General features: G+C 44.4%; 1 protein-coding gene across 4 annotated transcripts; it reads right to left on the bottom strand.

The window, feature by feature from the left end:
- Positions 1-16,481: 16,481 nt before the first annotated feature.
- On the bottom strand, positions 16,482-65,550 carry ZC3H12C (zinc finger CCCH-type containing 12C). 4 transcript variants are annotated; one of them, XM_054225117.1, is made up of 6 exons: positions 65,179-65,550; positions 44,481-45,247; positions 32,072-32,211; positions 29,002-29,236; positions 27,996-28,102; positions 16,482-23,774 (listed from the first exon to the last, which is right to left on the bottom strand). In XM_054225117.1, exons 2-6 carry the CDS (start codon positions 45,173-45,175, stop codon positions 22,378-22,380), a joined length of 2,574 nt encoding a protein of 857 aa, XP_054081092.1. In that variant the 5' UTR covers positions 45,176-45,247; positions 65,179-65,550; the 3' UTR covers positions 16,482-22,377. The 4 variants fall into 4 exon arrangements, with proteins under 4 accessions (XP_054081092.1, XP_054036720.1, XP_054081082.1 ...); XM_054180745.1 differs by lacking the exon at positions 65,179-65,550 and adding an exon at positions 64,881-64,971; XM_054225107.1 differs by lacking the exon at positions 65,179-65,550 and adding an exon at positions 64,600-64,860.
- Positions 65,551-65,806: the final 256 nt, after the last annotated feature.

Genomic DNA, 65,806 nt, shown 5'->3' with positions numbered 1-65,806 from the left:
GTCAAGTCTTAAGTGTTGAGAAACTTCGATGTGTTTTTTTGGTATCGCACATCATAGTGGACAGTGCTGTCAAATATATGCTTTATGTAATGGCAAGTTCATGGGCTTCTAATATGCTTGGAGATGGAAGGAACAGTCCCATATAAATAGGTATACAAATTAATCTGCTAAGCAGCACTCACGTAAATTAGACCTCCTCTCAGGTGACATTCCATTCTATCTTGTACTTGTTTGGCCTTGCACTCAATACAAGCACGTGACCCTTTTTGTTACTCCGCATGGCAGAATTGCTATGATGAACGTGTGTACTTGATTCTTCTTTACTGTGCATATTTCTAGTTTGATACTTTTCTCTTCTTGGAGGCCCTCCTGCTGAAGCATTAGATTTGAGGTTTCTCGTTTGTTAGAGAGCTGCTGCTTGGGCATCACAGAATGGTAGGGGTTGGAAGGGACCTCTGGAGATCATCTAGTCCAACCCCCCTGCCAGAGCAGGGTCACCCAGAGCAGTCTGGACAGAAACACATCCAGGCAGGTTTTGAATGTCTCCAGAGAAGGAGACAACTCCACCTCTCTGGGCAGCCTGTTCCAGTGCTCTGCCACCCTCAAAGAAGTTTTTCCTCATGTTGAGATGGAATTTCCTGCATTCCCGCTTGTGCCTGTTGCCGCTTGTCTTGTTGCCAGGCACCACTAGAGTCTGGCCCCATCTTGACACCTGCCCTGTAGATATTTATAAGCATTGATGACATCCCTTCTCAGTCTTCTCTTCTCCAGTCTAAACAACCTCAGGTCTCTCAGCCTTTCCTTGTAAGAGAAGTGCTCCATTCTCTTGATCGTCTTTGTAGCCCTCTGCTGGACTCTCCAGGAGTTTCCTGTGTTTCTTGAACCGGGGATCCCAGAACTGGACACAGTACTCCAGATGTGGCATTACCAGGGCAGAGTAGAGGGAGAGGATGACCTCCCTGGACCTGCTGGCCACACTCTTTTTAAGGCGCCCAAGGATACCATTGGCCTTCTTGGCCTCAAGAACACATTGCTGTCTCATGGTCAGCTTGTCCACCAGGACTCCCGGGTCTCTTTCCACAGAGCTGCTCTCCAGCAGGTCAGCCCCCAACCTGTACTGGTGCATGGGGTTGTTCCTCCCCAGGTGCAGGGCCGTAGCTGAACTCCTCCCTAGTTGAAGGCCTTTGAACTTCATTAGGTTCTTCTCTGCCCAACTCTCCAGCCTGTCCACGTCTTGCTGAATGGCAGCACAGCCTTCTGGTGTGTCAGCCACTCCTCCCAGTTTTATGTCATCAGCAAACTTGCTGAGGGTACAGAGCGTACCTCTGTCCCCTCATCCAGGTCATTGAGGGATATGTTGAACAAGACTGGATCCAGTACTGACCCCTGGGGAACACTGATAGCCATAGGCCTCCAACTGGACTCAGCGCCGCTGATCACAACCCTCTGAGCTCTGCCATTCAGCCAGTTCTCAATCCACCTCACTGTCCACTCATCTAACCCACACTTCCTAAGCTTCCCTATGAGGATGTTACGGGAGACATGGTCAAAAGCCTCGCTGAAGTTGGGGTAGGCAATGTCCACTGCTCTCCCCTCATCTACCCAGCCATAGAAGGCTCTCAGATTGGTCAAGCATGTTTTCCTCTTGGTGAATCCATTCTGACCACTCCCGATAACCTTCTTTTCCTCCACGTGCTTAGAGATGAGCTGGCCTGTAACTTCAGAATATCGTGCTTGAAAGGGGAGGTAAGTGTTTTGAAAGGATTTTTTTTTAAAATATGCTCTTGAGGTGGAGAGAAAAGGATTCAAAATAGTGTGAGTTTTACAGGCCAGACTAATACAATCCCCCAGAATGCCTCGATACAAAAGAAGATATTCTATCTTCTGGAAGTAGTCCCCTCTCCACATCAAAACCTACGTTTTCTGTTGGTTGTACTCTTCGAGTGTATGTTTCTTGTGTACTCTGTTTATTTTGTCTAAAACGGAACGACCTAGTTTGGAAAGCATTATTGTGCTTTTGCCTCTTCTTAAAACATGTTCTCTAGGGCTGCTCAAGTAACCTGCGTAAGCGCCGCTGAGGAAGAAGGAGGTTTGTTCCAAATGAAATGCTTTAAACTTCTGAGGAGAAAGTACCTTGAATATATTTTCTTAATTTTTGTAAAGAAAGAACAGAGGTTAAAATGGTTAGTTAAAACTTTTGCTTTGGAAAAGGAATTTTCATGCAAGCACTTTCCATGTCTGTTCACATGTGGATCATCTAAAAAGTCTTGTTCTCCCCAAGCCATCAGATTCGTTTCAAGAATCAGGGATTTTAACAAAAGGTGGTGCATCCCAGTGGGACGATGCTGTTGATGCTAGTGTTCAGAAAGGTACTTTCTAGGTAAAAATATCAATGTAAGAAAATTGGAAGATTCCTTACACGAGAGCAAAGTTCACTTATTAATAGAAGCTGTCTCATACACATAACGTAACGTGTCCTGGCCGGGCGTATGATTTTCCTGGAAAATGTGATGTCGATGGATCAGCAAACAAACCGTGGTCATTTCTTTGGTCCCCCAAGAGCGTATTCCGTTGTTTGTGCTGAGAGATGGGCAGTACTCGCCTCCCGGCTGAAACGCCGGGTGAAGAGTAATGGTTCAGGACTATAAAGAAAAAAACCAACCACCCCAAAACCCCAAACAAAACCTTGTGGTGAGGTAGAATCCTTACCTGGCCCATTTCTTCACTTGGGGGGAGGACTCCTTTTCAGTGCACTGTTGGCAGTGTCTATAAACACCATGTGTGACCAATAATTTGTTTAGCAAATTCAACAGCCAACTTGTTGGAGGGAGTTGCACTTTTTCATTTCACGGAGCTGAGCCCGGATCTATAGGCGTAGGCCAGTTATCGGATTTTGGGTGGATTCATGGAGTCGGTCGCTTGTGTTCGCTTTACTGCGTGCAGTTTGAGTTGATACATTGCTCCTTCGGAGTACGGTTAGATAAACTTTGACTTGTTTTGCTTTTTTCTCCCTTCACTGCGCAGGGATTGCTGACATACCAAATGTGGAGGTTTCATTTAATGTGAATGAAGTGGACGCACCAAAGCCCCCAAAACCTCCCCCCGAAGCTCCAATCTCAAACCATCAATTTTTTCACAAGAAGAGACCGCAGTATCTGCTGCAATATCCTAGATATTCAGGAAGAGACAGATTATGCCCACGTAGCTCATAGTTTAGGGAAAGACGGAGTTAGCAATGGGAAATGGAGCATTTGGAATTGCCGGGATTCCATTAGTTGTTTATATTGGCTTTTGTAAATAATGTGTCAGAGTGTTTGTGTTCCCAGCAGTGGGTTTAGGCGGCAGAAGAAGCGAGGGGAGATGGAAATGCACATCAAAGGAGACAGCCCGCTCGGTGCAAATATTCCTGAGGCACGTGGTGTGCCTAAGAGTTAATGTTCCCTGTGCTCTGCATAAGCGGATCAGGTGAAAACAGATCAAGCTCAGAGGTAGGACAATTGCATTGCTTTTTTTTTTTTTTTTGCTTGCTGGGGTTTTGGGTTCGTTTTTTTTTTTGTTTGCTTTTGAACTACCTTATTTACACAGGAGGAATTGCCGTTGTCGGAATATTTAGCGGAAGTCTTCCAGAGAGCCTGCTGCCCGGCACTAAAAGGTCTTGGAGTTCTTCAGGCCACGCGTACCCAGGCTGGCCTCTCTGTTGTAGCTTGCTGAATTCCAGCAGAAGACATCCTCTGCAGCCTGGTAATTTTGCCTTGGAGCGTGTCTGCCCTGACAAGGCGAGGAGCGGTGTAGGTGCAGGGTTCCAGCGAGGCCCAGCCCCGGTGCACCCCTGTGAAACAGCGATCGCCTCGCGGACGCTGAACTCTGCGGGATCTCGTATCGGCTCTGCCGCTCCCTGCGGCCTCGGCTTTCACGCTTCTTAATCGCCCTTGGTTTCTTCATTAAACTCAATACGGTATTTAACGTCTTCATCTATAACTTCAATAACATTCTACTAAACCGAGCTTCCAGTAAATGGTTGACTGCTGTGTCAAATGTTTTCTTAAAATACGATACGCCGATGAGCTGAAACAGCCTAGCTTCACTTTTATTTAAGCAGCACTTCTGATTAATTAATAATCTCTATGAATATGGTAATTGCAGTCGTATTGCCAGAGAGAGATTCATTTGCATCGGGGCTGAAGCCAAAAACTTTTCTGCCAAGTGCACTTCGATCTCCAACAGAGTAAGTTGCCAGTGTCTAAGGTGACATCCAGAACACACGGACCAGCCGGTCCGGCCGCTGCTGCCTTTTGTGACTGGGAACTAATTAATTTACGTGTGAGTGAGCAGATTCGGCGTTTCGGGTTTGGGGACAGGACAGCAAGCTCATTCACACACATCAGAGAAATTTCTAAGAATGATTAAGAAATCTTCATGCCGTTAATGGGCACTTCTGCTGTACGCTTCCTGTCCCTGATAGTTTTTCTTCCGTTTAATTCCCATTTTGACTTCTTGGGTCTCTTCTCTGGCCAACAGCGTTTCGGGCATCCGTCTTGCTGCTGAGTGCCAGCTCTGCTTCTCTGTGCCGCTTCCAACAGCTCTTCCTCTTTCTTCTTTTGCGTTTGGGATCTTTCAGGGTTGTCTTCAACGAGGCCAGATAACTCAGCACATTTAAATTTAGAGCTATTGTTGCTGCTTCTTGGAATTATCGGATTAATTTTGGCTACATGTTCTCTTATCGGGCATGCATAATGTTTGCCACCCTAGAGAAGAAGTAACTGTACCGGCTAGTGACTAATTGCCAGTAGCATTCTGGAGAACAGAAAATGTCAGAACACAAGTATGTTAACGCATGCAGAAAACCGGGGAAGGTGGGAATCGCGGTGTTGATACCCATGAGGTTCACCTTTGAGCCCAGCAAGCAAGGGAGCAGTGGGAGAGAAACTCCGTGCTTCCGTTGCGTCGCTCGTCCGTCGGGCTGGGCTGCACAAGGGAAAGCGCTGGAACAGGACGGTTGCGCCCGCGCAAACGGCAGGTCCTGGATGTAAAAATACTAAAAAGAAAAAAAAAAAAAGCCAAACCACAAAATAGTCGACTTTTTCCTGTGGACTCATATTTTAAAGAGTTATGGTTGTAGCCCTGCCTGGCTCCAAACCTCGTCTGGCAGCAGCTGAACTCCGCTACAGCACAAGCGCGGATGTCTCTGAGGAGTTCGGTATCCAGCGGCTCTTCAGCCCACCCTGACTTGAGGAAGCAGCGGCAGATGCGGGGGGAAGAGGTCTCTGACCTCTCTTCGCTTTCATATGGGGCCATGAGAACAAGTTCTGGAGAACCTTCTTTCTAGCGGTGACTCCTATACGCTTCAGGTGGCCCTCTTCGTACCTGTTGCTCCCAGTCTTTGAACTGGTTCTTACTTCTCACCTTGCTTTACTGCTCTTGGCTTTTGGGGTTTTTTTCTTTTTCTTCCTTTTTTTTTTTTCCCCTTGCTAGTGTGTCATGCCATTTATTTCATCTGAAGAATAGATTTGACTTTAGATCACTGAAGAGCTTTAATGCAATTAAATAACTTTGTTTCGGTCTGAGAATGCAAACGAAGGCAGGGAAGGAAGATGTTGCATTAATTATTAGTTTTAAAACGTTGGCGGGGGGCGGGGGGTGGGGGGGGGAGTTTAAGCCTTAAGACTTACCGAAAGAAATACGTTGCATTAGCTGAGTGCGTGGACTGCGGGGGGAAAGCAAGAGGCGGGCAGCTAGGGATGGCAAGGGAGAATTTTTCTCAAACTAAATTTATGGTAGCAAAGTACTTTGGTAAAATTCACCAGGCGCTTTATTTATTTGTTTATGGACATTTGCTGGAATCTTTAGAGAGCACTGGAGGAGAGGATACCGTATATTTCTGTCTTCGGTCATATTTCCTTTAATTACTTCTGGTGTGGCTTATTCTATCGTTTTAAGAGTAAAAATGCCTTTTTCGTCCCCGGTGCTTTTGTAATAATTGTGTTTTGCCTGTGACACTGCAACAAGCTTTGCAATCTGGAGCTTAATGGGACCATTTTCTAAGGGAAATGTAGTATAACTTGCTTTGCATTTAACTGAGCTTGATAATTTATACATATATATACCCATACATAAAAAAAAAATATGTATATACAGCACAGTTAAAGTGGAGATGTCTCATAGAGTATGTGGTACCCAGCCTTGTAATGGCTGTATTAAAGTGAAATACACAAGTTGCTACTTATTTTTATGGACGCTTTGATCTTGACTAGTTTTAGAAAACAAGCTTTTTAAAGCTAACTGTGTTTAAATAATGATTTAAAAAATATCGCAGCATGCAGGACCGACATATTTATGGTTCAGTTTTGTCCTTGATAGCACAAACCGGATGTGTTTACCTGCGTGTTTGGTTTGATCCTCCTGCAAAAGCCAGTTGTTTCTGGGGATCTCTTAGCGCCAGGAAAAATGTCACTGGTTTCAGTGGTTCCTTCCCAGTCTACGGTTTCACTCGCTGCCAGAAGCCTGTTTCCCCCCCAGCCCCGGCCAGGAATTTCTGTCAGACTTTTAAAAACACCAGAGTGGTTTTAGTACTTCTCAATCTCAAGCACACGTCGTATTTGCTTATCCTCAAGCCCTGGAAGTTCCCGCTGACTTTCTGTGCCAGAAACTGATCCGTGTGGGAAACAGGCCGGGGGACAACACTGGACGGGACGTTCCTACCCGTCACCTGCTGTAGCTGCACTCGTAAATGTTAAAAAAAAAAAAAAAAGTGCTATTGAGGGATTCTTACTTTTGAATAACAACTCATTCGAAGGGAATCTGGTAGTTAAGTCTTTTTCCTGATTCCTCTTGAATGAAATTCTGATTTTTTAATATTTATAGCTGAAGTGTTTCTCTAAAACAATCGGAACGAGAGGTTCACGCCATAGGAAGGCTGAATTTAAAATACTGATTATTCTTGGCCTATTCATAATATAATATATTTAAGGAGGTCATTCTTAAAAACATTTTCCGAGCCACTTCAGCAATGAATTTTCATAAAAATCAACATGGAAAACAGGCATTTTTGAGATGTATCTTCACTCAAGTAAATTTTGACTCACTGTAAAGATTTCCACCGGAGAACTGTAAACTTTAGGAGAGAAATAAATCTGGGAGAGAATCTTTATGCTGTCCTTCCTCCCCTTTTCCCCAAGAGGCTCACGCAAGGCAACAAACTGAACAAACTAAACCCCGGAGCTTGTCCAGCAAACGGCACGTGTGCTGTGCTGAAAAGAAGAGGTCTCTGAAATCATACCGGCTCTGATTGAATGTCCTACAACTGTGTCCTGTATTTGGTGTATTTATGCATGAAGGCATCTTATTTCGGCTGCCTTTGGGAGCAGATTTAACACGGTCTGACCCGCGTCGCAGCCAGCTGCGGTTTGCGTCGGCTGCAGTAGGTTGTGTATAACGCTAAAATTTGCCATCCAAACCGTACTGGTACGAGCAAGAATTTGGCTCTGGCACGGAGGAGTTGTTAAGCAGAGCAGGACCGCAAATGGAAAAGTCAACGAAGGTGGGTTCTGGGTGTCCTTGGGGACACAAGAACCGCGTGTTGCTTACATCATTCTTTGCCGGCGCTCCCTCCGTCTGCCGACGTCTTACAAACAAAATCCAATCAGCAATTAATTTCAGAGTAGTTACAGGGAGTGAAGCGTGGCTCTTAACGATGTTGCTGTATATTTCTGTTTGCTGTGCTTGTTCAAGTATCCTTTTGCTAAATCTACTTGATCTCTCTGTGTCTTTTTCGTGCAGGTTACAAAAGTACGATCTCTTGCAGCCCTTAGGATAGGAACAAGGTAAAGATCAGCAGAAGACCTGGGGTCTGCCAAGGCCTGCTCTTGCGCTTCTGTAAATCTGGACAGTTTACAGCCCTTTAAATTAGGTGCTGCCCGGTCCGTGAAGAGTTTTCTGGAAGGACCGGGAAGTGCCGTTACGACATTTCGTTAATGTTTGGTTCTCTCATGGTCTCTCTAAATCCTTCCTTTGTTGTCTTTTCCCAGGAGAAAATTAGCTTTTTGAAGTATTTAAGCTGTTGTTCTTCCTAGAAAAGCAGGAGATAATACTCATATGTTAATCTTTAACATGTAACGGGACGTGTTAGAGTGACCAGTGATGTGACCCTTCGAAGTGCTCGGGGATCTTGTAGGCTTTGCCCGCAGAGTGATGCAGTGTGGGCAGCCTGACTCTATATCCAGCCTGGGTCAAGCGAAACAAGAGTAGATACTTTCCAAGTTTTATTGGTTTTCTACGTGATTTCTAATAGCCTTGATGATACATGAATAGTGCCAGGTAATTTTCTAATGTAAAACTCCCGATTTAATATGTCTGTACATACATTTCCAGTGTAAGCACCCGTTGCTACTTGCCTTTTTGTACGCTATTAGGATGTGCATACTGTGTATACGTAACTGCGTTCAATTGTGCACCCTGCACAAAAGCCTGAATAAATGAGGTTTAATGTTAATCCAAGGAATCACTATTCATTTGGTGTTGCTTCTTGCCGGACCGTACCATTTTTTTTTCTTTTCATTTCTCTCAGAAGTTTAATTCCTTTCGTGGCATCAATCCAAAGTGGAGTTTCCGGGTTTGCATCTTGTGCTCAGATAAGCCACGGGAGGCTGGACTTGGAAGGAATGGATCGCTCCTGCCGGAAAAGGTGGGAGCTGGGGATTGAGTAGAAGGACACCTGAATTGTTCCCAAATCCAGCTAGAATCCCCTGGGAATACACCAAACCTTGGAAACATGCCTCCTCCTCGCGGTGCCTTCCTGCACCGTGGCCTCCTGTGCCGGGAGCTGTGCCGGTGGGTCCACTGGAGGGGCTCACATCTGAGGCAGGGGCTGTCGGAGCCTCACAGCGCGTCCCAAGATGTTAGCTGATAGCGGCCCAGCAAGGGGACTGCCGCAGCGCCCTGCCAGCCTCCCGCTGGCCCGGGACCCTGCCCCGGCGCTCGCTGCTGTGCCTCCCGCCGGCAGCACCCACCGCCTGCGGGACCAGCCCCCCAGCCCGGCCGGTGGAGGAGGGTCTCCGTCCTGGCAGGGTTTGGGGCCACGTCCCCCACCCCTCGGGGCTGCGGGTGGGCTGTGGGTCACCGCCAGCCCCCTGAGACCCTGCAGAGCCGGGGGGCTGCACAGGAGGAAGCCTCCCCCCACCCCTGACCGGTGGTGGGAACACCAGGGCACCGCCAGCTGAAGCGAGACCCTGGCTCTGCTCTTGGAGGGCAAGGCCTGGGTGCGGGACCTCGGGAGGAACATAAAATCCAGAGCTGTGGGACTTCAGGGGCTGCTTTGCACATCGAGGCCAGCCCCGGCGCCGTGGGACCGGCTTGCTCAGCACTCGGGTGGTTCTTTTAAAATCGTTTCTGCAGCCTCTCTTGCCCCCGCCGTGTGGGAGTTAGAGATGTCCCTGCTGCTCAGGGGAACCAAGGCACGGTGTCCTCCATGAATTTTATCTCTAGCCAGATTTTAACGTGTTTCTGCAATGACCGCAACTTGAAGCAGCCTTCTCCAAGACGGTGTTTTCTTCGGGTTTCTAACAGTAAGAGGTAGTAAGACCCTTTAATGCGGATGCAGCCGCAGTACAACGGCAAAATGTTCCCAAAGATTTTATTTTCTGCTGTGCTGCCTTTGCTGATGTCTGCCCACGATGGGTTTTGGCTTCTGTTGTCAGCATTGAAGGTCTCTGGTGGATGTCCTGCAGAGGGGGAATCCCGCAGGGCGATGTCCCTCAGCGGCTGGATTTAAAAATAGAAACCTGCACGGAAGCGATTGTGACGTAATGAAAGCTCCGGGCTCTTTCTGGTGGTAGCTTTCTTTGGAACGTAGCTGTGCTGATGCGGCTGTAACGGATCAGTTGGGCTGCTCCTTGGCTGGTTCCCACCTGCTGCTGGTGGATCTGGGACAGGCGGCAGCTCCCCATTGGAGGTGGCTGGAGGAACCGTCCCAGGGACGTCACCTCCTCTGCTGCAGCAGCTGCTTGGTGCAAGCCTCGATGGGTGGAAATCGTCACGGTCTTCCGTGCGGGGTGAGAATGGTGGGAAGACCACAGGAGGTCTCTCTGTCACCCTGGGGGAGGCAGGATCTTGCCCTGGTGAGGAGGACGTGGTTGTGGAAACAGCAGATTGGTGTTGACCCGTAGGTAAAGGTCTGCCTGAGGTGGTGTTGTAGCAGAGGTGTACGATGATAGACGCTGTCCTGCCAGGAAGGAAAGTGTGAATTCAATCACGCCTCTGAATACCCAGCATGAAAGAGGCTGTAGGGCCTGGGCTGTCAGGCAGAAAGCGACTTGGTCACCACCTGAAGTGGCGTTTTCCCTCCTGGTCGCCCTCACCTCTTGCCTCTGTGCGATTTCCTCACCCGGCGGCCAGCCAGCGGCTCTGCTGGTCCTGCTGGAACTGGGTCACGGCGCTCTTCTCTGGTTTCACGAGTGGTCTTTGCAGCTGTGGCCGCAGCAGGGTGCGGGTTTGGAGGCAGCTGGGCTGCGCGACGGTCGGGACACGCCGCGGCTGGGGCACAGACACCCCCACTGCCCCACTGCGCAGGGCCACATCCCAAACCTACAGACATCTTGTTTTTTTTTTTTTTCCCCCAGTTTTTGTCACGGCACGACTGAAGCTCTGCTGCCGCTTTGCCGTCCGTAGTGGATGTGCGCTGGAAGTCAGTGAGCGGAAGCCCGCAGGCCTCCCCAGCCCCAGCAGCCGCCTGCGGCCACGCTCACTGGCCCTCAGCAGGGGGGTGGTAGCCCACTAAAGTAGTTTTAAATGCCAAAAGAAAAATGTGGGATGAACAAGTTGAATTTCATTAGAATTCTGATCGAGGTTTAGAATAGGGCAGCAGCCCCATTCCCTGGCGCCACGTGGCACGCCTCACGAGGCTTTCCATTTTTATCACGCTGACATTTCCCGTTCTCTGGAATAATTCCACAGAGGTAGCCCAAGCCGCCCACGAGCAGCTCTGTTCTGCTGCGTCCTGTGTGCACGGAGCTTCACCGTTAATTACACCACTTTGTCGCAGCCGGAGCCAAGGGAAACTCATTTCATCTTGTATCAAAATAAATCGATAAACAAACAGAACATCATCCCTCTCCCCAGTTCCCGGGGCACCTGCCTCTCCTGGGCCGTGGTGACCGTGACGAGACCAGGGCAGAGGCTCAGCCTGCGGACGTGGGGACGTGTTAGGGCCGAGGGCCACCGTGGGCTGCACCACCCCAAAGCCACGTTTCACTGGGGCTGGGCCCCAGCAGGTCGCTGGTTGTCACCAGTCTGCAAATACGTGGCTCGTCCCAGAGCCACCACCTGCTGGAGCAGCCAGAGGTTCTGCCGTGGTCTGCAATTAAAAAAAAAAAAAAAGCATTTCTATTTCTGAAATTGGCCAAATATAAATTAAATCCAGGTTTGTGCGTGCCTGAAAGCTTTTCCTAGGTGGACGAAACCCAAATTCCTTCTCCCCGCCCCCCGAGCACCCCTGGCCAGACCCCAGCGCGGTGTTCGTCCCCTTTCCAGCCCCTTCCCGTGGGATGGAGCGTTGGATCGCCCCAGGCGCTGCCGCACTCTCGTTCCGGGGGGCTCTGTAAGATGAGCCTGGTCAGCCCAAGGGACCTGCCTGGCAAACGCCCATCGCCGGCTCCTTATCCCCCACGCTCCTCCTGCTTACGCTGCACCCACCTCATGAGAATTAATAGCGGTGTTTAATTTCTGCCATACCCGCCTGCTGCTCTTGGTAAGCTCAGCTGTGTTGCGGGGGGGGGGACGGGACCAGGAGAAGAAGAAAAAAGCCCAGCCCTTTCTATGGGGGCCATTAAGAGGGACACCAGGGACATCCTCTGCACACCTACCACGGGGTGCTCACACGTACGTCCCAGCTGTCGGCCATGGTGGGAGAGGAGCTCCCCTGCTCCTCAACCCACCCCCTGGTCCTGCCCTGAGGGTCTCCAGTGAGGACAGGTCTCCGGGCTCTCCTACAAGCTGGTTTTAGGCAGGTCCTCCTCAGCCTGGAGTTTTTCCCAGGTTCTCCTTGTGGGGTTGGATACATCCCCAGGGAAGGGCAGAGAAACATGGGGCATCAGCTCCTTCCCGGTGGTGGCTGTAGGACCCCGGGAGCCTGCCATGCGATTGGGAAGGGGCAGTGAAACGGTGTGCAGCAAACCAGAGCGGTGGAGGGTATTTCAATAATTTCCGACATGTTGCTGCCTCTGCCACACTGGGGGGGTCTCAGGGGTGGGTCCTGGGGCTGCTGAACACAGGTCCTCTGTCGTGACGCTGAAGAGCAGGAGGAGGGTGGCATTTAATGCCTGCGCTTCTAATGAGCCCGGTTCCTCACCAGCTTTTTTTTACAATCACAGCAAACCTTTGGAGCCAAGGGGACAGTTCGTGCGCTGGAGCAGAAAAATCTCTCATGCATTTCGTCAGCGCAGAATGAGCTCCAAGGTCCTGTGAGGCTGAAGGACGCTGCCTGGAGGTGGCCTCACAAGGAATGTCCCTGTGTGGTTGTACAACAACCACCCGTGTGGTTGTACGGCAGCCTCCCCTGTAGCTCCTCTGGACAAGGTCACGCAGGGTGTCTAGTTTAGGTTTCTGCTGCTGGATGACTGATGGAGCCTCTTCATCTCCAACGTAACAACACTTCAACCTGCATCGGGAGCCGCTGGGATCCCCGTCAGGCTCTTGCGAAAGCCATCACAAGGGAAATTTGTAACCTGGTAACAGGCTCCCCAGGGCTCCCTTGCGTGATGCAGGCCAGCACATCCTCGTGGGACTTAAAGACGCGACTGAATTGGGGAAGCTCACTTGCCTTCATCAGCCCAAGGGAGAAATCAGAGGTACGGAGGAGAGGCCTTGGGCAGTGGCGTGACCACCATCCAAAGAGACCACACCAGATTACACAAGCACCAGCAGCTCAGCGGCTTGATCAAAAACAGGCTGGATTTGGCATTCTTGAAGCAAATCTCGTAAAATTAAACTCAACTCGTGTCAGCAAACCACCGATGAAGACACCAGCGTGACCAGGGACGTGCCAAATCACACTTGCGGCTTTGCACCTCCTGAATTATCCAGTACACCGGCTTCCTCAACAAACAAGGAACAAACACGACTCCAGTAGTGGCTGTGAGGTCTCACTGAAGAGAAGAGCAGGGAATGCTGACATTTAACGCGATCCGTTGGGCGAGATCAGCTGCAGCACTTCTGCCGTGCCTCCCCCGGCGTTCAACACCGCCAGCAACGAACGGCCTGTGTGGGACAGGCTGGGTGGAGCTTTGCTTCTGCATGCTGCAGGGGGCTGAATGCAGCACCTCAACCGTAAACATAAGCAATGTGCTCAGTAATTAAGCAATTTTTAGGGCACTCGTGACTGGAAGCTGCGCTCTGGGGGTGCCTGGCCCCCTCGCAGGAGAGAAGACCAGCACCCCCCAGCAGGTGCCGTCCTGCAGAGCAAGAGCTGGAGCGTCCTACAGTCAAGAAACAGGGAAGTGAGCGGCTCAACCAGGGAAGCGGCAACTTTTAGAAAATAGCGGCAATTTTTTTAGAAAATAAATAACTTCAGCACGCTAAACAACTACATAGCAGAAAAATCAGAACCTGTTCATTAGATCTTGTACTGGGCTTATGACCCAAGCGCGGGATGTGCTCCAGGCCCCGTTGCCTCTCGCTCTCTGCAGGGACAAGGAGCTGGTGGCTGTGGTCGGCTGCGGGCATGGGCACAGCCCGTCTGACCCCCAACTCTGCGATTTACAGCTCGCGGCTTTGGAGCAGCTCAGCTTCAACACATCCACCCCCCGCCCGCCCCACAACCCTGCACTTTGCTTCTGCATCCGAAATGGGTGAAATGGGTTTTTCTCTTCTCTTCCCCTAAGGAATGCCTTCGAGGGAACTGTGACTTGCAGGAAAAACAACTCGTCTTCTCCTTAGCGCGTCTGGGTGGGGGCTGCAGGTCAAGCGGAGCAGGACAGGGCCCTCCAAAACACGTGTGTGGGGTCTTCAGACAGCTCTGCTCAGCCTGACAAACACAGCAGAAGTCATTCACGCCTCTGAGGCCGTAAACTGAGCCCTTCCCTTGTGCTCTGGGGGATGGAGCCTCTGCCCTCCAAAACTGCATTTTCTTGCCAGGTGAATAATATGATACTATTTTAAAGAGTGTAAGGGAAAGCGTGCAGAGGATGCTATTTAATTTCCTCATCTGCTGCAAATAAAATATTTCTGGATCTATCATGCGTAGACGGAAATGCTTTAGAGAGAGGCTTTAAGCAGCTGGCCAAAGAGGCCGGCAGCGCCGTGCCGGGCAGATCAGCGGCCACGGAAACCTCACCGCGGGTCACCCATCCAGCTCTTCCTGCTGGTGACGCGATTGTCCACCCCTCTGCGTATGTACACACTCTTTGCTCAGGCTCCAAGCTTTGATTTACTGAAAAGCAGCTCCAGCAAGTCAAAGTGCACTTCAGAAAAACCGGCGTGTTTCCATGCAGCGAGCACCAAGGCTCCGCCGAGCTGCAGGCGATGGCAGCAGCTGGGCCAGCGGCGCCCCAGCACCCCCCAGCCCCATGGCCGGCGACAAGGCGATGGCGGCGCTCCAAGTCCAGTTTCCCAGATCAGAAAAACGCAATGTGTCGCGGGCAGAGTGATTAACTTCACTCGTAAGAGAGTAGTGGTGGCATATTTATTAATATAAAACAGTGATTTAACGAAGTTAGTAGTGAATGTGACAGTGTTTTAAGAGATTTGATGGAAAAGTACACTTGGTTACTCACTGCACAGAGGCCAGGGTCAGAGAGGCTCTCAGGGAGACCCTCCCGTGGAGTCACGAGGTTCAGAAAGGACCCCCTTGCTTTCTAAACTCCTTCTCAGAGAGGAGTCTAGGTGCGGCTGGATCCAATCCTAGTCCCAGACTTGGTCAATGGCTTATGTCTAAAGAATTATATATGCGCAATCAATCCTTTATATCACTTAGCTAAGATTTCAAAGTTAGCATGCTATTAACCACTTACCGAGATTCTGTTGCGGCAAGGAATCTCTCAGCCTTGAGGAGTAAGACCTTAAGCGAGCGTCCCCGCTCAAGGGGAGATCCTGGCGCGCAGACCCTGCCGTGCAGGAGAGCTCAACGGGCTCTTGGGCTGTCCACTGTTTATAGAGTAAGATAATCGACCTATAGTCATATTCTCATGGGAACAAAATGTCTAGGTCCCCATTCCAGACGGTGCTTGGCTGTGTTGCCAGCCATCCCCCAAAGTCCAGGTGCAACTCATCACAACTCCCCCTGATGGTTATGGCTTGGGCAGGAGCTGGGGAGGGGAGGAAAAGGGGAGCACGCCGCCGCACAATGCGAGCACACGATGGGATGTTGGAGACGGAGCAGCCTCACGCCAGAGCCTGCGAAGGAACAACCCGCTGAAGCCAAGCCGGTGGCGTGGGCAGCACAGGTAGGTCCTGGGACGGGGCCACCTTGCCCCGAGAGCCGGGGAAGCGCTGCCCGCCCCTGGCGTTACGCGCGCCCAGCTCCCTATGGCCTCTCCGCTCCGCTGCCGACATGATCGGTCACGGTCCCTGCGCACGATGAGGAGCTGCGGGAGCAGCATCCCCGCAGGGACATGGCTGCAGCATTTCCACCCAGCTGCTGGGGACGGACCTTCACGTTCCGCTCCGGCGCCTCCGCTTGCCCTGGAAGGGGGCACGGTCGTGTCACAGGAGAACAGATGTCCACAGCTGTGCAAGGCATTTGCATTAAGCAAATTAGCAGTGGTCACAACTGATGAAGGGTAACACTAATTTTTGTTTGTTTTTTTTTAAGTTTTTTTTTAGCCCAACTGCTCATTCCATTTGCATCCGTATCACCCCGCGTCGCTCCTCGCTGCCAGGCTGCTCCGGCACCCGCTCGTTGGGCTGGAGAGGGAAGGGAAAGGGATCCCATCGAGCCTGGCGTGCTGGCCCCAGCCAGGCGGTGCCATCTGGCAAAAAAACCCCAATTCACCAGCTCCATGTATTCCAAACGGCCATTTTATCACAGTTTATAGCAGCTTCTGCTTTCTCTTTGCATTCATCAGATAACTATTCTAAATTCTATTCTAAATTCTATTCTATTCGCCCCGCAATATTCCGAGCCAGGTCACTAATAATTACAGAATGAAAGATGAACGGATGTGTGGCAATACCTGAAAGGAGACCAAGTCCACTGGTACAAAGTCACCATCCAAATTCCGCTACTAAATGACTTGACATTGCTATCTAACCCCAGGGTTTTAGTCTTTTCAGTAAGCGAAATGAGGGAAAAGCACCTGCTAAATATGATTTACTGCATTAAAAACGAACCGATAATCTAGAATAATTTTTTATGTTTGAAACTCTCTGTTTAATACTCAGAGAAAGCAGTGTTGTCGTGCAGGTAGGAGCACAAAGCTGTCTATAACTCACTGCTACCTTCTGTGCTGCTCTCGACATTATTATTTTTTTATGAAACAAAACCAGCCCATCAATGAGGAAAATGAATCTTTATTATTTTTTTTTTCTCTAAAAGCAGAATCCACATACATGGGGTTTTTTGTACGGTTTAGAAGGTGGTTTTAAGATGTGAATAGTCACATCACAGAAATAATACAGAACGACCAGTAAAGGAACGAAGAGCCAGTTTGACAATTGCTTTATCAACTACTCCAAACATTATTTTTAACTAATGTTTTTGCCGGAGCGGACTTTAGGACAGTATTAAAATCTTACTTACTCAACACAGGTACAGAGATAACGAGGGGAAAAAGAACTACAAAACACAATTATTGCTGCTGTATCTGCATTTCTGTTTCCTTGCAGGATGTTCTGTAATATGCTGGTAAAACAGTTTTCAAATATCGGTTTCATTAAGAATGTCATTCAGATAAATAAAAAGTAACCAACCAGCCAACCTAACCTGGTAAACTGGACTTCATCTGAGACCAACAGAAAACGCTGGCTTACAAAAAGTGGAGAGGTTTTGTTTTGCAAGGTGGAGAGTAGATTGTTAACACCTTTGAAACGCTGAGGATGGATGTGCTTAAACACCCAGGCAGATTTGGTTTGTAGGTGTTCCCAGGGCCCACAGAGTCCAATCCCGCCAGCACCGGCGAGATCTCACCTCCTTCTGGGAGCAGGCGGTTCCCCAGCTGTGCTCCTCAAGGGCCCCGGTCCTCCCGCACTTCCACACATGCCACTTTTACTCAGGTCTTCTCTAGCGCCACTAAAACGGGCCCACGCGAGTCCTTGGGCTCGTGGGGCGTATGTGCAAGCGCTGGGGAGACTGGGTCTCCAACAGCTGTTAAGCCCAAGGGAGGGGACGGGCACTACTGCGATCCCTCAGGTTAAAGGGCAGACAGAGAAGAAAACCTTCAAGCACAAGTTTAGTGGCGGTTTTTGTCAGAGTCAGGCTGATGGTTGGACTAGATGGTCTGAAAGGTCCCTTCCAACCTAGGCGATTCTATGACTCCAAGTTATGACAACCCTTTAAGTCCTGAAAATGGAAGCTGGAAAAATACTGAAAGCATATTCATTAACCATGAACAACCCGATGGCGCCTGTATAAACATCTGCTACGCGCTTCCCGTGTGCCGGGGCATTACCTTGTAACGCGCCGCGAGGAAAACCCAGCACACAGCGGGATGATTTCACGTGGGATAAGGCGACTCGATCACCAGTTTCTGATGGAACCTTAAGATACATGAAACGTATTCCAGAACATCTAAAGACCAAGCCCGAACATCTCTCATGTCACCTAGCAACAGGTTAGCTGGAACAACCATTTAACACGGGTGATTTTAGGACCAGTTACACGGTTAGTCTAAACAATGAGCACATACACATTGAATTTGAACAAAATTCTTAAAACTACGCTTCTCTGAAATGTACAAAGTATATAAAATGCATGATTTGACAGTTATAAAACCTCAGCCCTTTTATGAAAAACAAAACAAGGCCATAGAGTTTCGTTTTAAGTTTAAAACTATTGGTTTTTTCTTCTCAGCAGTTTTAGTTCCTATGATAAATAAAAAATATAAACAGCGCTCCACCACGGCCGTATAATGCAAGGAATAAATTAGCAAGAGTCACACTGTAAATCAAAATAAATAATTTCTAAATTATTTTTATTTAAAAAAAATGGTCTCTTTAATTGCACAGTATTTTAAATTTTCAGTAGCAATGCAAACTCAGTTGGGTATTTTTCTAAATGCTCCGGACAGCACAAAAGCATCGTGTCTCATTTTTCAAGCTTTACACATCCAAAATACCTTGGTCAAACCATCAGCTGATGAAGCCGGTAAATGTTTTGGTAGTCTCTTCCTGCGGCAAGGTGCTGCGGTATCTCTCACCCAAGGCATTCCGTCCTCCGGCGCTCACCTTGCTGGGGTGAACGCCCCCCAGCTTTCCGTCCCCAGTGAGGTACTCCGGTTGCCAGCCATAGCTTGGGTATTTTTAGAAAAGCGTTCACCGTTAGCTACAGCTTTCACAGCAGAAGATGGCCAACAGCTCAACAACAGTCCACGGGCTCCAAGGCTGCCAAAGTCCCCTTCAAGGGCTTCACCAGACCGGCACACCGGCTTTCACACAAACACATCGGCCTTTTGGCCCCCCCCAGAGCTATTCTGCAGTGGAGGCCCGAGCTACAGTTCAAACATACTGAGGAAAATAAAGGGCACCTGAAAAGATATGATCTTACCTCAGACTATTAGCGGTCGTCTTAAACCCACTTGCCAAGTATGTGTGTGTGTGCAGGTAGATATGCACACACACACACACGCTTTTTTAAAGAAAAGACAACAAAGTGATTAATACTGCCATAGCCTGGGCATATTTAGCTCAAAGTTGGGTATCCATGGGACATATTTAAAAACTCTAAATATTGGCAACACATTGCTGTATAGAAAACAGCTGTGGGCAGATGCCTAAGGTAAATGTGCATTCAAAATACTGCGTATCTATATACTATTACTGATGTAGCTGTAACAGCTTGGGATTGTATCTAAAAATACAGAGTTTCCGGTAAGTTATCAAAACAACTCTCCAGTATTGAAGACAAAGGGAAGCGTTGCCCTCTCCATGGGGGACAGGCCTAACCTGAAGGTATTTATCCTTCCCTGCAGTTCTAGCACTCAACGGGGGCAAAGGCAGCATCACTGAACCACCTTCTACTGTTTAAGAAACGCGGGATGTTACAGATCAGTTATCTGCATCAATGCAATTACATTGACAAATGTAGTATTTGACCAGTATCATTGCTTTCTTCTTTCTTACTGGTGTCCTCTCTATAGTCTGCTAAATATCTAGGCTGATCTCTTTGACGTGGAGGAGTTCCCACGCAAGACCTCATTCTGAGGAGTTCACATGCAACTCCTCATTCTCTCTATTATCACAGCAAAACCAAAGGAAATACCAAGGCCAATATTTTGTCCACAGTAAATTTGCTTTACCCAACATAAAAGAGTCTAAGGGGAGCTAGCACATCATTGCACAACCATAAAACCCACCAAATTGCTCCTGTTCTTATACTTTTAAAGCATTTTCAGTGCTTGAGTACAAAGCACAGAACCTCTAACGAATTCTCTAGCAATCAACACACTTTCAGGGGTTCAATACTGCATTAAATGTACGCGGAGGCAATCAATACTGATAACCCAGGTCTGGGCACTGCAGCACGACAGTCCCATGTGTCTCCTCGCACCGTTTTCACAACATGGCTACGCCTGCTGGTCCAACACTCCAGGCCAGACTGCTACAGGTAGGTAGTAGGAAGCATTCTGATGCTCACGTGATAGGGAGAAAGAAGAAACACCTCTATTACGCGCACGTTTCTGTTCATGCTTAAAGGAATTCAACTTTTGGCAGAAGTGAATTCCTACATAAAAAATAAATGTAGAAACCCATTAAAAACACAAATATAATAACTGCATTATTAAAACAGCTGCATCTACACTATGGTGTAGTACTTAAGGGTAATTCAATTTTTTAAAAAAAATCTTAGTGCACAACTAAGATGAGACCCATTTCCCAGTCCAAACCTCAGCGTCAGCGCTGCATCGACCTCTACATTACAACACGCTCTATGGATGGCGACCAACCAAATCCAGGGAAAAAAAAGGTTGCCACAGGTGAAGAGGTTCCTCTCCCTAAACAGACAAGGCAGGACAGATGGCGTAGAGCCCCTCCGGCATCGCCGCAGGGACAGGCGACGGCAGATCCCGCAGTGCATCAGCAGTGGAAGCTGCGCGAGCGCTACGTCCTGAATCGGTTTGCTGAACATGGTTCAGATTATTGGATATGTCTATAAGCACAATGCTCTTTAGAAGCATTTACTGTATACCCAAACCCTACTCGCTGCAACACACGGTGTCGCACAAGTAGTGAAAACGTCTTCGTATTCAAAGGTGCTTGGACATCATTTTCAGGCAGCATTTTACCTTTATTTTAGTGAGTTCCCACTACAAGGATTTTAGAAGGAAGAAGATGCCAATAGTTTCTTTTTTCTTTTTAAGATGTGAAATTGAGACAGACACCTAAATAAATACCTACTTTTACTTGCCTAGGTCTATTCTATGTCTGAAATCTCTAATTTTTAAATAAGGGATAAAATGTTGCCCAAAAGACTAGTTATAATTATACATTTGTGTTTCTACTAAATCTACAAATCAAAATAGTTCTCAGTTAAAAAGATACAATTTGTATCAACAGTAAAAGGTACTTTCTGGTTCTTCAGGGCCTTACTTTAAATTCCGGCAAGCGTACCAAAATTTTCAGCAGTAATAGTGTAAACTAGTGATTTTTTTTTTTTTTAACACTGAACATTGTTACAATGGATGGAAACCTAAAACTGTCGGCAACTATGTCGCGTAAGTACATCTGACATCAATTGCAAAATCTATTTCTATCATATACATATAAAAAAGCTTACGAGGTGCTAGTAAAACCCATGACTTAAAACCAGAAATATCCCTTACTAATACTAAAACAGACTTGGTTTGTCTGTTTCTAAAACTACGCTATTTGTGGCAAGAATCAGGCCTACACGATGCAACAGTCCAAAAACTAACTTCAGGAACACATACGGTATCTTCTCTCCCCGCAACCCTCCCCTCCCCAACCGAAACAGAAAGAAAAAAAAAAAGTTTAAGTTATTATTTTCAGCTACAATATCATTACCATAGTGCAGTTAATAAATGTTGCATATCCTCAACACACAAAACCTTTTCAGGCCAGCCTTGATAAATAGCAAGAAAAATCAAAACAGTATCTTAAATACAAAAGTTGCATTGAGATAATTAAATTCATTTAAAAACAGGTAAATATTTTATGAAAAGCATATTTTATCCAGTACACTTGTGCAGCAATACAAAGAAAAAACCACATAAAACGACTAAACGGGACCCTACGATTTCAGGCTCCCTTCTACTGACCAGAAATACGCGGAGCTGGGTAACAACGCATGGGAATTGGAACAGGGTGGCCTGCTTTGGGGAGGTTCTGAGCCTTTGCAGCTTCCGTGAGGTTCAAAGGGGGCTGCAAATTCTCAGCACCTTTGAAAATCAGGCAATAAGGCCTTTACCTTATCCATAAATTAATTAAAAAAAAAAAAGAAAGATTTTTTTTGTCCTACTCTGATTGCATCTGATCTTACTAATTGACTGCATCAACAAAACACGTAACTATTTAAACAAAACAAAGAAAGCAATGAAAAGTGCCATACTATAAATTACTAATATATTGTTACCCATTTCACCATTAGCTGGTAACTTAATTATCTGTTTAAAAAATGAAGTCAGTGCTGTAGTAAATCTTTGTTTCCTATAAATAGATGATTATAGCACAAAAAAGCTCACAAAAACAAACAAACAAACAAACAAACATACTCATGGTGTTGTAAAAAGTTCAAAAACTTGGCTTGAAAATTGCCTGCCAGAAGTAGCAAAATCCTCTCTCTGCAGGTTGTTTTAATACCACGCAGCCCAAGGACAAACATCCAGCAAGTTAAAAAACGAGAACAAAAACCCCAACAACATGTAACGAGGATAGAAAGTGCTGCATATAAACCCCTGATGCACCAAAGATTATAACCAGAGACCACAGATTTTTTTTTTTTTTTTATATTATATATATATATATTAATTTAAACTGGAACATTCTCCAGCTGTGAAAATAGCCATTTAAAAATTTTCAAACTAGAACACAAAACATATCTGGTACTTCCGATGCATGGGGCTATACATACAGACTCCATGATACAGTATTTCACATAAACGGATTACTATATAACCTCCTTGCTGAGAAGGAGATCCCAAATGCTATTGTAGCAAACCTCCCTCAGCATTAGAGCTGAGCTGAAAACTACTAGACACCACAAAGATGCATCATCTCTCAATAACCTAGCTGAGATTTTTCCACTAAGATGGCTGCAGCGAGCTGCTGAGCGTCCGTCACGTGAGGGTTCTTCTTCATGACGATCCTCACAAGATCAGGGGGGAAGATGTTGCAGAGATTTATGTAAACCTTCTCCCGGGTGTCTTGGTGCCTTGGAGGGTCTTGAGGGATTCCACAGTAAGGTACGCGCCAGGTCTGGTCCTGCTGTTCAGGTAAGCTTTGGAAGGCAAACTGCTCGTAACACGGCTGCGTGGGGTTACTCGGCAAGGAGTAGGTCTGGCGGTAGCCATAGGCATCCATCCCGTAACTCTGCCTATCCCAGCTTCCAAGCCCATCTTGGCCAGAATAAGGCTTTCTGTGTCTTAGTGGAGAATTATCATATAAACGCGAGTCTGAAATGCTGTCTATTCTCGTGGACACGAGGGCTCTCCCCAGATGCATTGTCTTTGAATGTGACGAACTCTGAGATGCAGAGTAGTCGTTCGGACAACTAGAACGAGCACCGACTGTTGGATGCTGTAGATGCACAGCCATGTACGGAATCGGAGGTTTGTGGTGATGCTTTGGTTCTTCATGACTATAGCTTTGCACTCGTGTGAGAGGCTCGTGGTAGCTCTGTAGGAAGGGCTGAGTGTTAAGGCGGCCGTGGGGGTGCATATGTTGGCACTTCAAGTTCTCCTCTAGCTGTGGGTCAGGCGAACTCATGTAAGAGCGGTCGCTGTAACCCACGTAGGAATCACTACTGCCACAGCTAACGCTCCCTTCGCTGCTGCAGTCAGAAGCTACAGAGCTAATCCTATAATCTGTGTCCAAGGAGAAGCGCCTTTCAGGACTACGTGGACCAGACATACTTAGATTTGAATATGCACTCAGCATAGAGTAATACCCTACATCCACAGGAGACTCGCATTTTGGATACTGGTCATAAGGCATTGGCGTTCCGTGATTTTTGGTTGCCATCATCACTGTAGGATACTGTCCCTGTGGTCTTTGATCCTGAGGTGGGAAGTGAACTCCGGAGGGAAGGCCGTTAGTTAAAGGTGCAGTACTTTGGGGTTTTGCAGCAGAGGAACTTGGTATACTAACTAAAGAAGGTACAGACCTGGTTTCCAATTTGTTTTTGGTGGGAAGCTTTTCCTCCAAGTCTTGATAGACTTGAGTCCTTATACTAGGATCTGATTGCCTCTTTGGAGTAGCACGCTTCAGCTCAGAAGTGCCATCATTTTTCGTGCTGCAGGGAACACTATTGCTTTTTACCAGTCCTCCTTCACTTGTAGTTTTGGCAGCTGTGCTTCTAGACATGGCACGAAGCTCATCAGCCACAGATCGCTGAGGCTGATTTCCTCTTTCCGGATGATAGTATTTGCATTTGTGTCCATAGGTACACTTCTTCCCTATTAAGACAAACATAATCATATTAAAAAAAACTTCAACCAAAATCCGTTAACCATCAAACAATGGAAATGCTCCTCATTTAAAGTTTTACTGATGATTTGAAAGATCTTGCAAATGGTTTTGTGCGACACAGGGTGAGATCTAAGACCTCCTCTCTTGTATTGTGGGGAAAAAGAGGCAGTGGTAGTGTGCTGCAGCCAGTGCTCTAGGAACGCAGACCAACACTACCAGCCACGTTTTGAGCTGAACATGACACTGTCAGTGTATCTGTACACACCTGCTCTGTTGGGCCCAGGAAATATACAGGCAGAAAACTTAATAGGAAAGTCCCAGAGAGCCGTTAAGACCAGCAGGTTTCAGCTCAGTCAAGATGGTGGTGTGCCTCTAGGGACGCTCAGTAACTAAACTGCAAAAGCTCAATCAACGTTCTGGAAGAAAATTTCGGTGTCTTGTGACCAAACCACATTAGAAAAGGGCTTTCTGGAGCCTGCAGAATTTAGGTGCTGTTTTGGATGCATTCCTACAAATGACGGACTACTACCCATTAACTGCTCTTACACGTGGGTGGTGAAGAAGTCGCAACACGTAGTCCAAGGGCAATCAAAAGAGACTTCAGGGCCTTGGGACAGCTGGTAAAGGAGTCTGGAGCACAGGTTATTTTTTAACTCTCTCCTTCCAGCTGCGGGCAGTGACATTGGAAGAAACAGACGAGCCCACTCCATTAATACATGGCTCCATGGCTGGTGTCACTGACACAATTTTGGTTTTTTCAAGAATGGGATGGCCTACACAGCGCCAGGCTTGCTGGTGTCAGCTGGGATTCACCTTTCTGAAAAGGGGAAGAGGACCTTTGCTCCCAAGCTGGCAGGGCGTATTGACAGAGCTTTAAACTACGCTTGAGGCAGGAGGTGGATAATATCAGGCTTGCCTGTGACAAGCTGTGGGACAACATGCCAAGGTTAGAGGGAGGGAGTGCTAGCGAGGGCCTGCAGCCTGTTTCTCTGAGACCGCTGGCTGCAGTGCAGCACACTTGAAGTCTTATGGAGATGAGCCAGGGACTCCTGAGGTCATAGGAGCCGAGAGGGAAACACCAGGGAAATGCTTCAAAGGAATTAAGGGGTGTTCCTCTAGAAAGGTGACACAGCCGACAGCCCAGCTGAAGTACCTCTACACCAGTGCACGCAGCACAGGCAACAAACAGGAGGAGCTGGAAGCCACCACGATGCTAGAAAGCTACGACCTAGCTGCCATTACCAAAACTTGGTGGGATAAATCCCATGACTGGAGCATGGCTATCGATGGATACAGGCTGTTCAGAAGGCACAGGCGAGGAAGGAAGGGCGGAAGTGTTGCTCTCTACATCAAGAAATGGAGTGTGAAGAGCTGTCTCTGAAGAACAGCCACCAGCAGGTTGAAAGCTTGTGGGTAAGAATTGGCGACCAAGGCAACAAAGGGAGCCTTTTGGTTGGTGTCGACTACAGGGCACCTGATCAAGGGGAGCCTATTGATGAAGCCTTCGTACTCCAGCTACAGGAGGCATCGCTCTTGCAGGCTCTCTCCTGCTGGGGGCCTTCAGCCACCCTGACATCTGCTGGAAAAGTAGCATGGTGAGCTGTAGGCAACCCAGGATACTCCTGGAGTGCAACGAAGATATCTTAAGCCAGGTAATAGACAGCCCCACCAGAGGGGGTGTGATACTGGACCTGCTGGTCACCAACACAAGTGAGCTAATTGGCAACGTTGAGACTGGAGGCAGCGTGGGCTGCAGTGACCATGCACTGGTGGAGTTCACAGTCCTGAGGGACATGGGTCAGGGGAAGAGTAAAGTCAGGACCCTGAATTTTAGGAAAGCAAAATTCCCGCTCTTCAAGGAGTTAGTCAATAGGAGCCCCTGGGAAACTGCCCTCAGGGACAAGGGAGCAGAACAGAGCTGGCAGATCTTGAAGGATGCTTTCCACAGAGTGCACGAGCTCTCGATCCCCAGGTGTAAGGAATCATGAAAGGAAGGCAAGAGACCAGCATGGCTGAGTTGAGACCTGCTGGTCAAACTAAAGGGCAAGAAGGGAATGCACAGGTAGTGGGAGTAGGGACAGGTATCCTGGAACACTGCCTGATTGTGTAGGGATGGGGTCAGGAAGGCCAAGGCACACCTGGAGCTGAACTTGGCAAGGGATGCAAAAGATAATAAGGGCTTCTACAGGTATGTCAGCCAGAAAAGGAAGGTCAAAGAAAACATTCTCCCCCAATGAGCAAGACTGGCAAACTGGTAACAATGGACGAGGAGAAGGCTGAGGCACTCAACAACTTTTCTGCTTCAGTCTTCACTGGCAACCTCTCTCCCCACACCCCTTGAATGGATGGATCCCAAGATGGGAACTGGGAGAGCAAAGTCCCTCCCACTGTGAAAAAAGACCAGGTTCATGACCACCTGAGGAACCTGAACATACAGAAGTCCATGGGACCTGACAAGATGCATGCCAGAGTCCTGAGGGAATTGGCTGATGTCATTGCCAAGCCACTCTCCATGATATATGAAAAGTCATGGCAGTCAGGCAAAGTCCCCGGTGACTGGAAAAAGGGAAACATTGCACCCATTTTTAAAAAGCATAGAAAGGAGGGCCCTGGGAACTGCCGACCTGTCAGCCTCACCTCTGTGCCTGGGAAGATCATGGAACGGATCCTCCCAGAAGCTATGCTAAGGCACATGGAAGACAAATATGGGATTCGAGACAGCCAGCATGGCTTCACCAAGGGCAAGTCCTGCCTGACCAACCTAGTGCCCTTCTATGATGGAGTGACTACATCAGTGGACAAGGGAAGAGCTAAGGATCTCATCTATCTGTACTTCTGTAAGGCCTTTGTCATGGTGCCCCACAACATCCTCCTCTCTAAATTAGAGAGATATGGATTTGATGGGTGGACTGATGGGTGGCTGAGGAATTGGTTGGATGATCACATCCAGAGGGTAGTGGTCAACATCTCAATGTCCAGATGGAGACTAGTGTCATGGTGTCCCTCAGGGGTCCATATTGGGACCAGTACTGTTTCATCAATGACAGATGGTGGGCTGACTGCACCCTCAGCAAATTTATAGATGACAGCAAGCTGAGTGTTGTGGTTGACACACCTGAGGGACAGGATGCCATCCAGAAGTACCTGGACAAGCTCAAGAAGTGGGCCCATGTGAACCTCATGAGGTTCAACAAGACCAGGTGCAGGGTCCTGCACCTGGGTCAGGGCAACCCCCAGTATCAATACAGGCTGAGGGATGAAGGGATTGAGAGCAGCTCTGCCGAAGAGGACTTGAGGGTACTGATGGATGAAAAGCTGGACAGGAGCTGGCAATGTGCGCTTGCAGCCCAGAAAGCCAACTGTATGCTGGATTGCATAACCAGCAGCGTGGCCACCAGGCTGAGGGAGGTGATTCTGCCCCTCTACTCCACTCTCAAAAAACCTCACCTGGAGTGTTGCATACAGATCTGGAAGCCTCAGCACAGGAAAGACATGGACCTGTTGGAATGGGTCCAGAGGAGGGCCACAAAAATGATCAGAGGGCTGGAACACCTCTTCTATGAGGACAGGCTGAGAGAGGTGGGGTGGTTCAGCCTGGAGAAGAGAAGGCTCTGGGGAGACCTTGTTGCGGCCTTTCAGTACCTTAAAGGGGGCTTGTAAGAAAGATGGGGACAAACTTTTTACTAGGGCCTGTTGCAGTAGGACAAGGCATAGTGGTGTAAACTAAAAGAGGGGAGATTCAGGCTAGATATAAGGAAGAAAATTTTAACAATGAGGGTGGTGAAACCCTGGCACAGACTGCCCATAGAGGTGGTAAATGCCCCATCCCTGGAAACATTCAAGGTCAGGTTGGACAGACCTCTGAGCAACCTGATCTAGTTGAAGATGTCCCTGCTCATTGCAGGGGGCTGGACTAGATGACCTTTAAATGTCCCTTACAACCCAAACTATTCTATGATTCTGTGATCCTACGATTAATAAAGCCACTCCTTTAGTTCAACTAGTAGATAGAAATTTTCTCTAACTAGCACATGAAAAAAAAATCATTTGTTTCCACCATCAGCTCAGCATTTCAACCATTCTCAGGCTAAGACAACAACATAAAAACCTCTGTTTAAAAGCTTTTAATTTTGGCACTGTTAAAATAAAGCAGGAGCTTGGTTCCCAGTCCCAGCAGTACAAAAAACTGATGAGTTAAATCAAATTACCATATGGACATGGTTGCTTCTTATGTTCTGGCACAATAGGCTTCTTCCTAAGAAAATTGTCCAGACTTGGACCATGGCGGCCAAGAGGATCATCAGGAGGCATAAATCTATAAATCAAAACAAAAAAAGCATTATGGAAGAAAACAAGCCTTTTCATATTCCTCATGCAGTGAGCAAGAACGTCATGACTGTGTCCTACACCATAACCTGTCATGCTGACATTTTAAGCCTGGGTACTTTGACAACTGTTTTGAAAGGCCACCATTCTGCTGCAGGTAGTGCCCGAGAGATTAAGTCATAGAAATATACTGTGTGGACACCTTCAGTCTAGCTCAGCTGACTGCTCTGTGGCAAAGCAGGGCCGCACACAACCCATTCCTAAAGCGAAGTAAGGGCAGCAATACAGGCAGCTATTTCTTAAAACGCCACAACTAACTTTGCAAAACTGTGCTCATTGTCTAGGACATCAGTATTTCGGCACTCAAATAAAAATGTCTGCTTGGCAAAGTACTGAGTCCCTCCCACTACAAGAAGCCACCAGCAGTAACTGCAGTTGATCTGTACGCCAGTGTATAAAGACACCATACCATAGATACCATAGCATAGACCTAAGCAGACAGCTGAACTAGAGACCTCCTGAGGTTCCTTCCAACATGGGTTTTTCTATGACTCTAGGATTTAGGACTCTAACCACAGACACTCAAAAATGCTGACTCAGTATATCAAGAAAATTGGAATATCATACCATAGTATGCACCAAATATAGCATATACATTGGCATACACCAAAAGGGGAAAAAATAGCATGAAAACCATTGCTTTTAAAAAGTTCTAGCAACAAACAAAGTTCAAGTACATTTAATCAGAAGACCAAATCTATGATCAACTATTCCTCCCATTTCCCTACATGTACCTAATGATTTGGGTGTAAGGTAAGAAATTTATATAGGTCTTCAAACTCGTTTCTCAATTATTTTAGTGGTACATATAAAGATAGAATGACTTACTTGTCATTAACAAATGAATACATCAGCAAGCGTTCATCTATGAACTTCTTCCATTCAGGCTTTTCATTAGCTAGATCCCTGTAGTTATCATTAGAAACAATGATGCCATCTGACTCAAAGGCCAACTTCACTATAAATCGGTCATCGTAGCATACCACCCTTCTCCCCTGCACTCGGCGGGATGGTGTGAACACAAGAATCTTCTCCTTTTCTAATTTACGCAAGATTTCTTGATCTACAAGGAATAAGAATCATAAGTTAAAAATGAAAAAGAAAGAAAAGATGTTTGTTTAATCTCCAAAAACATTAGATTTGAGGAAGAAAATCCAAGCATTTAGGACTAAACATGTCTTAAATGATTACAGTCCAGCACAAGGTGTTTGATATATGATATTTGAAGTTACAGTCAGCAGTCAACTGGCAATACTTTCAAAAAAACCCACAAACAAGTCAAAACCTCCTGCTCCACACCATTTCTCTAAGACTAACACAGGGGGCCTTGTTCATGTTGCTGTGGTTCAAAAGAAACACTACTTATCAAAATGCCTGTGAAGCACCCCTCTGGTTGAAGGGCTGGTTTTAAACATTACTGAATGTTTCAGTGAACAGGAGGGCTACACCCAAGTACAGCCAAAGGTTTCCCCATAACCGAGCTCCTTGGTAAAGACAGAGCTCTTCCACCTGTTTGTGGTACAGAGCAAGCAATATCTTTCAAAATAATTCCAGTAGCTCACGTTAATGGGACTGTCTCATAGAGGCCTCTGCCCATCTAACCCAGAAGGGGTTACTACTAGTACCCACAAGGACTAGAAAACCCACATTCTTTACAAACACTAAGGCTCTTCACAAATGTTAACAGCAACCCCTAAAAAGACATCTGATGTCATCTTGTAACCAAAAGCAAATGTGGGTAGTTTTTGTTTGTTTTATTCTACCTCCAGTAACAGCTCAGAACATATCTTTCCTCAAAGGGTTTACAGTTTTACATATAAAGTCTTACCAAATCCAAACAGATTTCTTTTTAACCCTGCTGAGTAAGCATGTTTAACATTTTATCTAATTCCTGCTTGCCCTACACAGTCTGCCAATCACCATTCCAACATAATTTTCTCTTTCTCTGTGTGGGACCTGGAGATCCTGAGGAGCTTTGAAAGATGGCCTAAGGAGGTTGGTCTCAACTAAGATTCTGGATGTAGCACCAGTGCATCCAGCACTGGAGCACATACCCCTTGTGTCGATTCTCCTAGCTATCAATCTCCTCAGAGCAAACAAGCTGTGAGAGAAAAATAAACAAAAAGCTAGGCAACATCTAAAATGATAGAAGATGATGCTTGCACAGAGAATATGCTCTTATAATGGTTTAGATCTCAAATAACTCAACTGTTTTGTAGCACAAGAAACTTGACAGGAACATGTTCCATCTGGAAAAAAAAACAAGACTCTAACAGGAAGAAATACAGCATTAATATTATATATAAGCAACACATTTGATATAAGCATTTATCTGCTTAGTAGAAAAAGCACAAGATTTTAAACTAAATCCAACCTTCTTGTATTCACTCACCCCCCTCCCCCCCTGGACCACCATGTGGTAAATGATGAGTAAGAGTGCGATGGAAGGTGACTTTTTGCCGGCTAAGAAAGAATAAAAAGATCTGCCATGTGATGATTAGCAAGGAATGATAAAAACAGATGCAGCTGTTGTTTAATCCAAGAAGCTTCTCATAAATACTGACAGTCTAGAACCATCCTCACATTAGTCATCTAAGACTTTTTCAAGATTCCCGGTGGCTGCGTATTTCAGGTGCAAAAAGGAGTGTCAGCACAAGACAGTATTTCACAAGACTGGTAGTAAACAGGCTCCCTGCATCCTGATAAAAAACACTGAAGAATCTCTGTCTTACAGAAGATACAATAACCTTCTTTGATCTTCTTCCCATTTTCAGGGTCCATGACGACACAGGGCAAACTGATTTTTCATTGCTAGACAACTGGTCAATTCTATGTCTTGCTACTTTCTTGAAACTCCTTTTGGGGCTTCTAGCCCTATCCACACCTCTAGCAGATGCCTCAATTTATTTCTAAATAGCCAAATCTTTATTACTTAGCCAATGCTCTTCTCATACCTCACATTCATAAAGGGAAAGATAAAGGCTTCAAGAGAAAGGCTCCACACTGCCTGTGGTGAGGGGAGAACAGCAACTTTCCAAACATTTTCTTGCATTAACATGGTATGTCCTACTAGCAATCAAGCAAATGAAATGAAGTGTTGTGAAGATCTTTCCAGATATTTGAAAATGCATGTGGTAATCAAAACATGCTTCCATATTCTTTTAGAAGCTGTAGCTACTACTGTCAAAAGCTTCCTCCCTTTAAAGGTAGCCATGTTTAAATAAAAAAAAAAACCAAACACAAAAAACCCCAACCCCTCTCCCCCTTAAATTCTAGAGTTTTTTCAACGCCAAATTCTCTTCTGCTTCAACTTTAGGGCAAAGGGAGGATGACTCTCCAACCTTCACACAGAATCCCTTGGTTTGATCAAGAAATAAATGCCTCTACACCACTTTTTTTTTCCCTAGATAAACACGTTAAAAATTAAAATTTTTAAAAGCTGTCTCACTTGTTAATAGTAATGATGAAAAGGGGAACCATTCCCTTTCTGTCAGGATAATTCCCGTAACCCCGAGCGCAGGCAGTGACTCACCGCTGGTAACTGGCAGACAGGCCAGCCTGGCAGAACCTGCTCATCACAAGAAAGATCACCCAGCGAATCACTAACTTCAAACCTCTTCGCTGCCAATGCCACACGGGCATAACAGATTTAAAAAATGGCAATTACATTCTTCAAGAAATAAGTAGCAATGTTGATGGAAAATCAGGCGAGCAGAAAAGGAGGACCTGGAGAGGGCACTGTTTTTGTCTTTTGCCTTCCTGAAGATCGCAATGAAGTTACTACAGCAAATATAGTTTCTATTATAGTCTTCCATTTCTAAAGATTTGTCCATTTGAGCAATAGCACCCATGCTGTGCAAAGCACCAAACAAACCAGCAGAGGCTGAACAGAGCTTACCTGTGATAAGAGCATCGGGTCTCGACTGTTCTTTCCTCCATGCTGGCACAAACACTGTAACATCCTTGTGGCCTCTCTCCAAAAACCAGTCTACTGCCAATTTGATTCCTCGACACGAAAATACTTCTTTGTTCCCGTGGCTGAAACACACAGTAAAATTCCTTATTATATGACTTCGCTTTTCTGTGACTGTAAATAGAGCACAGCGAAATGCAGATCTCAAAGTCATGCTCTTCACTTGCTCTGTGGTTTCTAAAGGCAACTGGGAGTCACCCTGAGCCTTGCCCAAATATTGCCATCACTTGAAAAATGGTGTTGGAGAGGGATACTCAATCTGCCAAACATTTTTAGCATCTGAACAAATTCAACCAGTAAGGAAAAACGTAAGTAGGGAGTGTTAAAAATCCTCATAGCCCAACCAAAAGTACGGGGTATAACAGGCACCACGGAGACTTGATGAGGGAATGCAGGAAGCCTGAAATACCAATATGAAAGAGCACAACATGTTTAGGAAATGCCAGCAGATGAGTACTGAGCACTGGTATGCATGGCGGCAGGGGAGGACACAGCAGATCCCGGCTGCAGGAGCTCTGCGGTGTCCCATCTGAACAGGGAAAGAGAGAAGGGAGAGGAGAAGGACTCCAAGGCCAAGGGGGTGGCAGGCACTCTGCAGGACAGATTACGCAAACTGGAGAGCCTGTCCAGAATCAACATGACAAAACTAAGAATCTGCTTAGCACTGCACTTCAGAAGGAGAAATTAATTGTATATTAAAAAAGCCGTGGAGAGACAGTTCAGCAGAAACGGATCAGACACAAGCAAAACAAAAGATGTGCGTCTGTTGTGCAATAATTGTCTGAGGTAAGGTGAGAGACATAATTATGTCATTTTCTAAAGGCAGATGAGTCGTCAGCCAACTTCCACATCCAGTTTTGGGCATGCCATATTACAAAAGACACCGAGGAACTGGAAAGAATCCAAAAGAAAGTGAAACAAGACCTATGGGGACAGGCTGAAGGAAGTGCATTTAGTTTATCTGGAGAAAAAAGGCAGCCTGTGGAGGTACAAAACAATCCTCAGTATATAGGAGATAATGAAAATAGAGGACAGCCATCAACCATTGGGTGTCCATGGAAAAGTTTTGGTAGCACAGGGCTGCAGGGTGGCCTCTGTGAGAAGAGGTCAGGGGTTGCCCCATGCCGAGCATGCTTGGCTCCAGCCAGCTCCACAATGGAGGAGATGGGAATGGGGGAACACCAAGGCCAGAGGGGGAGGGGGTGCTCCATGAGGAGCAGGTACAGCCCCAGAGGGACTGCAGCCTGTAGGGCACAGGAAGAAAAGCCCGAGAGGAAGGAGCAGCAAGAGAAACCGCCATGTCCTGCCCCCAACCCCTGGCGTCGCTCACTGCTTCTCCAAAGGGACTCAGTGTCACCCTCAGTGTCACCTGCAGCCATGACAAGGGGAGGAGAGGTGTCTGCAGTGGAGTGAGCCTGGGAAAAGGAGAGGATAGATGTTTTTCCTCTAAGTGTTTTAATGTTTGTCTTTTGTGTTTCCCATTAACAGTAATTAAATATTTATGTTAATTGGCTATAAAGTAAGTTAAATTCGCCAAGTTGAGTCTGTTTGGCATTGGTGAGTACTCATCAGTACTTGGTGAGTGATTTCCCTGTTGTTATTTTGAGCCATAAGTTTTCTTGCTCCTGTTCCTGCTGTTTTCTCCCGTTCTGCTGGTGGGGGGAGCAAGCACCCAACTGGGTGGGTGCCAGCTGTGGCTGACCCACCATAGTCCCACTGGGGAAGGACAGAAAAGTCCTTACCATAAGGAACAGTTTAGCAGTATGTTAGAAAAAGCTTTCTAACTGATCAATGGGACAGTCTGCCCATGGATTTTGGGATCTCCTCACCAAACACTTTGAAGAAGCGTCAGACGGCTCCTCTGGGGCCAGTCTGGGTTCTCCATACTCAGGAGGAGACCAGCAACGTTTGTGAGGTCCTCCCAACCCCACAGCTCTACGTAGCAGAAGAAACACAGGGGCACAGCAGCAAGCTGTTGCCTTTTGCTTGACTGGCTTGTCATGTACAGCAGGTATGCCACAATCTGTTTTCCAGAAAGGTGGAATCACCATGGAGTAGTATGTGAAGAGGACAATATGATGATGGATCCTTTCGAGGTAAATAAAAACACCAGAAAGTTATTTAAAAACTTTTTTTTTTTTTCAGTAGGACCATTTTAAAGTACCTACTCTTTCCAGCCTTCTAAAACAGCACTGCTGTATGTTCCTTGATACCTTGAGGGAGCCTGAATAATTATGCAATGGATGAAGCACCACAGTAAAAGTGAGAAAAATTTTGAAACAATGTTCAGATTCCAGAAGCCTGTGAAGGAGGTGGTGTACACATTCACCAGCATCTGGGTGTTGAGAGCGAATGAGTCATGGCTAACACCCCTCACAAAGCATCATCCTCAGCAGAGGCTGTGTTGAAGGTCACAGGCCCCAAACAAAAGAAAAAAAAAAAAGAAGAAAAAGAAAAAAAAAGAGGGGAAAAATATAAGACCCCACTACCATTATCTGGATTTAAGTGAGGAACCGTACAACTTCCTTTTCCAATGATGCTGGAGACAGGACCTGGAAGCATAATCATATACTAAGATACTGCAATTGTTGCTGGCCATAGTAATGAAAGTTTGTAGATTTTAGCTGGCAGAGGGTACTCCAAGGATAGTTTAAGTCCATCTTCTGTGCCTATAGGGCTATACCAGGAACACTGTTAGGAGCAAGACATCTATGTATCCCAATATCCTGTTTAGCTACGGTTATAGACCTCTGCAATAATACCTTCCCTGCTTTGTATGATAATACCATGTAATAACACTATTAAATTGTAATAACACTATAATAACAAAACACATAGCAGCATTTTTTTCCAGGTACTGTTTTATACCATACAATTATTCTTGTGCTTTTTTGGCTGAGAGAGTAGTATCGTTGTGCATTTTGTAACTTCCCAGGAATGGGAAACCAAACTGCACACAGATATGTCACATTTAAAACGCACACGCACAGAAAAAATGGCCAACATGATTTCCAGCCATGGCAAGTCTAATTACATCTCCCCATGACAACGTAAAATCAGGATGCTTGGTGCACATTCAGTACCCAGTGGGCAGCCATAAGGCCTCCTGTGCAAAGCCCGACACAAGAAGTTACTGTTCATGCTATCAGCACATCATGTGCAACCGTAAATATTGCAATCTATTTTACAACAGTCGGGAAGGGCTCGTTCCAGCTACTAAATCCCAGTGAAATCACTGTACTGTTATTACTCTAAACAATCTCCGTGGTTTCAAATGGATAAAATCACTTTTCACTCCTGACAGCGAGCAAGCATTTTGTTAGACTACATTTTAGTGAAAGTATGTTTCTTCCTGTAAGTCTGACAAATCATTTCTGGAATGAAATCATGGCCTCTCTGAAAGAAATGGATGTTCTTGCCTATTGCGTTCCATCAGGCTGGAATTCAAGCCATACTTTTAAAGGCAGAGGGAGGACCAAGCAGTCAGCTGCTTAGTTTTCTCTTGCCTAATACAGACTATTAAAATTTTTCATCCAGAACATAAATTTTAAATATACTTAAAACTCTACAAAACAGAAATAGGAAATGTATTACACGCATACTAGCTTTTCTGCATTGCTGAGCAAGTGGATTTATAGCTCATATAAATCTTCACATTTTTTCCACTCCTTTTCAGACACATGCCTAAGCTGGTATCTGAGTGGATACAAATTCCAAGAAATTTAAATGATTAGTGAGAAAGTCTGTGAAAAAGATGTGCAATTAAAATTTGTTCCTTTCTTCTGTTTTGTTGTAATGCAGATTTGATATTCTCTTTTTTTTGTGATCTTTGTGCTTCATCAGCTTTATGATACATCATATGGTGAAAAGACTGAAATCATGCTGCTGCTTCTGACTTTTTTCCTTCTGATTAGTTGTAAAAAAAGAGGAGAAATGTCTGTATTTATTTGTCAAGAAACTTCGTTTTAAAAACCCCTTCCTAGTTATTAGCAGTATGTGAATGCTCAGAGCAGTCAGGATGACAGCTGCAGGCCTGGATGAGACATTGGTTTATTCTGCTTTGGTTCTTGCAGACGTTTAATCTAGCACCACTCTTAGTTGAAGGAAGATAAAGTATATCCTAAGGTATCTATTTCTCTTTCATACCATACGTGAATGATTCTTTTTATCACCACTTCTATATATTTGGCCTGTTGATAGCTATGGTTTTATTTTCAAATGAAAAAAAAAAAGTAGTATAAGAACATAAATCAATCAAGCATTTTCTAGGCTAGGAGAGTTAGTAGAAAGAGGTAAAACATCTGATGAGAACATTTTCTCTCTTGCCTTCCTAGCCCCCAAACTAGATTTACAAGTGACTGTCTTGAAAAGAGCTGTGGTATACACTCCTAAACACTGACTCCTTACAATAGTTGCAAGACTTCTGGTGTGCTCTAATGCAGTACTCAAACCAACACAGAACTCTCGGGCTTTGAAAGCTACAGAAAACATACACACTGATGACAAGAGATATTAGAGTTCAGGTCTACAACAACGTTTGTTGCGTACACATACAGGTTTTATACAGCTGGAAATCTGGACACATCAAGGTACTTCCCATGTAAAAGCATATTGATTAAAGCAAGAAGAACAAAACTAAAACACAGATCTGCCTGGTGAAGTCAGAGTTACCAAACTGTTTTAATCTGTCATGTCATAGGAGGAAAACAGTCTCAGTCCATAGCATAGAGAGGTAAGAATTTCCATCCTGTATCATACTGGTGACTCATGAGGCTGGCAGCCTGGTTTCGTCACTAGCTGCATCCCTTTTTTTATTTTTTTAAAGTTCTACTAATTTCCTAATCACAGAAACATTTTGTCCCAAGGCACTTCTCAGTAACCCAGGCCTTCTGTCAATCCTGCCTTTGTTCCTTAAGTATGTATTTTGGTGCCGACATGAAGCAGATGAAATAGTTCCCAAAAGCTTTTTTTTTCCATTAGTCCATGACAAATCACTCTGATGCTTTGAGGTCTTTGAAGGAAAAAAAGCCTTGGAAGTTGTAACACCTCTCAAAACATCTTTTGTCCATGGGGCTTCCAACGCCAGGGAACTCTACGGAGCATGGGAAGTGCCGTCACCAGCCAGACACGCACCTGGGTGTGTGACCAAGCAAGAGGCACGCACCCAGCAGTCAGAGGTCAAAACAGGCAAAGAGAAGTTATACTCAAAGCTGCCAATGACAAGCTCCTATCCACATGATCGTCACTTGTTGGAAAAATACTTTTATCTATTCCTTAAAGTGACTTCTCAAAATAATCTAAGAAACTACACAGCCAGTTCCACTGGAAAATGAATGTCTGAATCAAGGTACCAAAATACAATCGTGCCTACCAAGCTCAGAAACACACAATCTGAGAAGAGGCCAATGCAGCTAAATTGTTAATTTGTTAAAATACATATGCATTTAAGTTGTCATATGACAACCACATATGGCATAGATAAGACAACCAAACCAGCCTTTGGTTGACACAATTTGCAGTTGTTGAAAAACTATGTAGACATGGTTATCGGCAAACCTTTTACTACGGCCAAATGACCTGCCTGATGGTTAAGGACAGGGACAAGACTTAGTTGCCTGAACAGAGATGTCTAATGCTTGTTAGACACCTTTGGGTATCTCACGCTTCCTCCAGCTGAACACCACTCCTGAATGGCACTGGGGCCTCTGTCACGTCTGTCAGGCCTGGGTGTATGTTTCTGATGCCACCAAGCACCTAGGACATCCACGGCTGGAGGGATGGCTCGGCATGAAAGCTCTAAGAAAACTGTAGAATATCTGTCTTAAATGTGAGCACATTTGAAACAACCCCCCCAAATCAGCATCCACCTCTCAAAAATAAAAGTTAAGTATGCAATGGTTATCTCGTGTTGTGGTTTCCCTTGTGCAATGAAGTACCATCAAGCACCATTTAAATATACAGGCCAAGGTTTTCCAAAAGGGGAAGACTGAAGTGCATCACGTCTACGGCCTGTGAATCCTAAGGGTGAAGTTTTCAGAAGAATCTAATTGCTCAAAACAAGATTCGTTGATATCAACCTGTAAACCCAGATGGCAAGTGATCAAAATACTTTGGTTCTTTTGCCTATGTAATTCTGAAAGTGGTTGTCTAAAAATTATAATACAGCAAGTAAAATATCCAATTATTTGCTTATCACTGTTATCTTCATGTTGTGCTCTCTGTAAACACGGCAGACTTCTTTTTTGCCTACATGTTTTCAACATAAAGTTTTATATACATTTACATAAAATTTGAAACTCATTCTTTTTGCTGTTAGCAAAGAGTCTGAAGGCACCCAGGGTAGCCAGGGAAAACTAACGAATATGGAACAGAAGCAAATCAATAAAATAATTAACATTATCCCACTTCTTAACTAACAACTTTGTTCCTTATTTCTTAATTCTCGGTGGCAGAAGCCTGAGTTTGATTCCAGTAAAGAGAAGTATCGCAGCAATAACCAATTTTAGGCAATTTTCAACATCCCAACCTTATCCTTGAAAAGGACAAGCAAAGGAAAAGGAGGACTGTGCAAATATGCTGCAGTATGTTTCTCTCTTCAGAAGGAACTCCCTCTCTCTCAACCTCAGCAGTAAAGGGGAGTCTTAAAATGAAGGGGCAAAAGAGAACCTCAAAACCTTGCCTCTGCTGCCTCACGGAGAAACACGACCTTCTCCCCTCCATTCCAGGCTGCGGAGGCTCAGCTGAGGAAGCCGGGGATGCATGAACAGCATGTCCAAGAACACACTGGAGAGCATAGAGATGCAGGGGTGAAGAGCTGGTGATCTGCTGTTGCTAGATGGGCAGAGATCACCTTCTGTTGCCTACCTCTGTTATGTAAAGGGAAAATTTAGAGTAGCTCAAATCTTATCACATAGGGATACAGAACTGCTGTTGACTGAAATGTGTTACCTCTCTAGTACCTATGTTGTGCAGTTTAAACTAAATAAGGTCCCCAGTGCATTTTTACATCAATGGCCAAACACCTTTCTTACGCACATGGACTAAGGTTCTAAACGAAGATTTTGCAGTACAACATCATCATCTACACGCAAAAAACCCTGCACCTTACGAAGCAGCGTTAAAGCTACACAGTTCTCTGGAAAGCCAACACAGGTCACTACTCAGGTAGGGCACGCCTGAGTCCTGGGTCCTATCCCTTAGTCCAGCCTGACTCTCAGCTGGGGGAAGTGTCTATCAAGAGCTCCACAGCTGCTCTAGGGGATTATCTAATTTGCTGTTCAGCACTGATTTTAAGTTTAACACACATGCACAGAAAAATCAGACCCATCTGTAAGAGCGTTATAACAAAAGACTTTGTGTTAGGCTTAAATGTGTAGTCATCTTTCCTCTTCTGGAAAAGGATTAAGTCAACACCATGAAAGCCAGGATAACAAAAGAACAAGACCAGATTTCAAGCATCCCATAGAAACCAAATGGTGATTCTTCAAGTCATAGCCTGCAAAAAGCCACCTTTCTGCTCTTCAGTTGAAAGAGGGGGTTTGCTTTGTTTTTAAACTTTTAACTAAAAATTCATATTTGTTAGCTAATATTGGAGCTTTAAACTTGAAATACACGAGATGCTTCTGATCAACCGTTTTCAGTTTAAGGCATGAATGACAAGCAATGCCATCTAAAGTGTAAGAGAAGCTGTCCAAGCATTACCAAAAGGCAGAAAAATTGAGAGGTTGTTCTTTTAACTTGCTTTTTTAACTTTAGCTTGCTAAAGCAGCTTGTCTGGAACAGGAGTAGTCACCAGACCAGAGCAGCATACATGCTAGCTCTGGCTGGCCAGAACAAGCTATTCTGGCCCAAGCATTGATCTGTGCTGCCCTCAAGAACACAAAACCGCCCATCATCACTTGACTAGATGCAACCAGTTACACAAATATGAACATCCAGTAACATCATTCCTCCCTTATGTCAAACCTAGCTGTTTTCCCAAACACAAAAACATCAGGTTTCATTTACAGGTCTACTGGAAAAATAATCCTTTTTGAATTAGGAAGCTGAATCAAGTAATTTTGCAGCTGCACAGCCACTAAATGAGACGCAGGTAGCAAAGCATCTCTGGTAGTGAGACAGAGGCAAGTCTGAAAGTAAGTCACTCTGTGTCACCCATTAGATGTTTTATGAAACTGCATTCTTAATTAGTCATGCAACAGAGAGACAGGGCAGCGTACAGTGTTTGATCCTTCCAGAAAAGGACAGCTGTCTCATCCTGCTTATATTATTGGACATCACTCACCTCAATCTTCTTCACAAAACTTCCCTCTCTCATCAAATACATCCCTTAAAGGAAAATTAGCAGTTCTTATCTAGAATAATTGTAGTAGTAAATGGTATGATCAAGTACGTGTATTATAACATGGGAATAAGAATATAGATTACAGTCTACCCATTTCTGTGAGAACATACGAGAGAGCTCCCAAGAATAGATCCTGAAAAACCATCTACAGTCTTGCCTAGGGCACAGGCCCATTTCCTGTTAGCAACTCCAAAGAGAGCACATTGGCCACAGCTTGGAAATGCAGAGGGATGAAAAGAACAGACAATTTATAGGTTAGTTACTTGTAACAGGATCCTGGACGTTTAGATACAGAAATCTGAACTAGATTGTCTGAACTGCAGGTGAATTCCTGTATGTCCCTCACTGCTTCAAACGTTGCTCTTTTACAGGTAAAAGCTGAAATCTTTCCTTTTAAAGTGCTTATTTACTATTACCTATTTTCTTGAAGGGGAAAGGACAGATCCTGCTAGTAAACAACTGGCTGCACAGCTGGTGTCAGCAATAGGGACTCATCTTTTACAAATATGGGACTGTCTTTCATAAACAAGGACTGATTTCTAGGAAAAGGTGGGATCCACTCGACCAAGCAGAACAAAAGCATCCTCACCACTAGCTGACCAAAAGCAGAGCAAGTGTTTTTGCCAACAGGCAGGCCAAGGCAGCAAGGCATGAGCAACCCAGGAAGTTTCTGGAGTGCACTGATGATAACTTCTTAACATGGGTGACTGAGGACCCAACGAGGGAACGTGTTGGACCTCATACTTACAAACGAGGAAGAACTGGTCAAAGATGTGAAGGTCAGGGGCAGCCTTGGCTGCAGTGACCGCGAGGGGTGGAATTCAGGATCCTGTGAAGAAAGAGCAAGGCAAAAAGCAGGATCACAACCCCACACTTCAGGAGAGCAGACTTTGGCCCGTTCAGGAGAATTCCATGTGATACAACACTGGAGAGAAGAGAGGCCCAGGAGAGGTGGTTCATTTTTAAGAATCACCTCTGCCAAGATTGGTCCACACTGATGTGCAGGAAGTTGGGCAAAGCTGAAAGGACAAGACTTTCCCTCAGCAGAGGTTAGGGAACACTGGAATGGGAAATTCCCAAGCTGCTAGGCCCTGATGGGACACACTCAAGGGTGTTGAGGGAGCTGTCTGATGATATTGTGAGGCCACCCTTGGTAATCTTTGAAAGGTTGTGGTGATTTTGGATGTTCCGGAGGACTAGAAGAGAGCAAATATCCCTTCTATCTTCAAGGAATGAAAGGATAATTCAGGGAACTACAGGCTGGTCAGCCTCACCTTGATCGCTTCAAAGGTAATGGAGCAAATCCTCCTGGAAGCCCTTTCCTAACAAATTACGTAGATTGGGTGAAGGTGACCTGGGAAGAGTTAGCATGGATTTATGAAGGGGAAATACACTTGACCAACCTCAAAGCCTTCTGTGGTGAGATGACTGGCTCAGTGGATTAGGAGAGCAGTGGATGCTGTTTATTATGGCTTTAGCAAAGCTTTTGACTCTCTCTCTTATACCATCCCCACTGACAAACGAATGAAGTATGGGCAAAATAAGGGGACAGAGAGGTGGACTGAAATCTGGCTGAACTGCTGCACTCAAAGGTTTATGATTAGTGGCATAAAGTCCAGCTGGAGGCCAGTCACTATTGGTATACCCCAGGGATTGATACTGGGGCAACTATTGCTTAGCGTCTTCGCTAATGACCTAGATAACGGGACAGAAAGCACCCTCAACAAGTTTGCAGATGGGTGTACTGCCATTCAGAGGCAGCCTGGCAGGGTAGAGAAATGGGTGAACAGGTACCTTAGCAAGTTCAACAGAGGGAAATACCAGTTCTGCACCCGGAGAGGACTAACACCAGGCATCAGTACAGGCTGGGTGGCCAACCAACTGGAAAATGAGTCTGAAGAGAATGATCTTGGGATTCGGTGAACATCAAGCTGGCCATGAGGCAGCAATGTGCATTTGCAGCACAGAAGGAAAAGTGTTGCCAGCAGGTCAAGGGAGGTGATCCTTCCCCTCTGCCCAGCCTTCGTAAGACACATCTAGAGTGCTGGATCCAGTTCCGGGCTCCCCAGTATAAAACAGATGCGGACAATACTGGAGAGAGTCCAGTGAAGGACAACAAAAGTTAATCAAGGGACTGGAGCACCTGTCATACAAGGGCAGCCTGTGAGAGCTGGGACTGGAGAAAAGACGACTCCGGGGAGATCGTACACATCTGTATAAATACCCAATGGGAGGGAATAAAGAGGACAGAAACTGACTTCTCACTGTTGTCCAGTGACAGGACAAGAGGCAAGGGGCACAAACCGGAAAACAACAAATGTTGTTTAAGCATAAAAAAAGAAAACTTTCTTACAGTGAGGGCATTCAAACACTGGCCCAGAGAATATGTGGAGTCTCCATCCCAACTTGACACGGCCTTGAATTGACACTGCTCAGTGCACGGGATTGGACTAGAAGATCTGCAGAGGTCCCTTTCAAACTGAGTGATTCTGTGATTAAATTTGGTAGAAAGCAAGTAAAGACCTGTTAATTTGATTCTTGAATTCAGAAAGACTGTTATATTAATAGATTTAACCTGTTTTAAGGCCCTGTAGCACGCATTCATATTTGGCTCATTTCATGTAGGTGGTCAAGAAAGTAAATTGAGCATAGGAAGGCAGGTCCTAAATATTTATGCTAATAGCTGAATAAACATTAAGGAAAAGTGACTGACATGGAGCTACTTCTGGAATGCGTTCAGTGCAGTTTGAGGGAGAGGTTGAACCTAAGTCCACCCACCAAGTCTGAGCTGTGCTAACTAGCTAACACTTACACAAATGTTTTGGATTTATGTGATATACAATCCAAACCCATTTTAGAAGCCTCTGGGTAACTTCTTGGGTTGAGTACCAGAATAGTGTTTGTTCAACAGGACATACTTCCTTTACAGCTTAAGTTGGAACAAAAAAGATTAGGGATGACACATCAGGTAGAAAGAACTCACAGGAATAACCCATTTACGAAGAAGTAATATCCTTGCTTTATGGGCTAACACATCTACTTAAATAAGCAAAAGCTATCATATAATTGTAAATAAGAGCTGTATTTAAATTTAATTTTTAAAAGCCTCATTTAAAGGTAATTGACTTGATTAGGAGCTAAAAAAACCCCTGGGCCTTTAGCCCAGAAATGTCTTACAGGAACTTCTATTAATAAACTAATGAAAACCACATCGAGTCATCGGAAGATTAAAACTGACCTTCTAAACCATGGTGCAAGTGATCAGATAATACTTATGAGTTACACAATTAGTTACTAACCAATTTGTCATTTAATCACTTATATAGCCATCAAAAACCCCTCGTCTCTCTGCACCTCTCTGCCATTTCCTTCCCTCTCTAATCATTGATGAAGCATGAACCTCCTGCCTCCCCACAGACAGGTTTGTTGCTATGCACCTAATGACCAGGGTCAGGATGGGTGAATGCTGTAGGTAAATGTGTTTGTTATCTGTGGGCATGTAAATGAAAGTCTAAAGCATAGTAATCTCAGGAATTAATGGCAATAAAAGCTAACTCCAAATCTGATAACCAAGACCAACTTTAGAGACAGACTAGTTACCACAGAACAGCCTACCAAGGAGAAGTATTCCTTAAGCCACTTAATAATAAATCACAATTTTATGATCTTAAGGAATCTTACATTTGCTTTAACCTCCTGCATGTAACTGGATACAGCAACTGCCCATAGCAATGGTGCCTACTAAAGGTTTACTAAGTGTACCAAAAGTTAATTAAGTACTAGATTGGCAGTGGGAAGGAGAGATTTGATGGCTGTCACTGAACTCTTACAGACTTCTAGCCTGATTGGCATACTCTGTCATCGACGACGACGCTTGTGAGGGAACATGGACACAGTTTTAGGCAATTATACCGAACATCAGTGCTTGAATGAGACAAGGTCATTCTCTTTCCATTTAAACATAAAAGCAAAAGCTTCATGGTCACATACCTCATCGCAACATTGCTGCCATCAATAACTATTGGCCTCAGGTTGTCACCATCCTCCGTCACATCCTCCTGCAGTGGAGACTCTGACCTCTGAGACTCTATGGAAGACGCTTCACGCATTACAGTAGTGTTAGCATTAGTTACAGTCTGATCAGTCTCAGTTTTATTCCCAAGTTTGACAAGTTCTCCCAAAATATCATTTATTAAAGCATCAGTACCAAGTTTATTTAGTACAAGTTGAACCTGCTCTTCAGAGTAACCCAACTTAAGTGCAAACTCCAGTTTGGTTTGATATTCTTTCACTACATCAGGGGGCTTTTTGACTTCCTTAGGTACTATCTGAGCCTCTTCTATCCTAAAGTCTTCCAAGATTTCATTTCTTTTCAGTATATGAGGCTCTAAGCAAGGAGATCGGCACAGCTGCCGGTGAGTCTTAGGCAATAAATGTGATTCTGATGCAGAATTGTTCAGTCTCTCTGAATCATTATCAGAATTTGTACTTTCTTCAGAGTCACAGCTGGAGCTTCCAGAAGTCTCTTCAGATGCCTCCTTGTCCACATCTTCTTTCCTAGAATTCACCTTATCCATCGTTGGCTTCTCCGCCATTGACCAAGGTACAATTGCATTTATTTGTGTGCCAGTGCTCCCCACATAAAGGTGGCCTAAGTCATGCCCCAGATGATCCTTCAAGCCCATGAAGCTGCTGCATGTACTTGACTCCACTTTGCTGTTTTTCTTGTATTCCTGAATATAAAGTGTTCCGTATTCCTAAAGAGGGAACAAAAACGTTGCAACTGGTTACATATCTTACTTGCTTTGTATTTTCTTGCTGCTTCCTCAGAACCGCATGTATTCTCTCCTAGCAGAGAAATATGACTTGTTTTTTTTTTTTTTAAACATGGAAAACTTTTTGGGGAAAAACTTTTCCTAAGGTACATCCGTAGCTATGGGGATAAACAACTGATCATCGGTTTTCCAAGTGTATTAAATGCTTTTACTTAAACATTTCTAGAAAGGGGTTTATGAAAGAATAGGAAAGCAAATACTGCAATTTTACCTACTCTAATGCAGAGACGGAAGTCTTGTCGTGATTTAAAGGAACCAAGATATTTCTTCTAGCTTAAGACAGTATTGTAACAATGAAAAAAATGCAGCTATAAAATACAAATACTAGAAAAGCTTTTTAAAATAAATACCTTCAACTCTCTGTTGAATAGAAAGAAATTAGCACAGTACTAGATTATTTGGTTAGGCAAATGTAAGACATCATAACACATAAAATGAATTGGTAACAGAAAACATGATTAAATAAAAACTTACTGGCCCTAAAAGATACTATCAGTTCAACTGAATACACTCAAACTATTTCTGAATTCCCTTATAAAGTGGTAATTAAGTCAAGAAAGACTAATTGCTCTCAACAGAGTGCTGCATTACTAACACATACAGCATTTAGAGACATGGATTGATCTAATGGCAAATAAAGCCAATGGAAGTCTTTGCACCAATTGCAACAGACCATTCATCAAGCCAACAAGGCAACAAAATGAAAAGCTGATTTCGACTCTTGGACTAGACTTCTGCAAACCTTTTGCTGAATCAAAACTAAATATATAGATGGAAGTCATGTAGGAAGAACAGAAGAAGAAAAGTTGCAGCTTTCTGGATTTATGTACTTGCCACATCAGTTTTTCTGAAGGAATTCTGCGTAACCGTAGTTATACAGAAATTAGCTACTTGTTTCATCACAAGGATTACTTCCACAATCTACATTTAAAGGCAGATTGCTACCTCTTTCCCTTATTTTGTTCTTTTAAACAGGAATCTTTGCTAAGTGCTTCAATAAAGAAAGTAAAAGATAAATTATTTCTCAGAGATAAAAATGGACCATATGGACCAATTGTACTGCAAGGTTACCATGAAAAAGAAGAATTTACATTAAGGGAAGACTACAAAACAAAGAGTTCTTTCACACTTCCGTCTTGCAAGGCAGAACATAAAAGCAAGATATAGAGGCAAAGGACTTCAACTGAAGTTGACAGATACATTACAGACACAAGGTTCACCAAGGAGGATATACTGAGAAAAAACATTATGTCAAACAGGATCTCTTGATCTATACTAACACAAATTACAGGTATGTCTCACGAATAGCCAAAATCTCTGTCAGCAAATACATTAACTCTCCCATCCCCTTACAGCTTAGCATTTAAAAATTGCCCGGTCTTTTTAAAATACGGTATAATTGCCTCTTCTTGGGATAAAGATCTGAGAGTGCACACACAAGAAATTCATCCAGGCTTAAGACTGGAGAGAATCAAGCAAAAAATCTCCAGTCTCAGTAAAAAGCAGACTCTATAGGTGCTGAGTGCTGCTAAGACATCGCCACTGTAGTGGTGCTTTTTGGTTATGGGGCACAAAACCTCACTTTACCTAAGCATTTCTAGTTTAAATAAATAAATAAATAAATAATCAGTATTTTCATCACCCGCACCTTAATACAGGCAAGACTGATAGGAAAGAAAATACACTGAAGTTTTATTTAGATCTGGTCTTGTCAGAAGGCAGTAGCTCAAGCAGCATACCAAAGACTATTACTTTCTCTTACACTCGAAGCTTTAGGATTTCAAGCAACACCACAGATTAAACACAATGAGAATCTAGGAAATGAACCTTTCCACAATGATTTACTAACTAATGTAATGCACTCGATAGCACAGCGCTTGTAACAAATCACAACAATATCCCAATAAAAGGATACAGTTAAAAAACCAACACTGTGGCCTTTACAGGACTGACACACACAAAAAAAATTAAAAAAAAAAATCTCAAACAAGAAACCCCTATTGGAGGCGAAGCTGCTTAGCAACCAGCCTTTAGTTGCTAGGATGCGCTCCTTTAACATACCATCATGAATACTAGCACAGCGAAAGAATAATTTGGTATGAACAAAAGCCCATGAAAGAGAGCGGGACTTAAGTGCGTCTGGTTTCCCCTCGGAGAACAATGCAGCTGCCAAACCAATCTGGAAGCCCCGACATCATTGTTCCACCAACCCCACAATCTGCTCTGACTCGAGGAAGTCTAGTTAATGGGCAACACTTTTAAGCTGGACTGAAAAGTTGAGCTGGCTCATGTACCGCTGCCGCAGAGCGCGGGGAGATAATGGGTCACTGCCTAAATCCATGTACTGTGAAATGTCATTTTAGTATTGAACCAAAAGTAGAGGGAGGAGGTTTTTTTGGAAGGGGGGGAAGAGGAGGCTGCATATTAACAGCATGGAATAAACAAAGCTTGAAGTGCACAGATCAGAAAGAGGATTTTTTTTTTTTTTTTAGTGTTAGTTAAAATAATACTTAAGTCATTCTCCAGTCACTTCTTCCTTGAAGTTTAAGTGCTTTACAGCAACCGCAACCATAACACCCTCCAGTGGGATTCAAAGAAGTCACTAGCATATGAATGTGTCTGAAGATCAGGCATTACATGAAACATACTTAAGATGATTTGCACATCAACTGCGTATGAAAAATGACCATAAACCGAGCTTTGTCCATTGTTGGGAATGTATACATAATCAGCCTCACAGCTATCTGCTTTAAGTCTCCTGTCAATCTCCATCTTGCTCCAATATTTAATTGCTTCTTCTGCACAGAACTCTTACTGTTTTTCAGAAACTATTTAAAGAAGGAAGTAACAAGAGCAACAGCTTTAAAATCTGCCACAGAGAGTATATAGTCACCATACTATTGCTTGTAAAGGCTAGATAAAATTATGTTTACACTGTAAATCCAAAGCTAAAGATTTCTGAAATAGTTTTGCATAAGCAGTGCACTATTCCTGGCATTTAGGCTGAACTCTGCATGCAAACTATTTTTTTTTCAGGCAAATTTTTACAATGTCTGTGAACTTTGTACACCGTATTTGTGGTCAGGAGCATCTCTTAGAAACGCTAGACTTTGGAGCTCCCAACATGATGTCCTTTATGAGATCCATTGATTAGAACCATGAAAATCAGATGTTACTGCTGAACACTGCTGGAATTGATTATTTTATCTTGATTTGATTAGCGAAGAGCAACATGCCAGCCAGTCAGTCTATTTGAATGAATTTGTATTCCAAGCAAACACTAGTGTACCTATATATAGGACAATGATGCTCAAGAAAACAGAAAAGGTCCTTTATCCAAGGAGGAACGACAGACAAGAACTCCCTGCACTCTTTATTTACAAGGAACTCTCATTACGCACGTATGGTTTTAAAGTATGCTTTACTGATACAATGCAATATAGCTAAGAAAAATATCTGCTATGAATTCTGACTCAACTGTAAGCCAAACAAAAATCAGCCAAAAAATTCTTGTGAAGAGTGTCTTCAACTTTTGGTTATGCTCACTGCAGCTGAGTAACAGAATTTATATTTATGAAAAAGTTAATAAAACAGGTAACTCCCAATTTAGACATACTCATGACAACGTAAGTTTTAAACTGTAGTCTTTTTAAAACTACAGTATCTCACACTAGGTTCACTCTTAAAGGCCTAAAATACTGTATTACTGAGTCAACAACATTTATCAAGTATAACTATAATAGTCTGGATGAGCACTGTGCTACTACATTGTGGATGTGTAATACTTTCCTATTTCTTAGAAGTCACCACTATTTTCCACTAACAATAATCAGCCCCTTAATTCACCTTCACACAAAACAGAAATATATTCCTCAAAGGGATGTGGGCAAGTAGAGCATCTAATCTTTTAATGTGTATTCAGAATATTTTCCACTTACAATTGAGCATAAGAAAAGCAATTTAATGCAAATTTAGTTCAGAGGAAAATAACAAGGAATAAAATAGTGTGTCATGTGACGTAGCGTAACAGAAATTGTGTATTCTCAAAAGACCGTCAAAAGTTTCTGAAGATACATTCTAAAGTGAAATAGTTCAGCATGTTTTCACAGAGGCAGACTTTTTCTAAGCCTTATAAACAAAAAATGGAGAATATTGAAATCACAGTTTGTTGAAACACTGTCATTACTTGTCACAAACAGAAGTGCAGAGCTGATCAGAAAAGAAAAAAAAAATTAATGTATCAGTTATCCGAATGATAAAGATACTGCAACAATGCAAATAAAATAATGAATATGTAATAAATACCTACTGCTGTAGTTTCTATGTATTTAATTACCATTGTATTTCAGCGAGTGCTGTTGTCTGCATCATTCTATCCAACAAAGGAAGGATGTCCCATTGAACAGATTGGTTAATGCTCTGGGGCAACAGATGTCTACTGGAACTGCAGGAGACCAGCAACTGGTGGCCTGCCCATCTTCTGAAAACTTTCAATAGACTCATGCATATGTTCACACAATAGGGCATGTGGTAGAAATGCAAACCTCTTTTTAACCCTTTTATATGCTCTCTTTCCCTCCCAACTGATATATGAAGGTCTTTGTTTTGTTTTTTTTTTTTTTTTCTTTACGGGATCCTTGGAACACAGGCTCATGGAGTATAGAGTGTTTGTTCTTCAGCCTAACATCTGAACTCAAAACATAAAACAAAACAGATTAGAAACTTTATAAAAATAGCCAGGCTAGATCTGACACACTTACGAATAGCTTTCAAAGCACAAAACCTTTGACTGTAACATGTTTCCACCTGAGAGCATCCTAATGCTCTATCTTGCACTACAGTACCTTCAGACATCCCACAGTGGAGCTCTTCCTATTTTCACAAACCTGGAAATTTCATCCGTTGTATGGTATAATGGAAAAGTTCTTTGATTTTTTTTTTCTTACAGGCTTTTTCTACCAGTCATAAATTAAAGTAAATAATAGCTTATTTGCAAAAAAGGGTAAATACCTATAACTTAAAGTTGAAACCTCCCCTTCTCCCCAGGGGACTAGAGGAGAATTTGTTCTGTTGATGGCTACTGCCTACCATTTTCAAGTTCTTGGAAATACACCATTACCGATGTTTTTGAAAGTTCATTAATAGACTGCACTGGGTGAGATCATTGCTCTTTAACACACTTAGTCTTCAGACATAATTGTTTTTCTTCCCCTCTTTTTCCAAGATACACCCAAAGTGCGCAAATCTCCGCTGACACACACGCTAGCTACGTTGTCCAAATGCAAACTGATATGCTGAAACACCAGAAAGGTGAAACATCCCATTTCTGCAGAGAGAAGCCCATATACTTACGTTCACTGGAAAACACACAGACATTGGTTTCTTGTAGCTGTTCCAGAAGCAACTCCTTAACACGATTTCAGCTGCAGACTTCAGGCAAGCAAGCAGAACAATGAATGGACGAACAGATGGACCCGCGATGTCTTTGCTTAACCTATTACTGAGCGGACGCGGAGCCAATCACGACCCGCAGAGCTCACAATTAGTTGGCCGGGCAGATGCAAGGCAACCTCCCCACCCTGCATCAGGTTCGGAGGTTTCTAAGATAAGCAAGTTGATGTCATTCTCAGGGTCTGCCCCGGGCAGCATGTGTATTAACGAGGGGTGTGCAGCAACAATAGGCCATACAAAAGAGACTAGCAGGCAGCTGCTGTATGAGAGCCAGAGTCATTAGGGAGCAGGCTGCCAACAAGAAACACCTGGCTTGGGCAGACTTCAGCTTCTCCTCATTGTTTCTAATTCATGAAACAAAGAAAGGAATTATTTTTAAGTAGTAAAAGTTGGGAGTTCCTATTAAAATATATCAGTCTTATGGAATATAACCCCTTTACTATGGAAACAATAAGTTCTTTGTAAGGGAAAATATTAGAGAAATAAATCTATCAGTAGCTATTTGTGTTCCCCTTTTCTCGTTAGCAAAATTAATCATATTGGTACAAAGTGCAAGGCGGCATGAAAGGAGCCCACACTAAACACTGAAATGTATTCAGAAACCGCTTTCTGAATTTCCTGACACTTCTGAACATCAGTTGATAAATGTAATAAACTTGCATTTACACACAACTCTAACAGAGTACTTGTGAGTAATTCCAATGGAAGGTGAAACTGATTAAACTAAACCCACGTAATATTAATATGTGAAATAATGGATATTTTTAGGCAGTGGCATCGAAACATTAGGGCACTTGGCAGAAAGGAACTATGAACCACTCTTTTGTTCTGGAGTCACTCATATTTGTTTGCAACAGAACTTCTTTCCCTTTTATTTCACAGCTCTGTTCAAGACGCCAAGATCTTCCTGTCTCTTTGCAATGATGAAATATTTGAACAGAAGTCAGGAGCTAGGCCATAGCCATCTTTTTATTGTTTGTATTTTTTATTGAAGTAAGCTACGTGGAAACACAAGCTCCAGTCCACACCTCCCCTCCCCTCACTGCCCAACAGTTCCAACGCCACCAAGCCCTGCAACTCACATATTTAGCGATGTAACAGTAGTAAGGTTTGATGCCTGATAAAAAGAAAAAGTGAAGCAATGTGGACTTTCAAATAAAGTTGCCATTGCTTGTAACTTCAGTGAAGACAGCTCAGCACAGAGAAGGGGGGATTCTACATTTGCAAATGTTCATCTGAATGACTACTAGAAAAGTGTATTCACTGAACTTCACCATCATTACATGACTAAAAGCAATACTGAGAACCACAGAGGCAGCTGTCCTCCTCTGCTTGTGAGGACAGGCGATCTGCTGGGAAACATCTACTGGGACTTAAAAGCAAAAAAGAACGTGAATAGGTTTGAGTAATTTCCCAAGCTTCACGTGGATACTAAAGCGATTCAACATAGTAAATGAAATCACATACCATCATGCTATTACACTGATGCATTTATCATGTGCCCAGATATTAAGCCGCAAAGCAGAAACCCCAACTATAGTTTCACTGCACTGTCCATTAAACACTCCTAGGAACAACTACTAACACCACTATTTTGGAGCTTTTAAGTCGGAGGCAGGAGGAGACTCCTCACTAATTTCTGCCACTGTGAACACAAAGAGTGAGAGAAAGCTACCCACGAGCACAGTGGGATGCCTGATCTCCAGCACTGGATTAAGCCTCTTTGCAAACTGCGAATAAAAGCAGTGATCTGAAAAAGCTAATCAGTCCCTGCTGTGGTATTTAGACTACCTCAGTTGCTGGTATTGGATAATGTTAAGCATATTAAAACTTCTGTAGGCAAAATAAGAAGCCAGTCCAGTTCACCTATGTCCAAGAACTGCCCTTAAATGCAAGCAGCACCATTTGGCTAGTCATTAGTTGACTATCTTCCTGATTAGAGCCAGGCGCTTCTCTTGCGATACCAGAAATGCTTGTTTCAGCAGAGGACGCGTATGATACCCTTTATGTGCATCTGGAACAAATTGAGAACTCCATAGCACAGGATCGGTGTATTTAGGGCTCTACAAGCACAACTAGGGGAAGTGTATGATCTGGCTTCAAAATGTGCCTTAAAAATAAGGTTGTAAGACGTTTACTTGCAAAGATATGCTCCCTTAATGTCTTCTACGGGAACAGTGCCTCCCCTCACCCCCAACCAACTCTCCATACTCCAAGGGCATGTCATCAGGGAACCAGGTCTAAGCTTTAGTTGCAGAGTAATGTTCACGCTAATGCAACCCTGCAGCACTTACTATGACCAAAGTCAGAACAGATACAATCTGACGACCCATGCTATATTGTTTAATTTACAGAAAATACTTTATCAAGCTGTAGTTGCATGAATTAAGAAGATATTTTCTTCTGCACAACGTCAGCTACTTAAACCAGCTACCTGTTCTGGAAGCATCTTCTCAGCTCTTCCCTAAAAGACGTTGGGCTGCCCAAGGTTTACAGCGTGTCAAACCATCCTATTAAATCACAGGACATCAGGAAGATGTCCCTGCTCTTTGCAGGAGGGGCTGGACTAGATGTCCTTTAAAGGTCCCTTCCAATCCTAAGTATTCTATAATTCTATGATTCTTTGACAGAAAAACATTCGTGTTAAGGTTTACCTAGTACACAAGGCTTCCTACTGAGCATGTTGAGGTCAACAAAGAAACCTTAGTAAGAAAAACTGTGGTGTTCCCATCACATCTGTGATGGACTATAACAGCATCACTAGGAGGTACACAGTGTGAATGAACAAAGAGGTATTTACTTCTTGTGCGAAAACCTCCAAATCCAACAACCTGACTAGTTCAATCATCTCCTATTACTATTTCTAAAATACAAGGAGTCAGGTAAGTTAAATCCAGTCACCAAAATACAGCAAAAGTAACAGCTCTTCAAATTTCTGGTCTTGCAAGATCAATAAGCTATAAACACCTATTTTTGTGGCTCCCAGAGACCAGACATCATGTGCAGTGCTCACCAGGTCCCTAATGCCACTGAATTAAACAGCACAGAATCATGACTTGGCTGAAGATGATGGGCTAACTCAGGGACCCTGCAGTGGAAGATTTCCGAACGGCACCCAGCTAGGTGAGGGGACCCTGCAGAGAGACGGGGACCAGGGTGAACCTCTCAGCTGGGTGAAGGGTGGGAAGGAGAGCGTCCCCTCCCCCCCGCTGCCCAGTTTGGTATGAAAAGCATGCATGGGATGCATGGGAGGATCAGAAAGACCAAGGGAGGGAGAGTTGGAGCAGCTGGGAAATTCAGACAGTGTAGGCTGAAGATATTAGGGAAACATTACTATAAAGGAAAAAAAAAACACCCTAAAAAAAAGCTGCTAGTTCCAGCCAACTCTTCTTGTTTCAAACATGTTGAAAACAAAGCCTTATTTAAAAAGAAATTATTTTATGCAAGCACACAAAATGGTCATTCTGTAACTCAAGTGGTGTTATTGCAGCAATTAGAAAGACAACTTCTCCCATTAAAGCATTTAATTCTCTTTTGTTGCAGAATTTATGCTAAACCTCCAGTAATAAATGATGCATTTGCAAGAACACACTGCACAAGTTAAATCAATTACATACCACTGCATTTCTGAAATAGAGATGACGGTTGTATGCTACAGACAAAACTCACTGCTGTGCCATTGCAAAATATCCTACATATGCTGTTGGGCTTGAGGGAGATGCTTATCTTCAAAATTATGAGGTGGCAATACAACAGAAATTCTTCTTTGCCAGTTAGTATGTTAAGAGATGCAAACTATCTTAAGCATAACATTTTGAAAGAAGTTTACTTAGTTGTGAGGAATGGTAAGTGGTGCTCTAGGCTGTACCTACACATGGTCATAAAAACAAAAAAACCACCATCACTCTGCAGACATGCAGAGGAGTGAACTAAATGGCCAGTAAAAAGTGCCTAGAATTCAGAAAAACAACTGAGAAACTGATCTTATGACAAATATGAGTAATGCTTTGCTGACAGAATAAATAGCCTTTAAAAAATATTTAAAAAGGATCAACTACATTTTCAAATGCAGTGTAATTGCTCTGTAGAAAAATATGCACTTTCAAATGCATTAAAATAAAGCAGCAAAGAGTTCTTTCACTCTTTGAACGAAGACTCAACTGTCTGTAGCTATCCTTAAGATTTAAAAAAGCAGAGAAGCATTTTCCAGCGGGCCACCATCTTAAAAGAAGGTCAGAAGGTCTACAGTTTCTAGTTTAAACCCATTAGATCATCAGTATCAACTGCACGCAAGATTTGAGCAAACCATTGCATCATTTATCATGACAACCTCTAACATGTTTTTAAGAGAAGAGGAAAACCCAAAGTTTCATCATAAGTAGTGATTAAGACCAGGCTGGATGGAGCTTTGAGCAGCCTGGTCTAGCAGAAGGTGTCCCTGCCCATGGCAGGGGAGTTGGAACTAAATGATTTTTGAGGTCCCTTCCAACCCAAACCATTCTATCACTCTATTACTTTTTTGCTGACCACAAGTACAAACAGATCCAGTCTTTCCTTGTCTGTGGGTAGACAAAGGCTGTGACCACGAGCTGTTCATCATGAGACGCCGTGGTGCCCATCTGCAGCTGCACCTAACTGCACAGTTTGCCTACGTAAGGAGCCCAACAGACTTGAGCCATACCAGCCACCAGGGCGGGAAGCACAAAGCATCATTCTGCAATAACAAAAACACTGGCATCACTCGTCAGTATCACACTGAGAAGTTACTCTTGAAATGAAACACATTTTCTGAAGCAAGGACTTTCATTTTGAAAGTGAATCGTATCAGGGAAATGTTTTCCTTTATCAGAGACATCAGTAATTTGATCATTTCCCCAGTTTGGCCAGCGAAGGTTCAATTTTGCCACTACGCGTGTGTCCGTAGGGGTAGATCCTTTCACTCCCTCCTCTGCGACAGCCATGTGCAAGACCCACCCCATTCTGTGAGTGTTCCCTTAGGACTGTGGCCTCAACTACCATTTCCTGTATGAAAAAAACATATCTTTTTATTTTATGTAAAAATGCAAATATAAGGGAAAAATACAACAGCTGCCACCAGCACCAAGATGTAGCTCTAATAGTCTTTTTAGCTTTCTTTGAAACTGTGCTTTAATCCATCATCTTGTATTTGTTTCTGCCCTTTTTAGAGACATACGAGCCTAAAACATGTTAAGTTATTAAGAAAATTTTCCAGATTAAAAATCCTTAAAAAAAGAAAATAATTTAAAAAAGACCTGCCACAGGTTTTCAAATTCCAGTCTACAGACACCAAAGTGTCTGTCCTATTTTTACACACTTTGCCAAATAAACCAAATAAAATCCAACCTGCAGTTCAGCTACTTCGATCCTGGGCCCTCCAGCTCTACTGTCAGGTTTTCAGGCATCTGCAAGCCAAAAAACATTGAAAACCCCTGCCATGCACTAAGATCATCAACACCAGGGCAGCATAGAACGTGCTGCCGATTTCTGCAACAAATGGGGGAATGGTGTTTATTCTAAGATTATCACCGGAAGGCACTCTGTTTAATTTCTTTCTTAATTTTATTATTTATGAATTGAAGCTGAGACACTGAGATACAAAGCACTCTAGAAGAAAAAAAGTTTCCAGCAATACACATTAGATTTGATCTCTTCCCACTTCCAGAATGAGTCACGCTGTCTGGATGCTTTCTGAGCATGAAAATTTGAACTGTCTAATTAACTTTCCCTGTGACAATATTGGGCGGCCAGACAATGCCTACAACTGTACAAAGTGTACGCCGTCATGCTTAGCAAAGTACTTTTATTCAAATTTGTTCTGTCAGAAGAAAATCCTCTAACAAAACTAACATGGTTATGTGAAGAAAAAAAGTATTCTCTTCATTTAAATACAAATTTAAGAGACTTAGCTAGTCAACCTAACATCTTTTATCTCTGCCACAGACTATTATTAAGAATTTGAAAGGCTCGTCAGAGGAAAATAGGCCTCTCAAACTGTCTAGCGACATGGCCAGGTTGTGTTTCAGGTCATGCTGTTGGCAACAGAGCTCCATAATCTCTGGGGTTCCTGGACAGAGTTCAAGGTGTTGGTTGGACTCAGCATCGCCCTAAATGGCTTCACAGGCTTATGCTTATTTGAGAGACAATTCCTGTGCCTGTACCACACGGCTGCAGTTGTCATTTTGGACTGGAGCCTTCTGTGAGAGAGCTGCCAGCAGTGGATTTTCTGCAAGACTTTCAGCCTTGCCATTTACTCTCTACTGAGATGAAAGTGCCAAAGAATACGTTAAGGTCCATTTTTTTTACCCGGATTTAGTAAGTTAAGAATCAGGGAAGGCAGAGATGGTCACGCGGTTTGTCGAGACGCACTTAGTATATAATTATTTCTTACTTTCTGGGGAAGCTTTTAATAGAGCTGACAAGTAGCAACAATAGCCAGAGCTCACAGAAATTGGGTTACTGTAGCTGCAAATCCAAGTTAAAAAATTAATAGAAATAAAGTAGCTACAGAAGTCTACCTGACTACCTGTCATTTAGGTATGGCTTTTCTTCAGCACTGTATCCCTGAACTCAAGAGAGACCACCAGGAAGTCCCCATACTGAACTACGCACACCAGGCTTTGAAATCCTTGTATTTTATACTTTAATACATTTATACAGCTTGCCCACTTTTGTTTAATAACCTAACATATCAGAGACAAAGCACCTGTTAGTGATTTCACATAAGTCTTGTAGGTCTTCCGAGTGTGAGAGTCATTTAATCCTGAGTTCAGAATTTTGCCAGTTTTAAAGTAAAGTTAATTTTGCAGAACAAATTTCCTTATGTTTAGTCTCCCCTTTATGAATATTTTTTTCTTCCTTTTTTTTTTTTAGGTTGGAAAGCCAACTAGATTTTAGCCCTGTCAATACCTGCACAAATTTCTTCATTAAGGTTAATATTATGAGCCCTTTTTGGCCCCCAGAGCTCACATTTTGCTTTTCAGAGTCCCACCTTGTCATGAAGTTAGATCTGACAATGACAGATGCAGATGGGAAGACTTCATTCCAAACTGGTGATGCTATTAACATTTAAAATTAGATAATTTAGTTTGAGAGGGATGTCTGGGGGTCAGCTAGTCCAATAAACCCTCACTCAACATGGGTCAACGACAGTAGGTTGCTCAGTGCCTTTTCCAAGTTAACTTCTGAGCATGTCCAAGGCTGGAGATTCCACAACCCAGGCACCCGTCCCAGTGTTTACGGATCCTCACGGTAACATTTTTCTTCATCTCCAGACAGAATTTCTTCACTGTAACATGTGACTGCTGTCTCTTGTCCTTTTGCTGCATGGCTCCAAATAGAGTACTTTGTCTCCTCTGTACCCTCACATTATGCAGCTGAAGACAGCAATAAGATCCTGCATAGTCTTCTCTTAGTAAGGCTGAACAAATTCAGCTCTCCCAGTCTCTCCTTGTACGTGATGTACTTCAGCCTCCTAATCACCCTGGTAGCCGTCCACTGGATTTGCTCCAGTAAGTCAGTGTCTTCTCCTGTGCTTTGGAGACCAAAACTGGACACAGTGCTCCAAACGCAATCTCATCAGTGCCAAAGAGAGGAAAATGATCATTCGGCTTGATCTGCTGGCTACACTCTTGCTAATAGAGCCTATTTGGCCTTATTACCTATTTTTGCAATGTCATCTTGCACTTATCAAGGGACGAGGCTTTACTTTCCACAAAAGCATTCCATGTCAGCAGATGAACTAAACACTACTTACAATGCCTGCTGGAGGCATCTGTTTTCAGTCTGCCTGCTACAAATGTTCTCTCTCCACAGGTCCCACAGGCACAGCGATGAGCGTATTCAAGCTGTAGATGAACAACTCCAACTGCTCATGGAAGTATGTACAGCACAGCAAGAAAGATAAGCCTTAAGATGATGATGCTTGTTTTCACACTAATGAGTTTGCTTATCCAGGGTCTCTCTTGCAACAGCTGTACACTTCAAAAGGTAACCGACTTGTAACATACTAATGTCTGAAATTTAGCAAGGTGTCCGGTGTGAAGTAGAGACTGCTACCACAGCCTCATGACACTTTGGAGCTGACAGTTTATGAAACAAATCAGAAGGAAGACCATCACCAAATACTGAACAAAACCTTATGGAGAGACTGTGATCTGTAGATAGAAGATCTGCAGTTTTAATTCTCCCAATTTATCAGGCAAGGGTGGTTTACCAAGTTTCACTTATAACATAAGGAAGTCGAAACTTTGAATGAGCCCTGGTAATAAGGTCAAACTCCAGATAGTGGGAGTTTGTGAGCCATGCAGCCTTTTGCTGGAACCAGATTAAAGTCACATCAATGTATGCATGACACAAGATCTTGTTTTCTTCCACACAATGGCTACAATAAAAAGCTATTAACAGACAAGCGAACAAGTGGCTGTGGAAACAACAGCTGAAGCAGAAAACTCTGATTTTAATCTTTCAGCAGCAAGCATGGGCTGTAGCTCAGCAACAACTTCAAGAAACCCAGATTGTAATCCCAACAGTGACAGTTCCAGAAGCACTAATGAGTCCAACTCACTGCTTGGCAGGAGCGGCAAAAGCCCAGTTGGCAGCCCAGCAAGAATAGCAGCAGCAAACCCAGAAGCAGCTGCTACAGAGACTTATGAACCCAGGTGCACAGCCCTGGGCACTTGTACACCATAGCCCTTCCCTAGCCAGAACAAATCATTTCCAGAGGTGTATCTGGCATTACAAATAGTACGTATTGGAATTATTGCTGAAGGAGAAATCATCTGAGGTTTTCAAATCAGTTGAATGTTTTAAGGTGGAAAGGCCTTAGGGGATGTTGCTGCAAACTATGAAGCTCTCAGACCCTCTAAAGTGGTGATCTCCATGAAAGCACTGATGGTACTTTTTCCAAGAGAAATACCTGTCATCAAGGATGAGGCCATGCATTGATGCTGGAATGATCAGATAACTCAGTGATCCAAACATTAGCTTTACAGATGACAAAGGACTGAAGAGACCTGTTGAGTATCAGGGCACCAAATGTAATGGTGACTAGAAAAGCATGGAGATGAGGATTTATAGATATCCGCTACTTATGTTAACAGTTTGCAGAACAAAAGGAGACTAAGAAAGTAGCTTCTGTCAGATGAAATGCAATCTGTCCCTTTTCCAGTCAATCTTGCCAAACCACCAAGTTTCATTAGCCCTAAGATAAAAGGTCTAAGTCACAGCACAATAGAAATTTTCAGCTGATCGCAAAGTTTTCACTTCAAAGTTTGATGGGACTGATTCATTGATTTCACAACTTAACACATTACTTTTTACAGCGCGTAGGGGAGGATGGTGCACTCAAATGGTCATTTAGGAATTATCATGACAGTTTCTGTCAATTAGTAAATGACTCAAGGATATAAGACTCTTCCCAGCCTTTGAGCTTTACCTACTTGCAGCAAGCAGACTGCTTTGCAGGTATTTGCAATAACCTGTGTCACATTTACAGTTGAACACCTCCAGCTTCACTTCCCCAATCTCTGGCACTCCTCTGCAACTTTCAACCACCTCCCAAGACATTCCTTTCATACCAAAAGAAATTACTGTATTTCTTCCATTGGGAGGATTATTAATGTCCATTAAAGTCTCCTGCACTCCCAACCACTGAGTGTCTTGCTTTGTCTCTCCCTCCTCTCTCCCCACTCTCTTCTCAAAATATAAACTTCCTGTTAAGTAAAATCCCTCCTCCTGAACATAGCTTTAAGTTTCCTCACTATCCACCCTCAAGAAAACTGTAATTATAACACATTTTAAATACTTTGCATAATACTTTTGCACAAGTTTTATGCAAAGGCCATATTTATCCTGAAAGAACTCAGGGCCAAATCACTTTTGTCTAAAACAGAGGTGTATTTGTAAGCACATAAGAGCTTTCTACATTTAAAGGACAGCAGACCCTAGGACGGTCTAGCGTTCTATTCTGTATCTACCTACCCATAATCACACATATACATGTACGTACGTATGTACACATAAACAGACCTCTCCCCTCCCAGGGAGGAGGATGACATACGTCAAATTTTAATGTGTTACACTAACATCATAAATCAAGCAAATAGAACCTTAAAACGGCCAGGCAGTCAGGAGAGGTAGTCTGGCGTATGCTGTGAGGTGAGCCTGGAAGAATGATGAATCTTGCAGTTGCAGAGGGTGAACTTTGTTACTCCCCAGGGCAAACTTTGAAAAGGTCTTGTCCAGACCTTTCCAGTTGGGACAGCAGAAGCACAAGTCTGAGAATTAAAGTACTCTTTCAAAACGTTCTCATTCTGCAGCTGTGATTCAAGAATGAATGGAGCCTGAGTTTACCAAAAAGCTAAAATAATTCCTTAACTGGGGAATACAATATCCTGGCAGAATGGAAGAGTCAGTGTCAAGTGTCGGGCCCAGCACTACATACTAAGCAAAACAGAATTTGAATTTTTGGTAGTGCAATCTCAGCCTTTTACACAAGAAATGTGATCTACCCTGAAGTAATCAATCCTGATACGTGAAAGAGAAATGCCTAGTTCATCTAAGCAGAAAGCCCCAAGGTTATGAAAACCTTCCTCAATTTATGCTCATCACTAAATAACATGGTAAGGAACATACTTTTTGACAGAGCCCCAAGCTGCTACAGAAAAACATTTAAAGCTGCACAGCTATACACTGAAAAATATCCATACAGTATTTTTCTTCTCTAACTCTGGAGAGCTGCCTATTCCACAAGACACGAAGAGGAAAAAAATATGGAGGTAAAAGAAAAAATAAAAAAAAAAAAAGAGAAGGAAAAAAGAAAGAGGGGGAAAAAAAAAAAGAAAAGACGGGGGAGAGAAATGTCTCATAACTCTACCAGGAAAGCAATTATGAGCAGATTACAATTGATTTTCTATCTATGTGCTAACTGGAAATGACTACAGTTGGAGACCAGGAGGTACAAAAAATTACTCTGCTTCTCGTTACGCTGTCTCACCTCTGCTTTTGTTATATTCTACCCTTAACGTACAATTTAGTAACTACAATGAAGTAAGTGTCAATTCTTTCAAGCATAAAAATATGGGCTTGTTCAATTAATGGATGTCTTGCTTCAAACATATGGCAGACACAGTACATTTATTACAAACATTTAGCAAGCTTGAAGTCAGGAGGCATTTTAAACATAACTGCACGTAATAAAAGATATAAAGCATCACTATACAATAACTTCAGTCCGAGGACAGAAACATTTCAGCCTCTTCATAGAAACAACTTACTCCAGTCTTTGTAGAACATCTGTTTCTTATGGTATTTCAGATATAGTTTCCAGTGCCACACAACACAAAAATGAGGTGTAACCACCTTAATCACTAATAAGGCCGCTGGCTAGCTGCCATGGCAACAAACACTACGGAAATGAGTGAACGATGAAATCTCTCTTGAATAGCTTAAAAAAAAAAAATCCTATCTATAACTTCCTAGCTACATGTGGGACAGTGCTTCACAGAACAGCAAAAGCAGCAGAATAATATTTACAGAACAGGAAAAAGATGAGTTTTATGCCATAACCTTACACATCACACATTTTCTAACCTCCCTCTTAGTTACTATAACCCCCTCCCCCCATTCTTACTACTGCCACTCTCTTTCAATCACTTCAGTTTTTAAGAATTATTTAAAATACAGACTATTAAGAGATCCATGATTGGAAGCTGAAGCTAGCAAATTCAGATTAAGATCTGTTTTAATTAAAAAATAAAGTGCAACCAGTGAAAAAACTGCACAGACTTTACGTGTTCAAGGGCAGATTTTCTTTTTTTTAAAGTACTTGTTCGAGCCAGAATTATGGATCTGATGCAGAAAATACCAAACAAGATTTTGTGACTTCTATAATGAAAGAAGTCAAACTAAATCACGCATCTCCTTTCTATTGAACATGGAGTTGCTTAGCCATAGTCATTTTCAAGTACAACAAAAACTGAGCTGCACCAAGCAAGTTCCTCATCTCACTTCAAGCAGACTTTGAATTGTCTTTTTCCAGCTCACTTAAAGAGTATTTTCAACTGCACGTAAGATGTATAAGATCTCAGAAGAAAATCTCATAAGATTTTCAACTTACCTATGTAAAATTGAACAGCACATAGTTTCACCAAGTATCAAACTGAATCTCCAATCTTTTCAAGTCTCATGGACTGCAAGCCTAGTTTTCTTCAAAAAAACCCCAAACAGCTCTGGAATACCAATAATGTTTTTAAAGGCTGGTACAACCCAGAGAAGCAGGCAGTGAAATCACTCCAGCGGACTGTTGCTCAGCTCAGCAGTCAGCCTGAAATGCACAATCTACCCAGATGAGTCAAATCTGGATAATCCCTTCATGCTTTGTCAGGTTGAGCGTATGGGGTTTGCTTTTAAATTGCATACCTTCAATAAACTCCACTTCTCTTTGCATTTACATTATAAGATGACATTTTTTAAAGTGTGTTTTGATTTGCAGATGACTAAAAATACTGTTAGTGGAGCTCTGTCTAACAGGACCTCATAAATAATGACTGCTTTTTTAAAAGGATCGCAAATGGTAAGGGCAATTATAAGACCACTGAGTAACTGCTGCCCTATGGAAGTCTAGTGTAGTAATAGAGGTATAATAACCATATTGGACTAAAACCATAAATACGGCAAGGTTTGTGCAGAGATGAAATACCTTGAATTGGTTCAACTACCTCCATCAGGAAAAAGATTGAAAAAAGAAAGTTTTTGAATTCTCAAGACCAATCGGTCTAATTAATGAAAAAGAAGGGGGATGGAGAGAAAACACAAAAACCTTTCCCTATTTCCCTGAAAAAGTTACAAATGTGTTTTATACTGACATAAGAAATTCTCTTTAAAATGCCAACATGCTCGAATTTTGATCCTTCACTACAGTACACTCTGTTGAAGTGTAATCTCACCCTGGAGCACCACCAGACAGAAAATTTAGTTTGTTATGATTTATCTAATACGCTATTAGAAGAAGTGTTATTGTGAACTAACTGGCTTGCTCTATGGGCAAAGGCTAGGTGGTAAGGAGACAGCGGAAGAGGAAATACCCTTTGAAAACCCAAACATACTTGAATGGTTTATTTTCCTTTGAGATCAAAAGACTATGCTACTGCTACCTTAAGTCTGTTGTTAACTGCACAACTCTAAGAGCCGCAATTACATCTCCGCTTTGCAAACACAGACCAAGAGGACATGGGACACTAAACGAGACGTTCCAATACATCTGCTGTTGAAGAAGCGTGGTCTAGTGCTCAGCAGGACGGGTTTGCTTCATCCAGCTTTCAGCAAGACCATCCCATTAGGGCTGTTTGGTCCCATCAAAGCCACCAAACCAGCGTCGGGCACGGGAATGCCAAACAGGGCCCGGACAGGCTGCAGAAGGTGCTGTACAAACACGGCACAGCTGAGTTTCCTCCCCCGGGGACATGGTAAAATAACGTCACCGCTCCACAAATACAACCGTACATGCCCAGCGTTAACTCAGACATGCCTGCAGAATCAGGTCCAAAAACACAGAAGTGAGTGAAAATTAATTTTTAAGAGAAATTGCAACTTAAAAGCCACAGCTGGAACTGAAAGCGGCGCAGACAGTGCTTTTAGAGCTTCCTGCCCATTACGGTTTGGTTAAACAGAGCAAGCCAACTTATGCAGCCGGTTCTCTCACCCAAAGCGCAGAGAATAAATCACTGTTCTCACTGAATTATTAAAAAAAGCACACCCAAAACCCAAAAGTTAGCAGCAGAGGAACGACGGGGTAAGCAGAGTACCTGAAATAACTTTTAAATTCCTCTCAGACTCCCGGTACCGGCGGGTGTCCCCCGGGGCCGCTCCAGCTCCCACACGGCGGCGGGACCAGCCCCCCCCCGCCCCGGGGCTGCGGGGAGGCGCGGCCGCTCCCGCCGGCCCGGCCCGGCCCGCGGATCCCGCCGGGGTCCGCAGCCACCAGATCCAGGAAAACTTTCCTCGGGGACGGGGCCTGCCGAGGCGCGGGGCGGCCCCCCCCCCTTCCCGGGTGTGGCGGGGCGGAGGGACGGGGTCTGTCTCCTACCTCCCCGGGAAGCGCCGAGCAGCGGCGGCGGCGGTTCCTTTCCCCGGCCGCGCCGCGGCCTCCGCCGCCCGGGCGACCTCCGCCGGGCGACCTCGGGGAGGCGCCGGGGGCAGGGCCGGCGCCGCGGCCCCGTGTTGACACACGCGGCGGCTCGGCCCCGGCGATGGGCGGCGCCGGGGCGGGAGCGTGGAGCGGGGCGGTCGCCGCCGGCCACGGCCACGCCACGGCACCCCCTCGCCGCCATCGCCGCGGGCAGCCGCGCGCCCCGCCCGGGACCGGGCCCCCCCCAGCCACCCACCTGCAGCCTGCCGTGAGGAGGGCGGCCCGCCCCGCCGCTGCGGGCGGGAGGAGCGGCGGCAAGGTCGCCTTCACCTCGCCCGCCGCCGCCCGCCTCATACCCTCCTCATGCCCGCGGCGCTGCGAAAGGCGCTCCGCCGGGCCCTGCAGCCAGCCCGCCGGGCCGCTGAGGAGGCCGGGCCGGGGCGGGCAGAGCCGGGGCGGGCGGGCGGCACCTGCTGCCGGGGAGCGACGAGGCCTGACAGGGGGAACCGCCCGCCCTGGCGCTGCGTCGTGAGGGCCCGGCCCGGCCTCCGCAGCGGCCTGCGGTGGTGGTCGGCTGAGGGACCCGGGTCAGCGGCCCCCGCCCCGGGGAGGGGTGGTGGAAAGGCCGCCGCAGTGACACCCTCCCGGGACACCGGCACGTTAGTTACCGTCTGCGGCTGGGGCTAGAGGGGAGGCACAGCGCGGCCTGGGCGACGGGTCCTGCCGGCCTGGCAAAGGTCCTGCTGCCACCTGAGACAGTCTCCCGGGGCTTATGGACTGTCACTGCTCCAGTCTCCCCGTGCCTCGCCGCCCCTGGGCGTGCGGGTGGGGAGAGGGAGGCCGGAGAGCTTTTTTCCAAGGATCACAAACTCGGTCTGTGGCAG

The sequence above is a fragment of the Rissa tridactyla genome, chromosome 1, assembly GCF_028500815.1.
Source record: "Rissa tridactyla isolate bRisTri1 chromosome 1, bRisTri1.patW.cur.20221130, whole genome shotgun sequence".
In the NCBI taxonomy this organism is placed as follows: Eukaryota; Metazoa; Chordata; class Aves; order Charadriiformes; family Laridae; genus Rissa; species Rissa tridactyla.
Note: the sequence above shows the minus strand (reverse complement) of the source record. Positions and strands in the feature narration are given on the sequence as shown.

Bases quoted from the DNA above. Each gene is read 5' to 3' on its own strand.
- ZC3H12C (XM_054225098.1), bottom strand. From the start codon at position 50,701: ATGTCTGTGTGTTTTCCAGTGAAC. The intron at 45,248-50,677 runs GTAAGTATATGG...TTCCCTCTTTAG, and splicing joins CTGTGTGTTTTCCAGTGAAC to GAATACGGAACACTTTATAT. The intron at 23,775-27,995 runs GTAATTTGATTT...TTGTCTTAATAG, and splicing joins GAAGCAACCATGTCCATATG to GGAAGAAGTGTACCTATGGA.